Source organism: Impatiens glandulifera, chromosome 7 (genome assembly GCF_907164915.1).
Source record: "Impatiens glandulifera chromosome 7, dImpGla2.1, whole genome shotgun sequence".
NCBI lineage: Eukaryota > Viridiplantae > Streptophyta > Magnoliopsida > Ericales > Balsaminaceae > Impatiens > Impatiens glandulifera.
Window position 1 is genome coordinate 11,217,202 of NC_061868.1, and position 72,089 is coordinate 11,289,290.

The following is a 72,089-nucleotide window of genomic DNA, read 5'->3' on the forward strand; positions in this document are numbered from 1 at the left end:
AGTGCCTTCTGGATCTCTTTTCCTTCACCGGTTTGTTGGCTGTCATTTCTTTGATATTCATTTCTCTGGTAATTGCTTGCCGGTTTTCGGTCGTCTCGTCTTGGTCTTCTACATTCCGGCCTGTAATGACCAAAATCATCACAGTTAAAACATCTTACATTGGATTTGTCGGCGTAATTATAGTTGTAGTTGTTGTTAGATGATTGATTATTCTTCATGAATCTTCCGAATTTCTATGCTAGCATGACCATCATGTCTTCACTGATCTGATCAACACTTTTGACAGGAACCAGAGCGGATGATACAGAAATTGCTAGTTCCACCGACGTCACTAGAGCTCTGGTTGCGGTTGATGTCGCTGCTTCGTCTTCGATCCGAGATTTCATCTCGAATTCATAGGCTTTCAAGTCTTCAAACATGTTGTGCAGCTTCATCTGCCCGAGGTTTCTTGATTCTCTCATCACCATGGTTTTATGTCTCATGCACTTGGTAGAGATCTCAATGCTTTAAGGATTATTTCTCGATTATCGTATCTCTTTCCAAGTGTGTACAGCTCATTGACCACGCTGGTGAACTGATCACTAAAATCCTTCATGTTTTCTCCCGGCTTCATCTTGATGTTCTCATACTTTTGAGTTTCCACCAAGATTTTATTCTCCTTAGTTCTTTCGTTTCCCTCATGGATTTGAATGAGAGTTTCCCATGCTTCCTTTGCACTTTGACAATCTATGATTTTGTTGAACGTATTGTCGTCCACAGCTTTGAAGATGTGTCTCGTGCAATGGTTATCCAGGTTACTTCTTCTCCTATCTTCATCCGTCCATACTCCTTTCTCCTTCTCAATCTTTATAGGCCCTTCCTTTAGGATGATGTTCATTTCATCATCCAAAGTGATCATATGTAAATACATTTGAACCTTCCAGCCGTTAAACACTTCACTGTTTATCATCGGTGGCTTATCGATGTGGGTCATACTTCCCATCTCTTTCGGTTGCTTGAGTGTTAAGATTCCTGCTCTGATACCACTTGTTAGGATCGGGATCGCCGATAGGGGACCGGGGTCCAGCTAAAGGTAGATTGCTTACACAACAACACACACAACTCACTAGTACTAATCCGATTAAAAATTAGAACCGCTCTTAACACTACACAGATTGTCACATACTCTTGAACCGAGTTCAAGGGCAGAAATGTATGTTTCAATCTGAAGCAACTCACACAATTCGGTTTGGACACATGGTAGACATGTATTAGTCGGTCGCCTATGTCAAACGTTGCTTGGAAGCTTGGATAATTAGTATTCATTCCTTTTGCTGCATGCTTCTAATTCGGATCCTTCCTCTGTCTATTTCCAAGAGATACTCATTACGTCATCTTCACAGATTTCATCACTTTGAATAATTTTTCCATTGTCCTTAAGATCTTCGATATATTGAGCCAGCTGGAAGTGATGCTTCATATGGATTATATTTCAGCCGATCCGGTGAGGGGAGTCAAACCGGTTTACTTGAAGTCAATCTGGTTTATTGATTATGTCCGGATCGTTAAGACAGAAAGTCTCAACCGGTCCGGTGCGGCTTGGGCTGTACCTGCACAAGGGAGTTTGAAGCTGATTAAGTACTTTGGTCGGTTTAAACTTAACTTACTTTAATTTTTCTAACAAGTTTTCCTTTTTTAACTATTTAGAATAAATATTCAAAACTTGTATGTTGACCGGTTTGAAAATTGACTTACTTAATTTTTCTAACATATTATATGCATGAACTGAGGGGAATCTATTGTTCAAATATAACTGGACAGACAAGAAGATAGAGGTCTCAATATGTCTAATGGATCAGTAATTTAAGAAGCATAACTACTTAGACGTATGTCTGCTCAAGGAGTTTTTATCTTCTTTTGGATTTATATCTTGGTTAATAACCTGCGCGGTTAGACGCTTAGACATTTATAAGACTGGAGCAATTGGAAGCTCACATCTAACCGAACACACGTCTAGAACGTGGTGTTTATGCGTAATTAGACATTGTAAGTCTAATAGACTTGTGAACGTCTATAAGACAAGCGTGATTAGACGTTCACGTCTAATAGACGCATTTCCAAATTAGATGTAAAGAATGTGGAAAGTAAATTAAACGTCTAACTACTTGTGTACTTAGACTTTTCATCTTCTGGTTATTGGGACAACTGTCCTCTGCCACTGTATCTGTCCATATACTTTTCCCGCCAAAAATAAACTAATCACTTCTCAAATGGATTGAAGACAAGTGTCTTTCAATGTCTAAAGAGTGACTAAAGTTTCTGATAACTTTCCACTATACATCTAATATTAATTGTACTCTTTTATGAATAATATTAAATGATAGTTGCGTCTCTTGGGAATATGTTTCTGAAATTTTTGATGGTTCATATAATCATGAAGTTAATAGTCACACATTAGCTTTCCTGTATTTAATAAACGGTCATACTCAAAGGGTTGAGTATCTCTGAATCATTATTTCTCTCTCTAAAATTCGAATTGCCAAGATCCTGTGTTCATCTTGGTAAAATGTCTTCTCTCTCTCCAAAATCTCTGCAAATAGACTTTAAGTCTGTTTCCACTTTAGTGATTCCAGAAATGATTTTAATGTTTGAATCTCTAAAAGCCTCTGGGCTAAAGAAATTTCTGCGTACTCACTGCATCTTTCACGAACAAGCGATTCGTAAATTCTTTGAAACTGTTGAATTTTATCATAACAAGTACATTCGTGCGAATGTACTTGGCAAGAATATTTGCTTCTCTGAAGAAACATTCGGCATGTTCTTCAGACTTCCAACAGAATGGATCCATGAGTTCCCTTCTTCCTCCAATGACATCCTGTCTTAGATGATGCTCGTTTTCTCAAATCAATACTTTGAAGGGCAACTCCTTCCGGTCTCCCCTCACGGAAAAAGTAATTGTCTGAAGATTGAGTATGTTATACTCAACGAAATCATCTCAAAATCCATTCTTGCAAAGGACTCTAACTCAGCTTTAAGTTTAGCCCTAGACATGGCCGTAGACTCCATTTCCGAATAATGTCAAAAAGGGGGAAAGATTAGCCTTAGATTTAGGGGGAAGGAAAATCTTTTGATGTTTTTAGGGAAGGAAATCTGTTGATGTTTTTTGAATGTTTTTCTGTGTTTACTTTTGAAAAATATTCCGGTTGTTTCGAATCAAGCTATCATTTGCTAGGAAATATGATCAATCGGTTTCTATCTAATGCATTATTGAATACTCTTATACTTGTCTAATCTTTTATTTAAGTTTTAACATCATCGTCAAAAAGGGGGAAATTATTGGGTCAAATTATTTTGACTAAGGGTAAAATTATTTTGACTAACGATATTTTGATGATGAACTTGTGTAAAATTTAAATAAGAAGGAAACTAAGTTGTCTAATTGTTTTTGTGCAGGTGCATCAAAACGTGCTAAGTTAGACTTAGCTTGAATTAGGTTTATTAGACGTATTGGTTTTTTAAACAAACGTAGTTAGACGTGCAATCTAACAGATGTAGTTAGACGTGACAGATGTAGTTAGACGTGTAGTCTAACAGATATGTAGTTAAACGTGAAGTCTAACAGATACGTAGTTAGACGTGTAGTCTAACAGATACGTAGTTAGACGTGTAGTCTAACAGATACGTAGTTAGACGTGCAGTCTAACAGACGTAGTTAGATGTGCAGTCTATTAGATATAGTTAGACGTGCAGTCTAAAGGAAGAAGTTAGACGTGCAGTCTAAAGGACGAAGTTAGACGTGCAGTCTAACAGATACGTAGTTAGACGTGTAGTCTAACATATGTAGTTAGATGTGCAGTCTAACAGATACGTAGTTAGATGTGCAGTCTAACAGATACGTAGTTAAACGTGCAGTCTAACGAATACATAGTTAGACATGTAGTCTAACGGATACGTAGTTAGACATGCAGTCTAACGGACGTAGTTAGACGTGTAGTCTAACAGATACATAGTTAGGCGTGCAGTCTAACATATACATAGTTAGGCGTGTAGTCTAACAGATGTAGTTAGACGTGCAGCCTAACATATACATAGTTAGACGTGTAGTCTAATAGATACGTAGTTAGACGTGCAGTCTAACAGACGTAGTTAGACGTGCAGTCTAAAAGATGTAGTTAGACGTGCAATCTAAATGATACATAGTTAGACATGCAGTATAATAGATACGTAGTTAGACGTGCAGTCTAACAAACGTAATTAGACGTATAGTCTAATGGATATATAGTTAGACGTGCAGTCTAACGGATACGTAGTTAGACGTGCAGTCTAACGGATACGTAGTTAGACATGCAGTCTAACAAATACGTAGTTAGACATGCAGTCTAACAGATATGTAGTTAGACTTGCAGTCTAACGGATGAAAGTTAGACGTAGGGAGTCTAACTCCTTCAGACTAGTCTTAAGGGACATGTAGTTAGACGTATCGTCTAACTCCATTAGACTTGGTGGTCTAATGGATCCTGCTATTAGACGGAGACGTCTAACTTCATTAGACTTGTGAGTCTAATGCAGAACGTCTAATACCTTGCTTCAACAGTTGCTTGAAGTTAGCATCCGTCTACCCACGATTAACTAGTTGTACGCTACTCCTACTCCACTAATCTGTGCAGATCAGTACGACAACTAGTTGCATCCAATGAATTAATGCCATGTAAGCAAATATTCTTCCCACTACTTATTTCTTGCAGAATAATTCTAGAAGAATATTTAGCGCACTACCAGATTGGTACAGCAACGATCTTTGTGCACAGTGTCTGATGTACCTTTGTACTATGGAGGCTGTCCAGTGAATGCTTGTTACGTGTCAATATAGAAGATTCGACCGTTGGTATCTGTTCTCTATTTAAAGATCCTCAAGGACAACGGACGAGCTGCTAGTCTGCCGAACTTACAATCGATCTTACGAATTGTTCACTTGTCTACTTACTGTGTTTGTACATCAAGAGAGAGATAGAATCAAAGTATTGTCTACCTGAGTGATATTCTTCAATATATTGTAAGTTGAACAGAGTCTATTATATTCAACAGTGAGTTAGCATTGAAACTGTATTTAATTCTAAGAAAAGTATAGTGAATCTTTCCGGTGGTTGGAAGAAGGGGTGACGTAGGAGAGTTTTGCTCTGAACATCCATAAACAACTCTTTATGTCGTTTATATTATATCCTTCATTTTTTCATTCGTTCTTAGCTTCAAACCTAAGAAAACGTTTCTGCACTTGAATCTCTTCAAGAATTTGCAAAGGTTTGTGAAGAATAGAAAGTGATATTAATTTTTAACAGGATTTCTATCAAACCATTTTCCAGAAGTTGTTATCAATAGTTAGACCCCTGTTTCTATTGGTGTCACTAATCTTTTCAGTATGATCCCATAGATGCACCTCCAACCCAATTTGTATTGGAATGAATTTTGCGAAAAGAATCACATGAGAAAATCACTTACTCAATATTCTATAGTATAGAGAGTATTACTAAACTTTATTAAGAATGACCTTGATAGAGTTATAGTTAGTTATTTAAGAGATGGTTGCTCTTTTATTTTTTTATGTAGGTAAAGACTGAGGGATGATTTAAGATAAAAAGACCTTAAATCATCAACATTAGGTGCTTCTCAAATTATAATATTAAGTTGGTACCTCTAAGAAGCACTATTATTTCCCTAATGTGGAGATTGAATTGCCTGTTGTTACTTGTAAATTGGTCTCATAATCAAGTTTGAGTGGAATATAGACACAGTTATATATGTTCAATTAACATCAAGAAGGTTAGGTATTTTTAGATGAATGGTTTAAAATGTGTATTGATTGAACCACGTATATTATTATAATTTATGTTGGGCAAATATAATTGTTGGTTCATTAGGATAGTAAATCTAAAAAAGTTGTTTTCAAATAGTTTTTTTTTATTAAATCAAAAGGCACAGCTCTTTGTAGCTCTTATAATATTTTATTATTTATTTCTGGAGAGATGATTCTCTATGGTTAGAGATATTAATTAAGTCATTAAACATGGTTGGTTGTAGTTGAAATTATGTAACTCCTACATTCTTTGTATCTATATAACTTATTATCATGTGGATTTGTCTTTTTCCTTGTCTTAGATAATTATGACTTGAATATTTCTCTGGCAGATTAGAACAAATTATATTGAATCAAACCCTATGGATCCTATGAACATCACATTTGTAAGTGCAATATTTAAATATATTTATTTGAACTTGTTAATATTTGTCGATGATTAAGGATTCATCTTTGTTTATCATATAACTCCATTAATGTTTATCCATTAATGTTTAAAGGTTTTGTTGGTGAGCTTCCAAAAAGAATAATGATAATCACAATCATGTTTTTTACCTATATAGCCAGAGTTCACTCGAAGTTGAAAATAAATTGGAACATTTGAATATTATTAAAAACTTGTGATGTGGTAATTAATATTTATTTATTTGACTATGATATTTTTTTATGAGAAACTATTGTTGAGAAAATTTATATTTTGTTTTGTTATTATTTAAAATGTCAATAATGAATAGAAGATGGTCTTTCAAATTTTTTTTAATGATTATTCAATTTATAACAAAAATACAAACAAAAATCATAAAATTTTTTAAACAAAAATTAAAAAAATTAAATGGTTAAAAATTAAATGGATTTTTGGTGACACTTAAATTAATGTTGCCGACGCTTAAATAAGCGTTGTTATAACTTGCGCTGGTCCTGCTTCTAACGACGCAAGAACCAGGGTCGATGATATTTTTGGCGATGCTTTTAAGTGTTGACAAAAGTCTTTTTAAGGGTCACCGAAGGTCTTTTTTGTTATAGTGATTAGAATCTCTATGATATTTATCGAGTAAATCATTTTATATTATTTTATTAGTATCAAATTATAAAGTATAAAGATTTACATATTCATATATATTTGAGTATTCTTTTATTTATATATGATATTTGAAAAAAATATCAAATAACTTATATTAGTTATTTGATTTATATCTTTATTTACGGTTTATAAGTTTTTATTTAATGATACCGAGACTTTTATTTAATTTTATTTGATAAGAAACTCAATTTTTTATATCTTATACTTTTATTAAATTTAGATATTCATATATAATTTGATCTTATAAGTAGTAAGGAGAGGGGATTTTGGGAGGAAAAAGAGAATGACGTGACATTAGACTATATAAAAAGAAAGAAAAAAAAGTGAAGAAAGAGAAAAAGTTATCAATTTTTTGATCAATCAAATTGCTCACGTCATTACTCTTCCAAATTTCTTCTCTTATCATGTCTCTTACTTTTATTCTTTTATATCAAATATGATATTTGGAATAATATTACCAAATAAACTATAACTATCAACTATTTTAATAAAAAAATTATTATATCTTCACTTACCTCTAATAAGTCTATAATATATATATATAATGCTAATTGTTAAAAAAAAACATTTTTGTGTAATATTATTTATAATACAATAATAAGAGATAAATCATAAATTAAAAGTTAATTAAGACCAAATATTAAATATGGATTTTTAATAAATCCAACAAAATGTCAAATATTGTATTCTGTAATATAAAAGTGCATATGACTTATGACAGAAAAGGTTAACCCACAATTATAAGAATCATTGATCCAAATATTTTCTTAAATTAAAATTGGTTCACGAATTAGTCATTTGAAGAACCGTAAAAAAATCTAACAAAATATATAATATATTTTTAATTTTAATTTATATAAATGTTTTTTTATATGTTAAAATCAATTCTCAAAGTTTTTATAAAATTTGGGATCCATTTGGATCACCAAAAATTAGTTACTTGAAGTATAACTGCTTTAACGATGCTTTAAGACCCATATATGCACATGATGTTGAGTTAGAACCGAGATTGAGACAGAGGATTAAACACCTGAGGACCGAGGGCTGATGACTGAGAAAAAGGACGGAGACCGAGGATTGAAGATCAAGGACCAAGGAATGAGGACCGAAGACTGAGACAAAAGACTAAGACCGAAGATCGATGACCAAAGACCAAGACCCAGGACAGTGGATCAAGGACCGAGACCAAGGCTCGAGGATCGAGGACTGATGAATGCGGACGGAGGACCAACGTTATTGATCACCTACTAACGAAAATCTGAGCCTGTTGTGCACTTGGGACCGATATTGTTGCTAACTAGGGACCAACGTTGGCTATACTAGAGGACTGACACAGGGTGAAAGTTCCGACCGCGCTAGGTTCATAATTGGCTAAAATACAGGTCATGGGACTGCGGAGGCTAACCATAGTCCTTGCACTAGTAAAAAAATCCCTATAGCGAGTAAACATAGCGATTTGTCTAAAGGCCAATTGATATTATCACTGTAGTAGCACTTGGGTTTAAATCCAATTGCTACTACATTGATAATAACGATTGGTCTTTAGACCAATCAATACTACCTTGACATAACGACGATTGATTAGAAAATCAATCGATATAAACCTAATTAAAAACCGCGAAAAAGAGGAGCCATGTTTTACTGCCTTTTTGAAGTATTAGTAGCGATTCATTAAGTGACCAATCGTTATTCCCTAAAGGTTAAATTAACAGATCTCTCATTTCCCTTTCCTTTATGAAACTCGCACCCCCTATTGCCGCAAGATAGTTTCCTTTCATTCACTTTATTCTATCTTTTTCTCCAATCTCTATTTCTTTTCCTCGGCCAGAACCAGATGCATTCTCCATTTCTCTCTTTTATGGTTTTTATTCTCTGTAGGAAGATCCAGTTTTCGCCTCAATCAAAGAGGACGTATGAGTACTTCGACTGCGACTTCCGATGCAAATGAGGAGAACATGCTAACATGCAGAAAAGTTTATGGAGAAAGGATTTGCTATAGCCAAAGAAGGTGATTATGGTGAAGCATCTGAATGCTATAGTGGCGTCCTAGAAATCAGGTTAGGTTAGGTTTCATTTAAATCACTCGCGTATTTAGGTTATTCGAAGTTCAAATTTCTTATTTGGTTTGAATTTTTATAGGAGGTGAAATGGTGATTTACAAGTTTTCATTTTTATAAAACATTTTTTAAAAGATCTGTTACTCATCGCATTGAAAAATGAGTGTTTCTCTATTCATCAATTGCGTCACTTTCGGTGATGGAGCCGTCGGAAAAACTTGTAAGATGATATCTTACACTAGCAACACATTCTCAACTGTAAGTCTTTGTAATAAATTTCTAAACGAAGAATCAAGAAAACTAGATCTTCTTATCTTATATAATGTATTCAAAACATGATTATGTCCCCTGTTGAGTTATGGAGCCTACACTTATAATAAACTCTACATTGTTAATTAGAGTTTATTGGGTTTATCTTTTTTGGTTTTGGGCTTGGGCCTGACCAAAGTTATTTAGGTTTATTACCTGAATATTTACCCTATAAATATGTGATTATTAAGGGTTTCATTGAGAGACAGAATTCTAGAGAGATAAAGTGTGAGGCAAAAACTCTGTATTCCTTCTTCTTCTTCATAGTAAATCTGGTGGTGGCTGAAGTGGATGTAGCTCAATTTGAGTGAACCACTATAAATCTGTGTGTTCTTTTGTTCTTCTTTCTTGTGTTTTTACAGATTGTTTTCAAGCTGGTAGGATTTGGGAGATACAAATCCTAACAACTGGTATCAGAGCAGCTAGGCTAGATCTGAGAATTGGAAACAATGGCAAGTGAGAACAGTATAGGACATGGGATTGGAAGATTTGATGGGACAGATTATGCCTTCTGGAGAATGCAGATTGAAGATTATCTCTATGGAAAGAAGCTTCATGTTCCTTTGAGTGAGAAACCAGAGAAGATGGATGAAGCTGAATGGAAACTCCTTGATAGACAGGTTTTGGGAGTTGTCCGATTGACGCTAGCCAAGACGGTTGCTCACAATGTAGCAAAGGAGAAGACCACCATGGATCTGATGAAAGCTCTTTCTGATATGTATGAGAAACCATCTGCTAACAACAAGGTACACTTAATGAAATGACTCTTTTACTTAAGAATGGTTGATGGTACTTCTGTCACTACTCATTTGAATGAATTCAATACAATTGTGAATCAATTGCTATCTGTTGAGATTGATTTTGGGGATAAAGTTAGTGCCCTGATTTTGTTATCATCTCTACAAAATAGTTGGGAACCTATGAGGGCAGCAATTAGTAATTCAGTTGGAAATGCTAAACTGAAATTTGTTGAAGTTAGAGATCGTATTCTTGCTGAAGAGGTTCGTAAAATTGATTCTGGTGAAACATTCAAAGGTTCTGCTCTGAATGTGGAAAACAGGGGAAGAGGTAATGATAGAAATTTCAACCGAGGTAAGAGCAGATCTATGTCAAGGAGCAGGAGGAGTCAGTCCAAGTCTGGGCGGACATTTGAGTGCTGGAATTGTGGTAAACAGGGTCACTGAAGAGGAACTGCAAAGCACCGAAGAAAAATGGTGATGATAAAAATGATGCAGGCAACGTAGTTTTAGAATCTGTCACAGATGCGTTACTTTTGTCTGTTGATAGTCCGATAGATTCATGGGTTTTAGACTCAGGAGCGTCTTTCCACACCACTGCTCACAAAGAATTAATGGAGAATTATGTGGCTGGAAACTGTGGGAAAGTATATCTTGCAGATGGTGAGCCACTGAATATTGTTGGCATGGGGGACATCAAATTGAAGATGGCAAATGGTTCCGTTTGGAAGATTAATAAGGTGAGACACATTCCAGGTTTAATGCGCAATTTGATCTCTGTTACACAACTTGATGAAGAAGGTCACAATTTCAGTTGTGGAAATGGTGCATGGAAGGTGACTAAAGGAGCAATTGTTGTTGCTCGAGGTCACAAAACTGGAACGTTATATACGACTTCAACTTGCAGAGAAACAGTTGCTGTTGTAGTTGATGACTCAGAGAACAGTGAATTATGGCATTGCAGGTTGGGCCATATGAGCGAAAAAGGGATGAAAATTCTTTTGAAGAATGGACAGATTCCAGAACTGAAGTCTGTTGAACATCAGTTATGTGAAAATTGCATTCTTGGAAAACAGAAACGGGTGAGTTTCTTAAAGATTGGGAAGGAGCTCAAGAAAGAAAAACTAGAGTTGATACACACTAATGTGTGGGGACCTGCACCTGTTTCTTCTATTGGCGGATCATACTACTATGTGACTTTTATAGATGATTCAACAAGAAAAGTATGGGTTTATTTTATGAAGCACAAGTCTGAAGTATTTGTTATTTTCAAGAAGTGGAAGGCTTTGGTTGAAAATGAAACAAATCAGAGAGTTAAGTGCTTGAGATCCGACAACGGAGGTGAATATATCAATTCAGATTTCAAAGAGTATTGTGCTGTGAATGGGATCAGTATGGTGAAGACTGTTCCCCGAACGCCTCAAGAGAATGGAGTAGCTGAACGAATGAATCGAACACTGAACGAGCGTGCTAGAAGCATGAGATTGCATGCAGGGCTGCCTAAAACTTTCTGGGCAGAAGCTATTAATACTGCTGCCTATTTGATAAACAGGGGACCCTCTGTTCCTCTTGAATTCAGAATTCCTGAAGAAGCTTGGAGCAATAAAAAGGTAAACTTTTCTTATTTGAAAGTGTTTGGATGTTTATCATATGTTCATATTAATGAATGTGATAGGAACAAGCTTGATCCAAAGTCTAATAAATGTTTTTTCATTGGTTATGGTGATATCGAGTTTGGTTATCGTTTCTGGGATAATCAAAATCGGAAGATCATTTGTAGCAGAAATGTTATCTTCAATGAACAGGTTCTCTACAAAGATTGTGTTGGAAAGATATCAGATGGTGATTCCAAGTTGGAAGAGACTGGTACGGTCGATTTGAGACAATTTTCAGCTGAATATATACCGGTTGTCGAAGAAGAACAATGTGTTGTTGAAGATGAAATCGTTGAGAACGTGGCCCCAGAGGTAAATCAGCAAACACCGGTTATACAGTTGAGAAGATCATCAAGGAATCGAAAACCAGTTGAGAGGTGGTCTCCATCTCTGAACTATATCTTGTTGACAGATAGAGGTGAACCTGAATATTATGAGGAAGCAATACAATCTGATGAATCGATTAAGTGGGAGTCTACTATGAAAGATGAGATGGACTCTTTGATGTTGAATCAGACTTGGGAGCTCACTAAGCTACCAAATGGAAAGAAAGCACTTCACAACAAATGGATCTTCAGGATTAAAGAAGAATATGATAAAACCATGAGGTACAAGGCAAGATTGGTTGTGAAAGGATTTCAACAGAAAGAAGGTATTGACTACAATGAGATCTTCTCTCCAGTAGTTAAATTGATGACAATCAGAACTATTTTGAGTTTGGTTGAGAAAGAAGACCTTCATCTTCAACAAATGGGTGTCAAAACTGCTTTTCTTCATGGTGATTTAGATGAAGAGATTTACATGCGACAACCAGAAGGATTTCAAATCAAAGGAAAAGATGAGCTTGTGTGTAAGCTTCAGAAGAGTCTGTATGGTTTGAAACAGGCTCCAAGGCAATGGTACAAGAAGTTCGATAGCTTCATGAAAAGTAACAATTTTCTAAGGTGTGAAGCTAATCATTGCTGCTATATTAAGAGGTTTGATAAATCGTACATTATTCTGCTCCTCTATGTTGATGACATGTTGATTGCTGGAGCAAGTTTGTATGAGATTAACAAGCTCAAGAAAGAGTTGTCTGAAAAGTTTGCAATGAAGGATTTGGGTGCTGCTAAACAAATCCTTGGGATGAGAATTTTTAGGGATGAAGAAGTTCTCAAGCTTTCACAAGAAGAATATGTGAAGAAAGTTCTTAGCAGATTCAACTTGTATGATGCAAAACCAGTTACTACCCCCTTAGCTAGTCACTTCAGACTAACTAAAGATCAGTCGCCTTCAAAAGAGGAGGAGAAAAATTACATGGCCACTGTTCCGTATGCCTCTACCATTGGTTGTATTATGTATGCGATGGTTTGCACAAGACCAGACATAGCACATGTAGTGGGAGTTGTTAGCAGATTCATGAGCAACCTGGGTAGACAACATTGGGAAGCAGTAAAGTGGATACTACGATACTTAAGAGGAAGTACGAGTCTCACTTTGTGTTTTCGAAAGTCTAATATGGGTTTAGAAGGATATGTTGATGCTGACAATGGTGGTGATGTTGATAGTAGGAAGAGCACAACATGGTACATTTATACTCTGGGAGGTACTGCAATCAGTTGGGTATCAAAATTGCAGAAGATTGTTGCTCTTTCTAGTTGTGAAGTAGAGTATGTTGCTGTGACAGAAGCTGCTAAGGAGATGACGTGGTTACAACCCTTTTTGCGAGAATTGGGTCAAGACTACGAGGAAAGTGTGTTGCGATGCGACAGTCAGAGTGCCATTCATTTGGCAAAGAATCCTGTTTATCATGGCAGGACGAAGCATATACAGGTTCGTTATCATTTCATCCGGTCAGCTTTAGAAGATGGAGTATTAGCTCTTGAGAAGATTCCCGGGAGTGAGAATCCAGCTGATATGTTGACGAAAGTTGTGACAAATGAGAAACTGAAGTTGTGTGCAACTTCAGTTGGTCTTCTTCGTTAAGAAACTGAATGGAAAGCCACTACCGATCGAGAGATGATGAAGTTAGTCTCCAAGTGGGAGATTGTTGAGTTATGGAGCCTACACTTATAATAAACTCTACATTGTTAATTAGAGTTTATTGGGTTTATCTTTTTTGGTTTTGGGCTTGGGCCTGACCAAAGTTATTTAGGTTTATTACTTGAATGTTTACCCTATAAATATGTGATTATTAAGGGTTTACATTGAGAGACAGAATTTTAGAGAGATAAAGTGTGAGGCAAAAACTCTGTATTCCTTCTTCTTCTTCATAGTAAATCTGGTGGTGGCTGAAGTGGATGTAGCTCAATTTGAGTGAACCACTATAAATCTGTGTGTTCTTGTGTTCTTCTTTCTTGTGTTTTTACAGATTGTTTTCAAGCTGGTAGGATTTGGGAGATACAAATCCTAACATCCCCCACCGTTTTTGATAATTTTAGTGCAAACATTGTTGTGGATGGGAACACGGTGAATATAGGGTTATGGGATACTACAAGTAAAATCTTTCTCGAATGATTTCATTATCTGTATATATATATCCTAGATATGAAATTGGTAACATTAATTATAGATCAAGAGGATTACAATAGACTTAGACCTTTGAGTTATCGAGGAGAAGATGTTTTCATTCTTGTATTTTCTCTTATTATCAAGGCCATTTATGAAAATATTTCCAAGAAGGTTTGAATGTTACTTCATATTTTTCTGTTTTTGAGTTAAAGGAAACATTATTCAAACGATTGGTTTTGGATTTTATTGTAGTGGATTCCTGAATTGAGGAATTATGCACCTGGTGTCCCTATTATTATTGTTGGGACAAAACTTGTTAAGATACTCATCATTTGTATCAATCTATGTTTTACTTAAGGATCAATAATGGAAGATCATATAATCTTGATTTTTCGTTTAGATTTCCCTCAGTTTATTTAGTCTATGTCTTTCACCGTACCTTGGTGTTCCAATCATTTTGGTTTTGACAAAGCTTTGTTAAGAAGGATCTCTATTCATCAAAAAACGATTCTATCATGAAATTGACATGCAATGGCTATATGATAATTAGAATGAGACTGTGATAGCGATTGCATTTATTAATCCAGGTTTTGATAGAGTTTGTTTATTTTTTAATCATTTTAGTCTGTGTCAGTGTGTATCTATGACCTTTTTTTCCATTGTTCATACTCAATCTCCAGTTGTCCAATTACGATCATAATTTATTTTATGTAGATGATGATAATCATGATATCAACTAGTTAATTTGCCTCTAACGCCAACTCTTTTTCTCTATCTCTTCAGATTTGTGTATAATTGTTGTAATCTCTTTATGTATTTGTCCTACTGTCTCTAGATCAGTGAATGTTTATACTTTCTACTAGATGATATCATAGCTCAAATATAAGTATTTATATTGTTATTATAAGTTAGATTATCCTTTATTTATATGTTGTTCTAGAGAAGTGGTTGGAAGATGAAAGAAGAGTCATCTAAACTGATTATTGGGATCTTTATAGAGTAGTTATTGGAGTGTTGTTAACTCTATTGACACTCTTGTGTATCAGATATCACAGAAGATGGTCACTGATTGATTGATAATAATAGTTCTCCGAGGGCTGAATTGAAATCACTTCCTCACAACAAACAACACATAGTTGATGAGAAGGATGCTGATGAATTCGTGTGAAGTGAAAATGGGCACTATAAGACCTCTCATTCTCTAAATGGTTTGTTATTTTTAAAACAACTTTATCTATTATTTTCGTGTATCAAACATTTTGTACTAGTGAATCCTTTTTAGTTTATTTGTATATTGGCAAGGATTTATGTATGGAATTGATATATTTTTTTCAATTATGATGAAGGATGTTGTATGTTTAAATATATGTATAAAAGACTCTTCTTTCTAAAGGAATAAAATTACAATAATTTGTTTTGCTAAAGGAAATGGCGATTAATTAATAAACTAATCGCTAAATGATTTGAGTAGTAGTGATTGGTTATTACACCAATCGATATAGGCCTATAATGATTGGTTATCTACCAATCAACGTTGCCAATTAAGACAACAACGAAAAGACTTTTGCCGATTGAGAGCGATTGGTATATGACCAATAGCTATAAGCCTATTACGATTGGTTTTGAGGTTAATAGCGATTGGTTTAACAATCTCTATAGGGTCTTTGTTTAATAGTGTTGTGCATGTTTTCATATATTTATGTTTTGTGTTTAGGCTTTCATTTTGGTTTTTGTTTTCTTTATTTTTTATATGTAAGTTTGTGGCTTATGTGATCCTAGGTTAGCATGTAAATATTTTTAAAAACATTGTAAAGCGTAATTGATTGTTAAAACGGTCAAAGTTAATTAATAGATACCTTAAGGGCGTTGTGAGACTTAGCGATTAAAAAACTCTTTTCCATTTAACCAAACGTCGAACTCGAATCTCTTAATTTCCTAATTTTTATAAATTAGGCAGAGACTCTCAAGCCGTGAGAAATTAAAATTTGAAAAAAAAAATAAGTAGGCCTATAACATACTTCCTATTAAACTCTTAATTTCTTTCAAATTCGACGGGATTGTAAGTTATGGAGTTTTTTATAAACTCTCGTTTTATGAACTAAAAAATTCAAATCTTAAAATTAATTCCCCTCACATTTGACTTTTTCAAAACTAAATTTATTTAAAATAGAGAGCTTAGAAAAATTTTCAATTTGTCGTTGTCGACGTAAAAAAACGATCACAGTTCTCAGGAAACTATGTTGATGTTATCCGTGTTGCTACGTGCTTCAAAATTCACTTTGGCCGAGTATTGAAGTATTTTACACATTGATTAAACTACATGTTCACCTTACATGACTATTTGCATGAGACTTGGAGCTCAAATTTGGAGGTGTGTGAATATATATTGTTGGATGAAGCTCACACATATATATTTTATGTGCTAAAAGTAGTCAATACGGATGACACCCTCAACCCAGGCCAAGAAGGCTTTCTGTGATTTATGAGTTGAGGAAAACCTAGGAAAAACCTTGTACTAACCCTTTCTTCTTCTAAAACATCCCCTAATCTTGAAAATGAGGGATTTTGAAACATCGGTGATGAGAAACTTCCAAATTGAGGATCCCCACTTGCATCGACGGTCTAAGGACATTCCTTGTTGGAAGACAAGCTCTTCTCTTAATGCACGTCAACTTTAGATCAAGAATTAAAAAAACTAATTCTACCTATAACCGTTGCCTCGTCTCGTCCTATTGAGCAACAAAGCTACATCGCGAAGCCTTTTACAATACTTGACATATATCTATATGATAAATATGTGTATGTATGTAGTTTTGTTACGCGCTCATTCATTTGAAAATTCTAAAAAAATTGAGAAGTGGAAAAGATTATGTCCAACTTTAGAAAATTCTAAAAAAAGAGACTTAGTAAAAAATTTAGAAAAAACTAAGTCTAAACATAAAATACTCTATAAATGGGAAAAAATCAAGAAAAATTATGTCCAACTTTAGAAAAGAGATCGATATAATCTATACTTTTAGCTTTACATTAAATACATTTTCTAGTCCTTGAATCAATCTTGATCTTGCGATTACGTCTTCTCATTTTTATTAATTTCATAATTTCATTTTTAATTAAATTAAATTGAAATGTAATGATCAAGTAATAATATATAACTACAAAGAAAATAGTAGGTGAGACGGCGAAGGTCAGAAAACTAGCCTTTGGCTAGTATATAGCTAGAGGATTGAGACATAAGATCATTTATTTTATTTATTTAATCATTAAAAAAAGTATTTTTTTTTTAAATTAGAAAAATTATAAGAAGAGGAATTATTATTTTTTATTTTAAAGCCTCTTAATTATCTATGTTACAAATAAATATCGGATTAAATATTAACTTTAACGATGGATGTAATACAGACTTTTGTATAGTATTTGGAGCAAAATCAGACACAATTTCATGGACCTATCCAAGAATTGAAGCAAAGTTTAGGGAGAAAAATACCAATTATCTTTTTTTATGTGCTTAAATGAAATATCATTTAATGGACCAAGTAAAAAATAGTAACAATGATTTTTTTACATTTTTACCTAGTCATTACCTCCAATTTAAGCAATGTAAGAATATTTTAAGTGAATAATTTGTTAGTTTTTTTTGGTGATTTTAAATCAATAATATTATTATCTACTTTATATTGTAAATAATTTGTTATATTTTACAGTTTTGTTTTAAATTATTCTATTAGTTTTGGGTATTTTTAAGAAAATTATCTTTTAGAAAATTATAAATAATGATAAATATAAAATTAATAGTAATTTAAAGACAAAAATATTATTCAAATTATTATTTCCTTTATATTGTAAAAACTTTGTCATATTTTACGGTTTTAGTTTCAAATTATTCTATTACTTGAGGTGATTTTTTTTAAAAAAACTATCTTCTAAAAAATTATAAATAATGATAATTTTAGAATTAATAATAGTTTAAAGATAGAGATATTATTCATATTATTATTTAACATGTTTTTATAACTTACAAAATTTAAAGCTTTTTTTTGTTTGTATATAGAATTTAGAGGATTTTTATTTATCTTAGTATTTTTTAATTTTATAGTGGAGTACGTAAAAAGATTAATAATATGCCATTGTGATTATAAAATAATTATTTTTACTTTAAATGTTAGATGAATTATTGAACAAGCATATACGCTATTAAAAATCATAATTAAAATTATATTTCACAACTAATTAAGTTTGAAATATTTCTTTTTATAAATATTATTTTTTATTCTTTTCATAACTATAGTAATACAGTTGGGCAGTTAAAGAACACGAATAGGTGTACATTGACCCATACATATGCATGTAAAAAGAAAACAATACCCATCTTTATTGGTAGGTGATTCAGTTAAACAAGTTTGTTTACAATGGTTGTCTGCCAAACATGCACCCTTGAAATGAGCACTCTTATTATTACATGGATATGACATCACTCTACCGTTCTCTGTAAAAAAAACATAAAAAAATCATGGAATGTTTTTATTATTAATTATATTATTTGAATTTCAACTTTAATTTAATTACATATAAAATCATTAAACTTACCATAAATAAGAAAAGCTAATACGATAATGACAAGCTTCAATAGTGATTTGTTCATGTTGTTTGATATGACAAATTAAAGTTAATTGTTTTAAAATACTATTGAGTATTCATAGATATTTATATATATATATATATGAGGGGCTTTCCATTTGAACCATGTAGCATAAGAATAAGAATCCATTATTTCCATTTGAAGCCAAGTAATTAATTAATTTATTTTTTTTCAATTTGAACTGATGTAGTATAAGGATAAGAATCTGTTAGTTTCATTTGAAGCTAAGTAGGACAATGAGGAAAGGAAAAAATCTCTTAATTAATTAATTTATTTCTTTATTTCTTTTATTTTTTTCCATTTGAACTCGTATAGGATAAGGATAAGAATCAGTTAGTTCCATTTGAAGCCAAGTAGGACAATGATAAGGAAAAGAAAAGTTCTCTTAATTAATTTATTTATTTTTTCCATTTGAACTCATGTAGAATAAGGATAATAATCTGTTACTTCCATTTGAAGCTAAGTAGGACAATAAGGAAAGGAAAAAATCTCTTAACTAATTAATTTTAAAAAATATGGGGTCGCACCCTTTCGAGTCGCCTACGTATCTTACAAATTTGCATACCTCAAATTTGTAAAAAAATAGACCTCACGTAGTTCTAACTTACCTTAGATTAAATCTGAAATGTTCTATAATTAGTTGTCTCGTACACCTTCGTCGGAATCAATATCAGATGTGCCTTCAGTTTCTCGCATACAACCTTGATATTGTTCATTAATATCCGCATCGAACCAATCCTTCAAAAGAATACACATTTGTATATTCGACTCTTTCATATTCGTCCTCTTCGGACTCAGCAATCTATTGGAATCAGAGAATACTTGTTTTGAAGGAATAGTAGATACAGGAGGGGTGAAAATATCCCGGGCTACTAATTGTTTAAATGGAAATGTATTTGTTTTTGTCTCCCCACCATTTTAGAAGATAAATATCAAACATTGGATCCTCAGTAAAAATATTATTATAAGCGGCGATTTCGTCAAAAGAATCTGACGAAACACCGTAGCTACTACTACAAGCATTAGAAGGTCGATATGAAAAAAACATGTTTAAAGGGTTGTCATCCTCATTTTGAAAATTTTGATTTTCGGATTGTTAAGTTTGTTGGCTAAGTAATGGAAAATATTTTGTTTTATATTTATTATATATTTTTTAATAAGTTCATTTATTTCTTTTATTTTATTATGAGTACATAATTGTGGATTTAAATATTGTTTATATTTATCTTTAGTAATTAAATTTGGATTTGATGTAATATTTTTACATATATATGTATAGTGGTTATTTAAGAAAGATGCTACTACAGATATTTTAGATCAAACAGAAGCTATACAATATAATTGCGGAATATCCGCAAGTATTTTAAGAACTTTATTTCCATATGAGGGATAAACTCATTAAAAATGAATCACTTTTATATTTTTGAAAATGAATTTCCATTCCGATTATAGTTCGAAAAGCTTTATGACATGAAGGTGTATAAATAGTTGATAAAATATTAGTTGTGTCGAAAAAAACTTTAAAAATTTAGAAATTTTATCAGCTAAATCAAATTCAAAATCTTCTGCTATAAAATCAGAATAAGATCAACAAAAATAATTAAAAATCATTAATGGTGTTCTTAATCTAACACATTTATTTAATGTTATATAGGTTGAATTCCATCTTGTAATACAAATGTTTGGAATTCTTAATGGTTTTACATTTAATTGGCGACAAATTATTTTATATTTATTATAATTTTGTGTGGAAGAACGTAAAACATATATTATATCTTTCACTTTTTGAATAATAGATTGAAAAACATTTAAGTCATCTTGAACAATAAGGTTTATTATATGACACATACATTTAACGTGAAATAAAGAAACATCTAAAATTGGTTCTAACATTCTCTCTAACCTAGTAATAGCATTATTATTATTACTTGCATTTTCAAAACTTATCGAAATTAATCTATTTGTAAAATTATATTCTTTTAAACGTTCATCTATTATAGAAGCTATATTAGTGCTGATATGTAAAGTGTTAAATTTTCTAAAATATATTATTCGTTTACAAATATGTGAATTATTTACTAAATGAGCCGTTATACACAAATAATGATCTCCTAAAAAAGTATCCCAAATTTCACTAGTTAATGAAAATTTTATTTGATGAGATAAAATATATTCTATTAATTTAGTTTTTTCTTCATTAAACATAATCATAATTTGACGTGTAACTGTACGAGCAGAAATTGTTTTAAAAGCAGGTTGCAAAGAATTATTCACCGTCCTAAGAAATTTTCTATCATGGAAAATGGATATTCATTTGTTATAATCAACCTAGTTAGTTCATATTTAACAATTTCAGCTTCAAATTTAAAAATTTTGTTTGCATTCATTAGTTGTGTTTGAGAAGTTTCAAGAGTTGCATGTGTTAAAATATGTCTTTTTAGATGTCTTGTACCACTAGAACTTTTACAAGAATAAATTTGTGAACATGTTTTACACTCAGCTGTAGTGTCTGATTCTAATATATCAAAATGATTCCATACCTCACTAGTTCGACGTCTCTTAGTGTTAGTGTTACCTGATCCTGTTGTATCAACTGAAGGTGAAACAATATTTGGAACTTGTTCTTGGGTTTCATCGTCAGCTTGGACTTCATCATCTTCATCCTCTTGATGATGAAATAGTGAGACATCTTCAATGACATGTCTTCTTTGTCGTGCAATTGTTGCATCACTAGAAAAAATGTAGATTAAATGAGAAATGAGGTTAAACCGTTGAGAAAAGATAATTAAGAGAGAGAAGAATAGGTGATTTGAAAATGAAGTGAAATATTCAATTTATAGTGTTGGTAGAAATGTGACCATTTTTTTGTCTTTTTCTATAAATGTTACAGTTTTTTGTTACCATTTTTTTATCTTTATATTTACTAATGTGTCATACCAGGGTTGTGGGTCGGGTCGAGTCGTGCCATGTGCTATTAGCGGGCCGGACCGAACCGAGCCTATGGGCTAATAATATCAAACCCAGCCCAACCTATGATATGTTATCATGCTGACCTGTGGCCCGTCAAAACTCATCGTGCTGGGCCGAGCCAGCCCGGCCCACTACCGACCTCCACTATAAACACACTTAAGTTGTTTTCCAATAGTTTTTTATTTTTGGTTAAATTAAAAGGCACAGTTCTTTGTAGCTCTTATAATATTTTATTATTTATTTCTGGATAGATGATTTTCTATGGTTAGAAATACTAATTAAGTCATTAAACATTGTTGGTTTTAGTTGAAATTGCGTAACTCCTACATTCTTTGTATCTATATAACTTATTGTCATGTGGATTTTCTAGACTCTTAAGATTCTTTTCTTTGTCCTTGTCTTAGATAAATATGACTTGTATATTTCTCTTGCAGATTAGAACAAATTCTATTGAATCAAACCCTGTGGAGCCTATGAACATCACATTTGTAAGTGCAATATTTAAATATATTTATTTGAACTTGTTAATATTTTTCGTTGATTAATGATAAATTGTTTATCATATCACTCCATTAATGTTTATCCATTAATGTTTGAAGGTTTTGTTGGTGAGCTTCCAAAAAGAATAATGATCATCACAGTCATGTTTTATATATGTATATATATAGTTAGAGTTCACTCGAAGTTGAAAATAAATTGGAACCTAACGTTTTTTTGTTTGAATATTATTAAAAACTTGTGATGTGGTAATTAATATTTGTTTATTTGAATATGATATTTTTTTATGAGAAACTATTGTTGAGAAAATTTATGTTTTGTTTTGTTATTATTTAAAATGTCAATAATGAATAGAAGATGATCTTTTAAATGTTTTTAATGATTATTCAATTTATAACAAAAATACAAACAAAAATTATAAATAATTTGTTAAACAAAAATTAAACAATGAAATGATTAAAAATTAAATGGGTTTTTAGTGACACTTAAATTAATGTTTCCGACGCTTAAATAAGCGTTGTTATAACTTGCGTCGGCCCTACTTCTGACGACACAAGAACCAGGTTCGATGATATTTTTGGCGACGCTTTTAAGGGTTGATAAAAGTCTTTTTAAGGGTCACCGAAGGTCTTTTTTGTTGTAGTGATTAGAATCTCTTTGATATTTATCGAGTAAATCATTTTATATTATTTTATTAGTATCAAATTATTGAGTATAAAGATTTACATATTCATATATATTTGAGTATTCTTTTATTTATATATGATATTTTTAAAAATATCAAATAACTTATATTAGTTATTTGATTTATATCCTTATTTAATGTTTATAAGTTTGTATTTAATGATACAAAGACTTTTATTTAATTTTATTTGGTAGGAAATTCAAATTTTTATATCTTATACTTTTATTAAATTTGGATATTCATATATAATTTGATCTAGGAGAGGGGATTTTGGGAGGAAAGAAATAGAATGACCTTAAATAGAATCACCTTATTGGATAGATAAAAGAAAAAAAAAAGTAAAAAAAGAGAAAAAAAATCAAATTTTTCATCAATCAAATTGATCACGTCATTACTCTTCAAAATTTAAGCTCTTATCCTATCTCTTACTTTTTTTATTCTTTTATATCAAATATGATATTTAGAATAATATTACCAAATAAACTATAACTATCAACTATTTTAATAAAAAAATTATTATATCTTCATTTACCTCAAAAAAAAAAAACCTTTAGTGTAATAGTATTTTTTAATACAATAATAAGAAATAAATCATAAATTAAAACTTAATTAAGACCAAATATTAAATATGGACTTTCATAAAATCCAACAAAATGTCAAACAATGTATTCCTCAATATAAAATTGCATATGACTTATGCTTGGATGTGCATTGAGATACACCTAAGATCAAAATTTTCATACCAAATGATGGTAATGGACAGAAAATGTGGACCCACAATTATGATAATCTCATATTAATGGAGACCGAGTAGATGCTTTGACTGTAATACATTCGAACATGTATGTTACAAGTGCCCGAAAATGATTGAAGAAGAAAGAAAGAAGATCGAGAAAGAGACGGAGACAGAAAAGAAACAGAAAGAAGAACAAGAAAGGTTGGAAAAGGAAAAAGGAAAAGGTTGTGAATGAAAGGAAGAAAAGGGTTACTAAAGAATAAATATTGAGTAAGCATAAGGATCAAGATAAGGAAGGAAATTTAGAACAGGGTTTTGAAGAACTTAGGAAGGAAGATAGAGTAAATTTTTCTTTTTTTCTCTTGTTTAACCTACAGTTAAAGATGATTGTCTACATTTATATGGATTTTATATTTTTTTTACAAAGCATACGTATATACGCACATACATACTACATACCAAATTACACAAAGAATGCAAACAAATAAGGTATGATAAAGTAATGGATTAGGGTCACAAGCCTCGATCGCGCGGGAATTTTTTGTTTGGACTTTAACCATGGATGATCTTTGGTCGTTTCTTCGGTCAGAAACCACGCCAGAGGTTTCAATCATCAGTCAAAATCATGTCAAGACTAGTCGGATGACCTAACTACGTCAATAACACATAATAACTAAAATAGACCAATATTGTTTTTTATTTTTGTAGATGACTTAATAATAGTATTTTGGGGTATAAACATCTCATTTAGTTAGTTTACAACAATACACATGTTTTTGAACCTTGTTATCAATTAAGGGCCCAGAAAATAGATTTATAAAATTAAATCTATTTTTTTCAATTTGGGCATTTTTTTTAGTGTTGAATGAATGAAATATGTGAATATATTGAGTTTTTAAATTATTTAATTTGGTTAATCTTTAATTTATTTACCAATTGAAGTATAATAAAAACAAAAAAGCAAAATGAATATATTGAAAATTAAGAAGGTATACAAAAATTGAAAGTTAGGAATCCTTACAATGGTTATAATGGATATTTGTGCATGCTAAACTTCGGAAACACTAAGAGAGTTACTATGGTTTTTAGGAATTTTTTTTGGTCTTTTCTTTACTTATTCTTTTTTCTTTTTTTTTTCTTTCACTCTATTTGCTTGACCTGAAATTTTATAAATAATAGAAACCACTTTCAGTTCGACAATTCATTTGGTCAAATCTCTTAGGGTGTGTTTGATGAGGGGGAATTGGAATTGGAATTGGCATTGGAATTCTAATTCCAATTCCATGAGAATTGGCATTGAATTACAATTCAATTCCTATGTTTGGAAAAATGATAGAATTGTAATTCAATTCCAATTCCTATGTTTGGGAAAATGATAGAATTGTAATTCAATTCTAATTCCAATGTTTGTAAAATAAAATATCAGTTCAAAATGTTAACTTTTAAAATATGTTTTCACGTTTTGGCACGTTTAATACGTTTTTGACATTTTTTCACATTTTCACACGTTTTTCACGTTTTTCATACGTTTTTCACACGTTTTAACACGTTTTTCACATTTTCAAACGTTTTCACATTTTTTACACGTTTTAACACGTTTTCACATGTTTTTCACGCGTTTTTCACGTTTTTCACACATTTTTCACGTTTTCACACATTTTTCACACGTTTTTCACGTTTTCACGTTTCTTACACGTTTTCACGTTTGCACACGTTTTTCACATTTTTCACACGTTTTAACACGTTTTTTACACGTTTTCACACGTTTTCACGTTTTTTACACATTTTAATACGTTTTCACGTTTTTCACACATATCAACACGTTTTTCACATTTTCACACATTTTTCACACACTTTCACACGTTTTCACGTTTTTCACATGTTTTAACACGTTTTTCACGTTTTTCACGTTTTTCACACGTTTTTCACATTTTCACACGTTTTAACACGTTTTCACATTTTCAAACATTTACACATTTTTTACACGTTTTAATACGTTTTCACACGTTTTTCACGCGTTTTTCACGTTTTTCACACGTTTTTCACGTTTTTCACACGTTTTTCACGTTTTCACACATTTCCACACGTTTTTACGTTTTCACGTTTTTCACACGTTTTAACACGTTTTTGACGTTTTTCACGTGTTAAACGTGTTAAAACGTGTTAAACGTGTTAAAATGTGTCAAACGTGTCAAAAACGTAAAAAACATGTGAAACGTGTCAACAACGTGTTAAAAATGTTTTAAACGTGTTAAAAACATGAAAACGTGTCAAAAACGTGTTAAACATTCCAAACATGTGAAAAACGTGTTAAAAATGCCAAAACGTGAAAAACATGTTAAACGTGTCAAAAATGTGGTAAACGTGTCAAAAACGTAAAAAAGTGTCAAATGTGTTAAAAACGTGAAAACATGTTAAACGTGTCAAAAACGTAAACAAAAATGTGTTAAATGTGTCAAAAACGTGAAAACGTGTTAAACGTGTCAAAAATGTGTTAAACATGTGAAAAACTTGTTAAACGTGCTAAAACGTGTTAAAAGTGTCAAAAATGTGGTAAACGTGTCAAAAATGTGTTAATGTGTCAAAAACGTGAAAACGTGTTAAACGTGTAAAAAACATGTTAAATATGTGAAAAACTTGTTAAACGTGCCAAAATGTGAAAATGTGTTAAAAATGTGGTAAACGTGTCAAAAACGTAAAAAAACGTGTTAAATGTGTAAAAAACGTGAAAACGCGTTAAACATGTCAAAAATGTAAAGAAACGCGTTAAACATGTCAAAAACGTAAAAAAACGTGTTAAATGTGTCAAAAACGTGAAAACTTGTTAAACGCGTCAAAAACGTGTTAAATATGTGAAAAACTTGTTAAACGTGCCAAAACGTGCAAAATGTGCCAAAACATAAAAAACGTGTCAAACGTGTCAAAAACATGTTAAACGTGTTAAAAACGTGAAAATCATGTTAAACGTGTCAAAAACGTGTTAAACATGTCAAAGACGTGAAAAACGTGTTAAATGTGTCAAAAACGTGTTAAACATGTCAAGGACGTGAAAAATATGTTTAATGTGTCAAAACGTGTTAAACGTGTTAAAAACATGTTAAACATGACAAAAACGTGTTAAACGTGCCAAAAACGTGTTAAAAACGTGAAAATCATGTTAAACGTGTCAAAAACGTGTTAGACGTGTCAAGGACGTGAAAAACGTGTTAAATGTGTCAAAAACGTGCTAAACGTGCCAAAAACGTGTTTAATGTGTGAAAAACGTGTTAAACATGTCAAAAACATGAAAAACGTGTTAATTTGGAATTACAATTCCGACCTAAAAAGATAGGAATTGAGAACTATCAAATTACACTATATTGAATTCCATTGGAATTCTAATTCCAATTCCAATTCTTAATATTAAAGTGTCTAACAAACATAAGAATTGGAATTGGACCCTCCAATTCCAATTCCAATGCCAATTCCAGGGCTATCAAACACACCCGTAGCGAAATGATCTGCACCATCCATGACATTCTTACCTGGTTTTTTCAATCCTATTAGGAACAAATAAGATCAAGGTAATTAGTAAATAAAAATTAAAATAATTTTTAAATAATATAGCAAATTAAAAATGAAGATAATTTTTTTAATATTATAAGGTAAAAAATAAAAATAAGTAGATTTTTTCAAATGCTAATCACAATCTATTTTATTTAATTGTTTAATTATATATTTTGTTTTATTAATAAATAATCTGGATTTTAATTATTTGAAAAATTAAAATTATTAAATGTTGGGTATAGAATGTGAGTGTCTACAATTAATACAAATATATATATATATATATATATATATATATATATTTATATATATAACTCTTAATTTAAGATAAGATAGTAGAGATGTACAACACGATCTCTTCACAATCATCCATACATGCTCTCTCCATAATCATCCACATACCACATTATTATGTAATTTCTCTTTTTTAATTTATTTATCTTAATTATGTTTTCTCTCTCCTATTATATATAAATATATATATATATATATATATATATATATATATATATATATATATTTCTCTTTTAATATATATATATATATTTCTCTTTTAATATATATATATATATATATATATATATATTCTTTTTTAATCTCTCCTTTTTAATTAACTTTTTTTCTTTTAACAATATAAAAATTAATAATTTTTATAAATACAATTTTTATTATATTATTAAAATAATAAATATTTATTATATATTTTAAAGATATAAATATATAATTAAAATATATAATAATACTTAACTTTTAAAGTGTCTGATTGTTGTGGTTAATTTAAATATTTATGTAAGGACTCAAGTTTTGAACTTACAACCTCATAATGTATGTTTAAAATTTTAACCACCTAATACCACTTTATATTTTAAAATAAATTTCAAAATTAATAAATATATGACATTTCTAATAATATAACTTCAACATTTTAAATAATTAAACTAATAATATTTTAAATTCATTTATATTATATATATATATATATAACATTATATATATATATATATTTGTTAGTCATATCAATTATATACTTATACATAAATTTATAAAAGAAATCAACAATCTTTAGTGGTGTAATGATTAAGTGTTCATTATACATAATAAAGATAAGAGGGTTTGAATCTCATCAGGTGCAAATTTGTAATAATTATAAAGAGAGATTAAAGAATATGTTGGTTACTTGACGGAAATGAGTTGGTAAGTGAGTGGAAATAATATTGTTTTTTGTCGGAAATAAATTAATAAAGCTCAGTAAAGAAGAGATAGGATGCTAATAAGGAATATGTTGTGCTTAATTGACGAAAATAAATCGGTAAGTAGGTGATGATAAAATTGTTATTTTATTTTTAACCGTATGGAAACCTCGTAATATTTAATATTATTATTATATATTACTAATAAATATATAAAATCAATTAAGTAATTAGTTTTAATAAAATATAAACTATGTATCAACTTGGACACGATAAGGAATCGACAGGACTTAGATGCGGGTGAAAGGATTTGACTAATAGGAACAACAAATAAAAAAAACACCAAGTATTCCAATATCAAAAAGCCAAAAACACAAATATTTTAACCAAAATAAAATCTAAACACATAAAAAACGTATATTAACATGATAAGATCATATTTAAATCAACCAATTCACAAGTATAACATCAAATTATCAAGAAATTTCAATAAAGTCAATACTTAAAGTTCATAAATTTTTTATTTTGAATCTTTTTAAACAACCGATTTTAATGCTCAATTGTGATCTAGATATGTTCTACAATATGTTGTGAGTCTCTTGAGCCCTCATTCTTGAATGATTTCCCTAATTTTAAAATTCAAATTTGAGTATTTTCAGTTAAGCAAGAATGATAGTTATTTGGCTTTACATAATTCTTTAAACACTCAATACAATAATATTGTAACATCAATTTACAAACGACAAGATTGGAACGAACGGAATGATCGACACAATCGACAAGATTTCAAGCTCGCGATTTTCTTGTTGTGTTCGCGATTGCTAGTTGCTGCGGGTCTCTTTCAGCACAATCAACACAATCGGAACATACGACACAAATGACACAGTAACTCTAATAGCTAGGTCGTTCATTAATCTGCAAAACTTGGTTGGAAGGTTAGGGTTTCTAGTTTACCCTATTCTGTAATATCTAGGGTTTCTGGTGTACCATGTTCTATAATTTCTCTTTTGTTGTTGTTTTCTGTTCTTCATTAAATGGGAAGAAAGAAAAAAATAATAAGGATAAGGATGTCAGAGAATTTGTGATGGAAGGTGTAAGGGAGGATACTGAAAATGAGATTTATAGGATTGCTGGAGTGATTATCTATGAAAAACATGAATGCAACAAAAGTCAAGAACCAACTGCTGATAAAGATTCTGAAGAAAATTTAGTAAGTAAATAAGGAAAGAAATAAGGAATTTGGAAAGTAGGTTACAATGAAAGATCAAATCTCTTTGGAATGAAAAATCAAATCACAAAGCTCCTGATGCACGCAAAGAAAGGAGAGATTGTGCTCAACAAAGAAAAAATACAGAAAACAACCGTTCAATTGAATGTACACTATCTTAAAGACTGGAATTTACTAAAGAAGGAAGAGTATGCAAAGATAGTAAACTAGTTAGTTGAAACAATGAGGGAGCTGGTGAAGTCCCATAAATCTAAGACCTATACTATCATGAGCAATTCCAGCTGGAGAGTAAACGAAGTCTGGAAAAATAATGCAGAAAAAAAGTAGAGGATCATGCTTATAAAGAAAAAATCTACTTGGGAGATGTTAAAATAAAAGTGGAGGTTCTCACTTCTCCTTTTGAATTTAAACTGCCAACTGAAGTGGAAGAAAAATGTGTTAAAGAATGGGAAAATGTATTGGTTGGAAACTACATAGGGAAGAATAGAATATCATTCTCAGTCACCAAGGAAGGCTTAATGAAATAATGGGAGCAGAAGGGACTAGAGAAGGTTTTTGCAAATATTCATGATCTCTATTTTCTACAGTTCAAAAAGGAATCAAACTTGGATGATATTCTTAAACATGGGCATACTTATATTGGATCAAACTGTATGAAGCTGGAGAGATGGTCTGAAGAATTGAACTTACTAAGAAAACTAAAAGAAACAGCCCAGATATGGTTTAAGCTTTGAAACATCCCAGCACACATGTACAATGTAGAAGCTCTAAATCATTTTACAACTTTATTGGGGAAACTATTATACATGGATCCAATTACAGAAGGAGGAGAACAACTTACCTTTGCTAGAATAAGCATTGAAGTGCATCCTCGAAGTACGATGCCAAAGAAAATGACAGTAGTTGACATGAAAGGAAGGTCTACAATAATGGAAATGTCATATGAATGGAGGCCGGACATGTGTATTTTCTGTAATACTTTTCAACATGTTAGTACTAAATGTGCAAAAGCAATTGAGGAAGAGCATAAAATCCTAAAAGTCCAAGATAAAGAAAAACAGAAAAATGAAACGGAAGAATCAATGATCAAAGAGCGTATTGGGGAAGTTAAAGAAAATCAGCATGGTAAAAATACAGAGGAAAAAATCAAGGAAAAATCAGAACAGGAAGAAAGTAATGATGTAGAGGAAGAAATTAAGGTAGAATCAAATAAAGAAGAAATCAATGAAATTGATGAAATAAGGGATTTAAAAAAAGATAAACTTACATGCAATGAAGAAGATGAGTCAGAAGATGAAAAGCAAAGATACAACAGTGGAGAAGGAAACTAAGGTTGTTGATCTTCAAACACAGAAAACTGAAGCACAGAAAAGTACTGACAAAAACCTTGAAATCCTGAAAAAGAATACATTTTATTATGTTAGTACAAGTTCATATAGAAGAAGATTAAACAATAAGAGCAGACAAACATCATCATCTACTTCAATTCAATCTCCCTTCATGAAGAACGCGAGAATATTAGGACGTGGAAGAAGACAATATGGTCAAAAGGCGGATATGGAGACAACATAGATTGGGATAGCTAGATTGTAGTCTTTGTTTATTTTAATCTGTGTTTTGTAATTTGATTTGACTGCCACCATTCAGAAACTTTTGGGTCTTTTGTTTGTCATCTTACAATCAAAACTAGGGTTTGTCTAGTTTTGATTATTGATCCCTCCCACATTTGGGGGCTTTTTAATGAAATGGTATTAAACCGTTTTCCCAAAACAAAACACACCAATTTAAGGAAAACTCGACTATGAAAATGAAATGAATAAAAAATGGAAAATCAAAGTTTTATTAAATTGAATGTGTATATGAAGAATTAAAGCATTAGGGCACTTACATAATGTCTATGAGTTCCTAATCAAATTCTCAAAGTAGCTTCAAGTCAACCATACAACCTAACTAATAAATTATAAAATGAGAAGCTTGAAGTTTGAAAATAGTAAATGTAAAAGGGAGAATCTTGACTAGCATATTCGTACTCCACTTGTTGCCCTATCATATAGATTTTTTTCGAAGTTAAATTTGGGGATTCTATTCAAAAATTACAAAAAATACAAAACATAGGGAATATATTGTAGTTACGTGAGGAAGACAAGTTCATGATCACTTGGACATAGGGTTAAGCAAACGGGTAAACCCAACTCATATTACCCAACACATATTCAACCTAAATTAAATTTACCCAACCCATATTATTTATTAATATGGGTTGGGTAACCCTTTTATTTTTTCATTTAATATGTATTTGACTCATTTCATACATTTTTATCCGTTTAACACGTTTTTGACATATTTAACACGTTTTTAACATTTGTAACACATTTTCTATATTTTTGGCACGTTTTGACACGTTTAACACGTTTTAACACTTTTAATATGTTTTTCACACGTTTAACACGTTTTTGGCACGTTTAACACGTTTTTGACACTTTTATCACATTTTTGACACATTGAACACATTTTTTCATGTTTTTGGCATGTTTAATACGTTTTAACACGTTTAACACATTTTTCACGATTACGACACATTTAACACATTTTGACACGTTTTTCACATTTTTGGCATGTTTAACACGTTTTGACATGTTTAATATGTTTTTCACGTTTTTGACATATTTAACACATTTTAAACATGTTTAACATGTTTTTCACGTTTTTGGCACGTTTAACACGTTTTTAGCATTTTTAACACGTTTTTCACATTTTCTGTACGGTTATCAAATTTTTGACATATTTAACATGTTTCTCACAATTTTGACATGTTTTATATATTTTTCACACGTTTAATGTGCCAAAACGTGTTAAACATGCCAAAAACATGAAAACTTATTAAATATTCAAAAAACGTATTAAACGTGCCAAAATATATACTTGTCAAAAGGTGTTAACATGCAAAAAATATGTTAAATGTACAAAAATGTGTTAAACGTGTTATAATGTTAAAAACGTGCCAAAACGTGAAAAACGTGGTAAACATATCAAAATGTGTTAAATGTGCTAAAAATGTGTTAAATGAGCTAAAACGTGTTAAACATGTTCAACATGACAAAAATGTGTTAAACGTGCCAAAAATGTAAAAAACATGTAAACGTGTGAAAAACGTATTAAACATGTCAAAAACGTGTTAAACATACCAAAAACGTGAAAAACATGTTAAAAATATATTAAATGTGCAAAAACGTGTAAATGTGTTTAAATGTCAAAAACTTGTTAAACGTGCCAAAAATGTGAGAAACGTGCCAAATACGTGAAAACATGTTAAACGTACTAAAATGTGTTAAATGTGCTAAAAGTGTGTTTAATGAGCCAAAATGTGTTAAACGTGTTCAACATGGCAAAAACGTGTTAAACGCGCCAAAAATATGAAAAACGTGTTAAACATGTCAAAAGTATGTTAAACATGCAAAAAAATGTGAAAAACATGTTAAATATGTGAAAAACATGTTAAACGTGTGAAAAATATGTTAAACGTGCCAAAAACGTGAAAACCGTGTTAAACTTGTCAAAAACATGTTAAACGTATTAAACTTATCTAAAACGTGTTAAACGTGACAAAAACGTAAAAATCTTGTTAAACGTGTAAAAAACGTGTTATTAGTGTGAAAACGTGTTAAAGGTGTTAAATATGTCAAAAACGTGTTAAACATGTTAAATGTACCAAAACGTGTTAAATGTGCTAAATGTGTGTTAAATGAGCCAAAAACGTGTTAAACGTGTTCAATATGGCAAAAACGTGTTAAACGTGCCAAAAATGTGAAAAATGTGTTAAAAATGTCAAAAATATGTTAAACATAAAAAAAAACTTGAAAAACATTTAAAATATGTGAAAAACGTGTTAAACGTGTGAAAAACATGTTAAACGTGACAAAAACGCGAAAACCGTGTTAAACTTGTCAAAAACATGTTTAACGTATTAAACTTGTCTAAAACGTGTTAAACGTAATAAAAACGTGTTAAACGTGTTATTAGTGTAAAAACGTGTTAAAAGTGTTAAACATGTCAAAAACGTGTTAAACGTACCAAAAACATGTTAAACATACCAAAACGTGATTATTTGTTAAACGTGTGAAAAATGTGTTAGAAATGTAAAAACATGTTAAACATGTCAATAACGTGTTAAATGTGCCAAAAACGTGTTAAACGTGAAAAAATGTGTTAAACATGTCAAAAACGTGTTCGACTTGAAATTGGAAGATGATTAATTTATATTGGATTAATAATAGATAATTAAATTAAATTTTTATAATTTGAGTAATTTAGGTAACCCTAACCCAACTCAAATTAAAACCAACCCATACTCAACCCAACCCATATTTAACCCAACCCAAATTAACTTACCCAAATTAATATTTTGAGTTTTGGGTTAGGGTTGAGTTGGGTTAAACCCAAATTATGCTCACCTTACTTGGACATGCATCAGTTGGCTTTTGGCCTGCATCTTGCATTTGTTTCAGTTGGCGACCGCGTCCATGCATTGGAACGCTGGCGTCCGGCGTCCCATTCGGGCCTCGTCTTCTGTTCCGCTCCTGGGCTCAAGTCTTCCGCGTTTTGACACACTAGTGAGTCTGTTGACCAACTTGTTGGGCTATACTGGTGGTCCGCTGGGCTGGTCGGTTTTCGGGGACTTCGATGCACATTTTGTTTTTCAATTAATAAAATAAAAATAATAATAGATGTATATATTTAATGTATTTATTAATTTATTCATTTAATCATACACTTTGAGTTTTATTTAAATCTGGTCTAAAATAATTGTTTTTGAAATACTATCGATAGGACATTGTCTCCAATATACATAATTGTTCTAATTTCATGAAATGAGTCCGTATATAATTTTTAGAAAATAATTACTCGAAATTTATTTTCAAATAATGTAAAATTGGGGAGTAAAAAATAATCGTCTATACTTTTATTTTTGTTCGACCCAAAAGTTAAAAATTGTGAATTCAAATTTCGTGTACAAATGATCGTTTTGAAACTAAATTTTTTTTCTCTTTTTAAGCGATATTTTCTCAAACATCAATATTGAAGTTTTGTATCAAGGCTCCCTTTATTTCACACATCTCTAAAATTTACCTCACTTTTCATTTTTGGGAAAATCGTGTGATTGAAAACATTCGGCTTGAAGAGGAATTTTTTAAACATACTCGGGTGTATCTCATCGAATCGGTATACCTTTTTTTATGTTTTGGCTATCCAGATAAAAGTTTGAGTGAACAACAAATGATGATTTAATTATCTTAACCTTCACGAGTTATTATTATTTTTTTAGCCACCGAAGAAATATTTGATTAGAACGGTACAATTTTGCTTTTGCACTGATTAATCATTGTGATTTCAATATCTCAACTTTCATGCAATTTTTTTATTATTTAGTCTCTTTTTTTCCTTAGAATTCAAACTCGTATTTTTGGAGGTATGATATCCTTATTTGATTAAGTGATTTTAGGTTTGACTTTAATTTTTCACGAGCTTCACTTCGAAATATTCTTTTAGACAATTGTATGCTCGCTAAGAAATTCATTTAGATACATCATTCTCAAATATAAGAAAAATAATTGAGTTCATTTTGAAACAATAAATATAACCAAGATCTCATCATTGTCCTTGTATTCTGATTCCCTTTTCATTTTTGTTTTGTGAAATAGGGGTCAATATTTTCTCTCAATGCTTATTGACTTTGTGACCTAGATTACAAATTCGTAGGCTTCTCTTTATAAGAATGTCATGACGTAGTTCAATGCATTTGCAAATATTGTCATATTCTATGTTTTTTTTTTTTTGTTTTTTTTGTTTTACAAAAACGCCCTAATACTGAAACTAGGGTTTATTATTGTTAATGTTTTTTTTAATTTGTTTCCGAAAAAATGATTAGATAAACATTCCAAAATTAACACTTTTGAAGTTTAAACCAAACGTGACATGTGAACGTTCATCATCTTTATTTGTTTTTTTATAAAATGATCTTGACAGCTGATATAATATTTCAAAAGAAAAAAAAATTGTTCAAATAAATTGTGATACATAAACGTTTTACTTCAACTAATCATTAAGAAGTTTTATTTTAATTAAAACTACATTTTAGTGTCCTACATGATTATCAAGAGAGATTCATAGAGAGATTCTCATTTTTTTTATTATTATTATGATCAAACATAGCTAAAGATTGTTATAAAATTATCACATTATTATTTGCGGGGTGACCTTTTTAAATGTTGGGTTATCTGGAAAAAAAAAAAAAAGAATATTAAGTAATTGTAAGTACTTTTTTATATTTTAAATTTTATAAAACTAAATAAAAATATTTTTGTTAATAAATCAAATACGAAATTTTGTATTGGGCTTATTATTCACGATTTACAATGGTTAATTGTTGACACGATCAAATATTTTGTCGCGCCACCAACATAAAAATTAATCTTTTAGTTTTTTTTATTTATAATATAATTATTTAATACATTTTAAATTAAATTTCAATACTCAATAAATTTGATATATTTTAAATTTAAGTTCTTATTTTAATCTATATACGTACATGATCGGGTCATGGGGAAATTTGATGAAATGGCCCCCATAACAGGGGAAATTCCAAAAAGGGCCCGCGCCTACTAATGTTGGCAAAAAGGGCCCTTTTGCCCTGCGAAATGTCAGAAATACCCCTCTTGCGCCAGATTTTACGCTCATTGACGCGAATTACCAATCACGCGATTTAATCTAAATCGCGTGAGTTCATCAACGCGATTTAGATGAAACGCGTGATTGGCAATTCGCGTTTTTAAATGTACGTGAATTACCATCCACGCGTTTCATCTAAATCGCGTTGATGAACTCAAGCGATTTAGATGAAACACGTGCATGGTAATTCGCGTCTTTAGTCTTATATATAATTTTCCGCCCTAATTTAAAACAAAACCTCCCCGATTCTCCCTCCCACTCCGACTTCCAAAACCAGTCTTCTCAACTGCCAAATACCCTTCAACATAGATCAAGATCATCGTTCCTCGTCCAACATCATCGACTTTCCACTCTATTCGACATCATCGTCTTTTTCCGCCGTCTATTCGACATATTCCGGTGAGTTTAGGGCTTTAAGTGTTAGGGTTAGGTTTTAGAAGTGTATTATGTCGTTTATATTGATTTATATTGATGTATTTAGGGTTTAGGGTTTGGTTCTGGTTTCGTTTATGTGTGTAAATGCTTTTAGTGTGTATATGACGAGTATTGTATCAATGTTCTTATTCTGCATGCATGCATTTCACGCTTATTCATTCATTTCTCGTTTAAGAAATGGCATTTCCGTGTTTGTTATGTTCTTGTGAAGAAATGGTATTTTTGTGTTTTCTTTGACTGTGTAGGCTTAGGGTTTAACATTTGTTGCTTTACTGCTTAATTTTCGTCTGTTCTTATTTTGCTTTACTGCTTTACGTTTAATAGAATGCCAATGAGACAGGATGAGTTGTTGATCTAAGAAATGACACATCATATGCTTAATGTCTTTAGAACTGTCCATTACTGCACCTTAATGTATTACTGCACCTTTACTGCACCTTTACTACACCTTAATGTATTAAGAAATTTGCAAGCATTTCTCAATGGTTAATTCGATTTGCTTATTCCCATCTTCTTCCTTGTTTTGTAGATGGAGTCCACTATAATACCCGAGTTTGATGGGAGGGTATCCTGGAAAACCAATATGAGAAATATTGCTGCCAAGTTTGCGAAGATGAATCTAACTAAAAGGGTAGAGGAAACCCAATTCAGATTCTTATTCAAAGGGCACCCGTTACTGCGTTTCTCAGGAATGATTATACACCACATGCTCCTCAGGAAGTCCAGCTCAAATTCTATGGAGATGAAGTTCCTTGTGAATGGAGAAGAGCTGTGCTTCGGGATGAGGGAGTTTGCATTGGTTACAGGTCTCAATTTTGGGAGATTCCCTGCAGAGCAAACAATTTTCAACCAGGTTGAAGAATCTCCAACTTTGGTTCTTAAATATTTTAAACGTATTCCACTTATTAGAATAAGAGACCTTCATTCAAAATTCCTGTCCTGCTCTGATAGGGAAGGTGCATGGAAATTGGGGCTGGTATACCTTGTTTCCCATTATCTCTTTGCCCTTGACCCGAGGAGGATAATAAATATGAAACTCTTCAGCATGGTCGATGACATCGACACCTTCCTCAATTTTCCATGGGGAAAGGTGGCCTTTAGAGCAACCATGAAGGGTTTGACCAAAGAACTTGATCGCTACAGGAAGCTATATCTGCAGAAGAAGAACAAAGACAAAGACAAAGATGTCGATGTTTCTGCCTTTAGCGGGAGCCGGTAGTCAAGGAAGAGAATACCTCGTTTTTCAGGGCCCGGGAAGGGAGAGTGGCCGAGTGGTCAAAAGCGACAGACTGTAAATCTGTTGAAGTTTTTCTACGTAGGTTCGAATCCTACCTCTCCCACTCCCTGTCAGCTAGCCTCGCTTCTTTTCAGTTTTCCTTTTCATCTTCGAAGGATCCCATGATCCTGAACCGATCTTACCTGGGATCGCAAATCCCAAGGGTTCGCACTAGCCTTACAAGTGTGGACTTATGAGGTGATCCAAACGTTTGTCCCCAATCTTGCAATTAAAACGACGCTTCAAACGGAAGAGCCTGTCTGCCCAAGGATAATACAGTACAAATCAAAGAGGAAGAGCACTGCCTCTGATCTTCACACTGCCCTGCATGGCAAGATTGTTAAGAAAATGGAATTGTCTGAAGAAGAGAAGATCTTATATGCTGGGGATGACTTTGAAGATATGGGAGGTAATGTTTATGATGTCTTTTTTTATCTTGACTGCAGAAAGAGGAAATTTGGAGATGTTGATGATGGAGTTCCTCATAAAAAAACTGTCATGAGGAAGAAAAGACAAATTACTCCAGCCAAAGCCAAACCTTCCACAAGAAGAAGAACCCGCAACCCTACCCCCAGCACCAGCACCAGCAGCTCTTATTCTGTCGAGAGCGCCACGAGTAGAAAAGACGAAGACGAAGAATCCTCTCCCCCAACTCCAACAGCAACAACTCCCCACGATAGATGTAGATTGGATGAACTTTCGAAAGAGCTAAATGAATTCAAAACTGTAATGAGAAACGAAATAACTCTCTTCAAAACTGAAATGAGAAATGAAATAAGTCTCATCAAAACCGAAATGAGAGATGAAATAATTCTCATTAAACGGATGTTAAAGCAACTACGGCAAGGGGAGAAAAAGAAGGAGAATGATGAAGAAAAGGACGAGGGGGATTTTGAGGTGAACACTGAGGTATGAGTTTGAATGATGATAAATTTCGTGCATTTGACATTTCTTGCATTTGGTCTAATTAAATGATTTTTTCTTTTTTGTAGGATGGGAAGGGAGACAATGTTGTGCTGATTTTGGAGAAAGACAATGTTGGGCTTGTGGAGGAGAATGAAGTTGAGGTATGTATTTCTTGCATTTCCTTGCATTTGGATAATTGGTGCATTTCTTGCATTTGGACTAATTGAAGGCTTTTCTGTTTATTGTAGGATGGACAGGAGGGAGACAATGATGTGCTGATTTTGGAGGAAGACAATGTTGGGCTTGTGGAGGAGAATGAAGTTGAGGTATGTATTTCTTGCATTTCCTTGCATTTGGATAATTGGTGCATTTCTTGCATTTGGACTAATTGAAGGCTTTTCTATTTATTGTAGGATGGACAGGAGGAAGACATTGTCGGGCTTGTGGAGAAAAACAATGTTGGGGAGGACAATGAAAATGAAGAGAAGACAGTTGAAGATGGTGTTAAAAATACTGAGGTATGCATTTCTTGCATTTCTTGCATTTGGTGCAATTCGCGCACTTTTCTTAATTCTTGCATTTGGACTAATTGAAGGGCTTTCTGTTTATTGTAGGATGGACAGGAGAAAGACATTGTTGGACTCTTGGAGAAAAATAATGTTGGGGAGGACAATGTTGAGGAGAAGACAGTTCAAGATGGTGAAAACAATACTGAGGTATGCATTTCTTGCATTTGGTGCAATTCGCGCACTTTGCCTATTTCTTGCATTTGGACTAATTGAAGGGCTTTTCTGGTTTTTGTAGGATGGGCCGTTGTTGGAGATGGAGAATGTTGGGAATTTGGAAGAGAAGACAGTTGAAGATGGTGAATTGAATATCGAGGTATGCATTTCTTGCATTTGGTGCAATTCGCGCACTTTGCCTAATTCTTGCATTTGGACTAATTGAAGGGCTTTTCTGGTTTTTGTAGGATGGGTCGTTGTTGGAAATGGACAATTTTGGGACTTTGGAGGAGAAGACAGTTGAAGATTGTGAATTGAATATCGAGGTATGCATTTCTTGTATTTGGTGGAATTCGCGCACTTTGCCTAATTCTTGCATTTGGACTAATTGAAGGGCTTTTCTGGTTTTTGTAGGATGGGCCGTTGTTGGAAATAGACAATTTTGGGACTTTGGAGGAGAAGACAGATGGTGGGAATGTTGAGGAAGCTGTGGAGGAGCAGGTGGAGGAGCAGGTGGAGGAGCAGGTGGAGAAGCATGTGGAAGATAATGAAGATGAGGTTGAAGAGAAGGTGGAAGAGAAGGTGGAGGATAACGAAGATGAGGTATGCAATTCTTGCATTTGGACTAATTGAAGACTTTTCTTGCATAATTCAATGATTTCTTTGTAGGTGGACGATGATTTCGTTGTGCAGAGGGGTAGGAAGGGGGTCTAGAGGGGTAGGAAGGGGGTGCAAAGGGGTAGGAAGGGGGTGCAGAGGGGTAGGAAGGTGGAGGATAATGAAGATGAGGTATGCAATTCTTGTATTTGGACTAATTGAAGACTTTTCTTGCCTAATTCAATGATTTCTTTGTAGGTGGACGATGATTTCGTTGTGCAGAGGGGTAGGAAGGGGTGCAGAGGGGTAGGAAGGTGGTGCATAGGGGTAGGAGGGTGGTGCAGAAGAAGGTGGACGATCATTTCGTTGTGCAGAAGAAGGAAGAGAAGAAGGAGGACAAGCGGATAGATGAGGATGTGGTGGTACTGGACGATGCATCCCACATCCTATTTAAGAGAAAGAGGACGGCGTCGAAAGCTGTACTTAGTCCCTACATCGTCCCTCGTCCAAGAAAGAAGACGATTGTTGTCGATCCTATGTCGACTTGTAATGAGCAATTGAGGAAAGAGTTCAAGAAAGAATTTGCGAAAGGGGCTACATTTAAAGAGGTTCAACTCTCTAATGGCACTGGAGACCTTAAGTTTTTCACTACAATTCTGAGGTTAAATAAATGGCTAACTGATGTAGAGATGAATGCAGCAATTTGTCTGCTAAGAGCAAGAGCATTCGCCTACCCTAAGTCGTACCCGGCGGATTTCACCATCTTAGATTGCCAGTTTGGCCCTTTGATTACTTCATACTATGACAATTTTGTTGCTGACTCGGTTGATCCAGAAAAACCACATGGCCATACTTTCGATCAAATCATTTACCACTACTACTGGGGTAGAGAAGATAGACATATGCCCGGTTGGAGCAGTGTTGATGTTATTTACTTCCCCCTCAACCTCAACAACCTACACTGGGTATTGTGTGTTATTCGATTGCAAGAATGGAGAATTGATGTTTATGATTGCGATCAGACAAATTTCAATGATGAAGAATTAGGAAAATACATGAAAGCCATTTGTGAGATGTTGCCGCCCTTCCTTCATAAAGCAATGTCTGAACTTGAAATGGCCAGGTATCCTAACATGATAAATGAAACTTTTAGATTTCAGAGAATCCCACACCCTGAAGTACCAAAAGCAGAATGGAGTGGGGACTGTGGCGTTTTTGTATTAATGTATTTAGAGTACGTACCTGACTGCTAAACTTGGTCTAGAAAATTGCATATCAAAGAATATGCAATTATATAGAGAAAAGTGGGCAGTCAGGTTGTACCACCAGATTTTAGAGCCATGAAGTTGTAAACACTGAATTATTGTTGTATATTGTTTTGTAAACACTGAATTATTGTTGTAACATGTTTTGTAAACACTGAATTATTGTAATTGTTTATCATCATCATTTCAGACATGAATGTTGTAATAGGTATCATAAAATTCACGTGTATTGTAATATAATTCACGTGGTTGTAATAGGTATCATAAAATTCACGTGTATTACAATATGACTCACGTGAATTATATTACAATACACGTGAATTATATTACAATACACGTGAATTAGCATTGTGCAATATATATGCGTGAGTCACTCACTGTATGGCCAACCTGGATGTATTATACAATCTGTATACAACTTTCAATCAGCATACAATATTCGAAAACCTACAACAATCAATCAGCATACAATATTCGAAAACCAACAACAATAATCAGTATACAATATTCAAAATTGCACAGACAATATTCATGTTTGTGGCTGAGATGATGGCGGCTGAGATGATGATGCTCTTGCAGCTCTTGCAGTAGAGGGTGCAGGCATTACTGATTTGCATATTGCCCTGTTGTGACCCTGACCACCACATGAGCTACATCTTCTCGGTACCTTACGAATTTCACATTGGGATGACCTACGCTTTGTTTGAGGTCGCCCTTTCTTAACCTTAACAGGTGGTTTAAGGCACACTCATTGCTTGATATGTTCTGGAATATCCAAATACTCTTCATGACAAACTGGATATATTGTTTCCGCATAAGCATTGATCCACATTTCACTTGAGTAATACCTGAAAGATAACAATTGAACATGAGTGAGAAATAAAGTTAGTTAGATAAATTCAATAGCAAATAAAGTAAAGTAAACCCTAAACCTTGAGCAGAACTCATAGGCATCCAATCTATGGGTACGGGAAGCAGCCAGGGCATGAGTGCAAGGAAGACCAGATACATCAAATACCCTACAACTACAACTCATTCCTCTCAAGTCAACTTTATAATCAGATTCACCGTCATGGACATAAAACTCGAAACGGTTAAGTGGATGAACGTTATATAATCTGGCCTTCTCAGCTTGATCACGTAAGAACTTTTCATAATAAGAAGATAAACGTTCATTGTGATTGGAAGCTTTTTCTCTTCGACTGTTAAACCAATCTTGTAATGTGAATCTTAAATAATCAGCTAAGATTGATATGGGATACTTTCTAGCTTCCCTACTTTGACTATTGAAGCTCTCAGAGTAATTGCTTGTCATTTGATTGTATCGTTTACCCGGAAAAAATGCACGACTCCATCTCTCAAACCCAATATCTGCCAAATACATAGCAATACGAGGGTCCTTAGCATTGATCTTGTCAAAATGCTGATTAAACTTCAAGATTGTGTATGCTTGAGAAGCCAAACCAAACTCGGCGTGGAAGTGATCGGTTTTGAATTTGGCCATAATATTCATCTTGATGTGATATGTGCACGCACCATGGTCAGCTTCTGAAAAAACAGCACACAAGGCATTGGCGATGCTTGGGTGTCTATCAGATACAAACACGAGATCATCAACCAATCCAATTGCATCTCTAAGTTTTTGCATGAAATAAGTCCAGGAGTTGTTATTTTCAGAATCAACAACGCCGAATGCAACAGGATATAGTTGTTCATTCGCATCTAATGCTATCGCCACCAATAGCTGACCTCCAACCTTGTGCTTAAGAAAACTGGCATCGACGCACAATACTGGACGACAACAGTTTTTGAAACCCCTAATTGAGCAGCCTAAGGACATGAACATATACCTGAAATGACCGTGCTCATCCGTCTGGATGTCTGTTATGGTACCCAGATTGTTCTTCTCCAACATGTACAGGTATGATGGCAATTTACCGTAAGAATCTTCTACAGTTCCTCGCAACGCTATTAGGGCCTTTTCTCTAGACCGCCAAGCCTTATTATAAGACAACTTTATTCCATAAGTAGTCTGTATGTCTTCCATTATTTTCTTGGGCATGTGGTCATGGTGATGGTCCATGTACTTGCTCTTCATGCATTCCCCAAACACCCATGCTGGTGCTGGCCTTTGATTCTCTTTCCTCGACACAATTGAACATGTATGATCTTTTACGAATTTACGAATCTCAAACATTTCCGAGGAATTTACTCTGACAGCACGCAGTCTCCACTTGCAATTCTTATCCAAACATTTCACAACCCAAAGTTCTTTTTTTGACTTCACCACTTTGAATTCAAAATGATTAGTCATGGCATATTTATATAACCTCAGCTGAAGTTCTTTTTTATTCTCAAACAAAGAACTGACTTCCAATCCGATTCCGGTACTTACTGCCTCATGTATAGGATTTTCACTACTTGGTATGTTACTAGCAACCCATTCACTGCAGCTTGGTTGAGTATGAACAACAACATTGTTTTGTTGTGTACTAGGAACCCAAGAATCGCTTGGATTTGGATTGGTACTAGGAACCCAATCAGAACTGCTAGGTTGGGTAATAGAAACCCAATCATCATCAGCCTCATCCCCCACATTCAGACGCAAATGTTCATCTTCAATGTCATTTTCAAAGAAAACCTCACGCTGCATCGGGAAGACGTCGGGGTCATCAATTTTTGGAACCGCTACACTTTCTTGAGTTGGTAGTGACTTCTCTACTAAGGATACACACAATGGAGTGCGGTTGTGGACTGAAACTGCTTCATGTAAAAAGAACTCCACATCCACATCTTTTTTTATATCAGTTATATAAGAAAATTTGGCAATCATGCCAGGAGCATTATACTTGGCTTGAAGCAATAAATCATATCTAGATTTGTCAACATCGGTAGCAGAATAAATTTGATCAACTAATTGGGCATAAGTAGAATTTTGGGGAACAATCATACCGCTGTTTGACTTTGCAGAAAAATGAGTAAGATCATCCGTAGTTTTCCACTCTCCATCAAAGTAAAGAAGTACAAGTACTTGAGCTACAATTGAAAACAGTTCAACAACATCACAAGAATTGAAAACAGTTCAACAACATCACAAGAATTGAAAAAAGTTCAACAACATTACCATAACCGAGGAGAGTTTGCTCGTAGAGTTTCAGGAAATCCAATGCCGCAACTTTTTACCATAAGTTTGCTTCAATGAATCTAATGTGATAAGAGCTCCCTATCCAATAGGTCCATTGAAGCAAACTTGTGGTTAATTCTTGGAACATTGTATCTCCACGAAACATACCAGTAAACTCTACCTCAATACTAGAATAACAAGATAGTATTGAGTGAAATCAGCTACACTATGCCAGCATGCAAACCCTAAACCTTAATACTAGAATAACAAGATAGTATTGATTCCCATTCAGAACAAGATAGTGGAGAGGAAGCTTAACATACAGAAAACAGAAACAAAAGGTCCAGTAACTATAAGAACTGTGGAACTTAAACAACGTACTGATAAACAAATTCCAAGACAATAACTCAATAAGACTTTCTAAGAACTAAAACAAAGCTAATACCCAAATCAAGGCCTCGTTTGAGGAAGGGTTATTTAGATTTAATCAAAATAACACCTTATCCCATCATGAATCAAATCATTTCAATCATCCACAAATTACCCTTACTTTATTTGAATAGCATTTTAAATATTAAATAAACATACCCATTTTGAGAACGAAGAGTAGTGGGTCAGTTGCTGTTGCTCGTGGTCGAGTTCTTCAGGGTCTCGTGGTGTCGTCGTAGTCGTCAGCTGCTGCTGCTCGTGGTCGAGTTCTTCAGGGGAGGGTCGAGTCGGAGTGGCGAAAGCGAGAGAAGAGAGAAGGGGAAATTAGTGATTCGTGGTTTTGTTATAAATTAGGGCACAAAAATATTATATACGATGAAAGACGAGAATTGTTATTCACGTGTTTCATCTAAAACGCGTGAATAAACTCACGCGTTTTAAGGTGAAATGCATTCACGCGTTTCATCTAAAACGCATGAGTTTATGCACGCGTTTTAGATGAAACGCGTGAATAACAACATTGTTCCTTGTTCCTTCTTGTTTGAGTTATGTGGCGAATATGCGTGAATAACAACATTGTTCCTTGTTCCTTTTTGTTTGAGTTATGTGGCGAATAACAACATTGTTCCTTGTTCCTTGTTGTTTGATTATACACAATACGCGTGAGTTATGAGGATAAGTTATGATATTGTTAACATAAGTAATAAACCATAAATAGAAGAATATTCAGTAATATAAACCACCATAAATCATAAATATCCAAATTAAGTATTGTTATAAACCATAAATATCATAAATAACCCATAAATAGAAGAACAATAAGTCTAAACAACTCCAAATTAAGTAAGCAAATGCTGCAAATCACAAGCAGCAACAGATTGAAGCAACTTTGTATGAGGAACAACATGTTCATCCAATATGCATGACATAGCAGCCGCTGTCTCAAAAAGCCCATTTGTCGGGGAGAACATCAAAATCCTTTTCAATTGGTCGATATCTGCTGTCTATCTCGAAATATACTATTATAGTTTTCGCATCCCTTGGCTCAGCAAATGGATAATCTGGATTATCCGATTCTTTAATACTACCACCTCCAGCAACTATTAACTCAATGAGATCCTGTTTGTAAAGTGTGTTGAAATTCCCTATAAATATAAAAATATAACCGTCGAACAGTTTCGAACGCTGAAAAACCAACAAAGAAGATAATTTCAGTTATCATGCAAAATAAGAAAAAGTACAGATAGGAGGAATAAGACCAAACTCACATTATTCAACAACAGAAGTCTGCCTTTTCTAGGACCACCTTGGGCTCCAAGATTATCATGTTTAACCTCATAAGGTTCCTCATCAACACAGTTTTGGGTTTTCAATGATGATTTTATCCCTAAACAAAACAATTTTTAAATTAATTTAATAGACATATGTATGAAAATAATCGTGTTAACAGAGACTCACAATCAATAGTAAGGACCCATTTCCCGTTCAGAATTGCCTTCAATACTTTTTGAGTTCGGCCGCATGCACCATTGGAATCAGTGTAAGCAATAACATGGGTTACATCTTCTCTCCACTTCGGAGACACCCTTGCACCAAAAGTGCGAGCAAATTCAACTATCAACAACTATGTAAAACAATAATATAATGGTTATTACATACAAAACTAGTTAATATGGACATAGTAGAGAGAATAGAACATACATTATTTTCAGGTGATAATTGATTGGGACATAAGGTCATAACAGTGTTTGTTGCATGCATATTATAAAAAAAAGGAGTTGAACGAACTGAGAAAACTATTTTATTAACAACCATTTTATTACATACCATTTTGTTGAACGAACTGAGAAAACCACAGCGGCAGCTCCTGATCTAAATACTACAATATCCATCATTATAAACAGCAGAATATACATCAATAGCTAACCATACAATATTCATGTAATTGAAAATCAACAATCAATCAGTATATATAGGAAAACCAACAATCAATCAGTATATATGAAACGGCATAATATACATCAAAACCAAACTTTAAACCCTAAATACAACAATATCCATGAATATAAATGGCAGAATATACATCGAAACCTAACCCTAAACATAAATACTATAATATCTATCAATATAAATGGCAAAATATACATCGAAACCTAACCCTAAACCTAAATACATCAATATCCATTATAAACGGCATAATATACATCAAAACCAAACCCTAAACCTAAATACATCCATATAAATGGCAGAATATACATCGAAACCTAACCATAAACCCAAATACTTCGATATACATAGGAAACGGCATAATATACATCAAAACCAAACCTTTAACCCTAAATACACTAATATCCATGAATATAAACGGTATAATATACATCAAAACCTAACCCTAAACCTAAATACATCAATATATATAGGAAACGACATAATATACATCAAAACCAAACCCTAAACCTAAATACATCCATATCCATGAATATAAACGGTAAATATACATCAAAACCTAAGTCTAAACCTTAAGCCCTAAACTGACCTGATGATGTTGAAGAACGATGATGTTGGAAGGATCCCGATGATGTTGAGGAACGCTGATGTTGAGGAACGATGATCTTGATGGATGTGGGAATGGAAAGTCGGCCGCAGTCGGAGTGGGAGGGAGAATCGGGGAGGTTTTGTTTTAAATTAGGGCCGGAAAATTATATATAAGACTAAAGACGCGAATTACCATGCACACGTTTCATCTAAATCGCGTGAGTTCATCAACGCGATTTAGATGAAACGCGTGGAAGGTAATTCACGTACATTTAAAAACGCGAATTGCCAATCACGCGTTTCATCTAAATCGCGTTGATGAACTCACGCGATTTAGATTAAATCGCATGATTGGTGATTCGCGTCAATGAGCGTAAAATCTGGCGCCCGAGGGGTATTTCTGACATTTCGCAGGGCAAAAGGGCCCTTTTTGCCAACATTAGTAGGCACGGGCCCTTTTTGGAATTTCCCCTGTTATGGGGCCATTTCATCAAATTTCCCGGGTCATGTCATTAATTAACCAATAATGTCATAAATGTGTGTTAACCAATAGTGTAGTAAACGTGTCTCTAAACCAATGTGGGAGACATATAAGTTCAAAACTCTAATCCTAAATATTAAAACATAATCAATTTAAAACAAATGAAAATTTTAAACCATAAAAAAGCAAAAAAGAAACTTATAATCAATCTGAACACACTATTCCAATGACAATTCCCCCCAACTCCGTATTTCTCAATTTATAAACCCTTAATTTAATTCATGAAAACATTCATCAATTTTCCAACCCCATATTATATTTTGTTTCTCTATTATACTCAAAAAAATCAAATCATATAAAAAAACTATCAAAATATGGACCTAATCTTTATTAACATAAAAAAATACTAAATATTGAATTATACCCACCTAATTTAGATTAGTTTTAATTTATTGTTAAAAATTTATTAAATATTTGAAAGAAACAAACTCTTTATATATTTAAAATAACTTCAATTATAAAAAAAAAAAGCTTTATGTAAACCTAAATTGTAAAATAATATAGGTTCAATTATCCAAAATACATATATTTTCAGAATTTTGTTTTTACATTAAATTATAATTAACCTTCTAATTTATTGTTTTTCTGAGAATAAAATATTTTGAGGCATTGTATAAAGATTTCTCTTTCCATTAAATAAAAATTTTGCATAGGATAAAATGAACAAATTCTATAATATAAACACAGTTTTTGTTAGAATAACGAGTCGAATTGTTATTATTGTTATTTACAAGTTGACATGGTAAGCTTACCAAATTTGAAACGATTAAATTATAAAAATATAATTAATATATATATATATATATATATATATATATATATATATATATATATAGTTTTCTCATATCATTGGATAACTTAGATTCATTTTTGTTAAATTTTAAGTGTTTAAATTTTATAAATAAAACGAAATTTTGAATTTGTAATCTAACCGTATAGTATAGCATTTTAACCAATTAAATAAATAAAACTTTATATTTTAAAATCATCCATAAGTTTTATAAAATATATGCATTTATATAATTTAATATATATATATATATATAACAGTTTTCTCAAATCATTGTGTGCTCGCAACATATAGCACAACCCATTTTTGTTATAATTATCGATTCGGGTTATTAATTTGCAGGTTGCCTCGCCATAAAGTTTGAAGCGGTTAATTTTACAAAATAAAATTGAATTTTGACATATATTTATCATATAAATATTATTATTATTATTTCAAATGATGAATATTTGTTTTGTAAATTAATTTTAAATATTACTTTCACAATATCATAATTTCTTTTCTTTTTTTATTATTTTCTTTTAATTATTAAAAATATTAAACTTTATTTTAAAGATAATTATGTAAAAATAATAGTGTTAATTTTTTTTAATATTAATATGTTGATTTGGATGATTACTTGAATATAAAGACAATTAATTATATAATATATAATATTATTTTATATTTGTACATCTCATTGTTTTATTCTAATCAATGAATAAGAACAAGGACAATTCTAAGTTCTAGTAACAATTTGACTATACCGAATTTAAGAAAAAATTATAATTTTGTAATTGTTTGTGTGATTATTTAAAGTCTTTTGGATTGGGATGTCTTTAGTAATTTATAAAAACTCTATTTTCCTTTATTTATTAAAAATATTAAACTTTATTTTAAAAGGTAATTATATATGTAAACAATAATAGTGTTAACTTTTTTTTAGTATTAATATGTTGATTTGTATATAAAGACAAACATTTATTATTATTTTATATTTGTACATCTCATTGTTTTATTCTGGTCAATGAATAAGACCAATGACAATTCTAAGTTCTAGTAACAATTTGACTATAACGAAATAATTTTGTATTGTGATTATTTAAAGTCTATTTGGATTGGGATGTCTTTAGTAATTTATAAAAACAGAGGTTCCATTTGGATTTATTTAAAAAATAGTAAAATGCTGTAATTTTGAGAATATATATATATATATATATATTTATTTATTTATTTATTTATTGTGTAAGAAGACTTAATTAAATATATTAATAAATAATTAAAAGATATATTTTTTATAATATATAAGATATCTTAATTAATTAATTAAGTATTGATTTATTAAAGATAATAAGATGGTGTTTGATTATGGTTAAATTTTATAAAAATAAATAAATCGAACAAGTTTCTTACAAATATTATATGAAATTGTATGAATTTAGACTGATTTTCATTATATTTATTTTCCTAAAACAACTATTCAAATTTCAAAATCCGACGTTAAAGTCAAACTAATAAACTTATTGCATTAAATAATTGAAATTCAAAACCGAGCAGGTTATAGTTGGAAATTTGACCAGCAGATTGTAGTGGGAAGATTTGAATTTTAGAACTAGTTTATATGGCTTTTGTAAGGATTTTATTCAGTTTTATAAAAAAAATAATAATAATAATCTCACTATTAATATAATCATTCGATCCAAAATTAAATTACAATAATATTTCTACTTTTTATTAAATTTTAAATATAAAAAATATTTTAATAATTGAACCAACTAAAAACCAAAATAAACTTACTTTTTTTTATTAAACAAGTTTTATTTTTTATTTTTTGGACAAAACTCCAAAAAGAAAATATCAAATAATGAAAATCAAACCAGCTCTAATAATTAATAGAGTAATACAATTTGCATTCTTATACTTTCTCTTCCTCTTACTATTATTTTTATTTTTATTTTTATTTTTATTACTTTTCTTATTTTTATTTAGTTGATTATATTTATGATATTTAGTTTGATTATAAATAAGATAATTATATTTTGTTATTAATAAAAGAAATGGAATGACGATAAACTTTGAAATAGGAAATAATATGAAATCTGATTAAATTAAAAAAAAATCTCTTTACGCTTTACTCCAAACCTTCTTTTTTACTATTAATGATGTAAAATCAAGTCATTATCTTTCCCAAATTTATTTCTTTATCACTTTCTTAATAATTTTTTTTTATCATTCTTAATTTAATCTATAAAAACCATAGAAGAAAATAGTGACGTGAGAGGGAAAACTTTAATATGCAAATTAACTTGACTTGGTCTTCTGGCTTAAGGAAACTTATAATTTATATGAAATGATCAATTAATATAGGAAGAAGGAAGAAGAGAGATCTAGATCGAAGATGGTGAAATATACCAGTGGTTTTTGGATAGTAATTATTATAACTATTCATGTAATGATGAAGGGAGATAAGATCAATGGGCGACATGGTTGCATTGTGGAGGAGAGAAAGGGTCTCCTGCAGCTCAAAGCTAAGCTGGGATCCAGGATGAATCAATATTTCAATAGCTCCTTCTTACCTTCATGGGTAGATGATCAAACCGGTGTCGATTGTTGTGACTGGGAAAGGGTCACTTGTGATCCAGTCACTGGCCACGTCTTAAAGCTATCACTCGACTACATCTACGGTTTCAACCAAAATAACAACTTAAAAACGACTAATTGGAGTACTAGTAGTACTGCTCAAGATATCATTGGATCAAGTGGAGGTAATACATAGCAATTATTAATTGTAAACCTTAATACTAATGAATACATATTGATCTTAATTAGATAATTCTTATATGTATAGGATTTGAGAAATTATCGCAATTGGAGAATCTGGATATAAGCGGTAATCAACTTGATGCTAGTGTTTTGTCATCTTTAAGTACAATTAAATCGCTAAAGGTGCTTGATCTCTCTTATAATTCTAAATTCAAAGACAGTCTTTCCTCTCAAGGTAACTATAATTATTTTTCTTCTTCTTTATTGCTGCTGTGTTTTTGTTTAAAATTTGGATATATATTGAATAACCTTAAGCAACATATAAATTTAATGAATAAAATATATATGCTTCTAATTGGAACCTTTTTCTTAAATAATTATGGATTTCTTAATAAAAATTGGTTCACTTTTTCAAAAATTATTTGTATTTTCGCTCTTATATAGAAATGGCTATAAGCAAAATAATTTCCCATACATATTACCAAACATATTTATAATTACATACTAATGATATATAGACATAATTGTCTTATACTCTATCATTAAATTATGAGTCTATATATACATGGTTTTTAGTTAAGATATAAATAATGAGAGTTAATTAAATATTTGAAATCTATACACAGGGTTTGAGAAGTTGTCTGTTCTAAAACAATTGAAGAATCTGTATATTAAGGATATGGAGTTGGATACAAGTGTTTTACCATCTTTGAGTACAATTAAATCACTCAAGCTGCTTGATCTCACAAGAAATAATTTATTGAGGGATCATTTTTCCTCTCAAGGTAACTAATTAAGTCATGTTTTATTGTATTTTGAATTAATTTGGATAAATAATTTGATTTAATGAACAATAAATTCACATACATGCATGCAGACTGTGAAGCTTTGTTGGGTTTGAGAAATTTAGAAGAGCTGTCTCTAGCCGACAATAACATGTACAATGGACAAATTAAAATTAACATGTCTTGCTTGGGTTCATTACCATCCTTCAAGAGTCTTTCTCTAGACAAAAATTATCCTCAAGGAGATTCTTCTTCTCTTACTAAAGGTAATTAAGGTAATAGTATATATATACATGTCTTACTTAATTATTTGTAAAAGATCTCTAATTGTTAACACTTCACTTAATTAATTTGTTCCATTTTTATTTGAATGTGACATATGTTGTCGATGATGAATTTCTATGTTATATATATTATTTCTTATAGGCTTAGAAGGACTACAGCAGTTGCAAGTTTTGAGTATGTCATTTTGTGGCCTAACAACCAAAGGTAAGCAATTAAACTTATTTATTGACTAAATAAAAAAAAATAATTATAGTTATGTGAATCAACCCACCAAGGTAGTCCAGTGATAAGAGTCGACTTAAGAAATCAAAAAGTCACGGGTTTGATTCTATCTGGAAAGCGCTTTAGTTTAAGTCATGACCGTGGGGTGTCATGCTAGTTCTCCTTTAATTCAAAAAAAAAATATTTCTTGAATCCGACTCGAATAAACTACTATACAAATATTAAAATTGAATGCCTCTCACATTTGATAACCATTCCTTTCTTATGTATTGATAATCAGATGTCAAATCATTATCTAAGATGGGCAAGCTTATGAATCTTGATTTAAGTAACAACCATTTAAAGAAGGATGTGCTAATGGAACTTCGTGCCTTACCATCTCTTCAATTTCTCAACCTAAGCCTCAATTTATTTCAAGGCCCATTCACTAATCCAGGTATGTATGTATTTATTCAGTCATTGAATTCTAAAGGCATAGCTACTTGCTTCAGGAAAATAAATATGTTTGATTTAACTCCAAGTAGGCAGTCTTTAATACTTATATATTGATCATGCAGATTTAAATGGATTTGATCATTTGGAAATTCTAAACATTGCTGGTTGTGGATTAAATGGAACTATACCAGCTCAAAGTAAGTAATTATTGCACATTCACATTTCATGTATTATGTTATAGATTTTTCTTCATATTATTGAACATCATTACTCATGACTCTTGATAAAGTTTAGGAAAACATTTAGTATAAGGGTACCCAAATCGTTATAATTATTGTCATATTTTATTTTCAGGTATATGTAAAATGAAGAAACTTAAAGAGTTGGATCTAAGTCGTAATCTATTCGAAGGGGGCATTCCATCCTGCCTAAAAGAGTTGTCATATTTGAGGCGTTTGGATCTTTCTCACAATCAGTTGAGTGGAAACTTACCTTCATCCATGTTCAGAGATCTCAATTTGTTGGAATATATTGGTTTGGGGTATAACAGTTTCCAAGGAACTTTCTTGTTTAATGTATTCGCCAATTTCTCTAAACTTGAGGAGGTTCTAATCAGTAACAACAATGATAAGTTAGTGGTAGAAACAGAGCAAGCTGAATGGGTTCCTAAGTTCCAATTGAAGACTCTTGTGTTGTCAAATTGCAGCTTGAACATATTATCCGGCGGTACCTTCCCAAAGTTCCTTCTTTACCAAAAGAATCTTTTAACCCTTGATCTCTCTCACAACAGATTAGGAGGATCCTTTCCCAATTGGTTACTGGTAAACAATACAAGGATCCAGTTATTATACTTGCAGGATAATAATTTTGGTGGATCTCTTTATCTACCAGAAACTAAGAGTGAGATCAAAGAATTGGATATTTCCAACAATGAGTTGAAGGGTCATATTCAAGACAATATAGGGCAGTTACTTCCTCTAACCATAAACATGGACATATCCTTTAATGCTTTTGATGGTGATATCCCTCGTTCATTAGGTAACATGAGTTCTTTGGGCAGATTGACCATGTCCAATAATAACTTGGTTGGTGAAGTTCCAATTGAAATTATGTCAATACACTCATTACAGGTCTTGGATCTATCAAGTAACCATTTGAGTGGCTTCTCTAACTTCAATTGGAGTATAGGAACAAATCTGATCTTCATTGACATTAGCCACAACAAAATGTCAGGTCATATTCCGATTTCTACTGATAATTCCATCGACGCAATTCTCATGCGAAACAATTCATTTTCTGGACCATTTTCATGCGAACTAGTTGCAAAGAGTTTTCTGGACATTTCATATAACTCTTTCACGGGAGAATTACCCTCTTGTTCAGGCTTTAAAGACTTGAAGCACCTGAACCTGTATGGGAATAAGTTCACAGGAATGGTTCCTGAAGCTATTTTGAATTCGTCAAGTCTCAAGACATTGGACATTGGAGAGAACCTCTTCTCTGGCTTGATCCCACCTGATCTCATTACTGGTCTCTCTAACATACAGATATTATCTTTGAGAGGAAATCAATTCAATGGAGCCATTCCACATCAGTTATGCCAATTGGAAAACTTAAATTGGTTAGATTTGTCCCACAACTTTTTCTCAGGATCTATTCCTACATGCTTTGGGAATATCAATTTTGGGGTAGTGATAAATGATTTGAGAGATGTATATACCTTAGGATCTTCTCTGATAAAATTGCAAGATCACAACTTACAACTTACTTTTCGTTATATGGCTAATGTGGTGATTTTCACTAAGAATAGGGTTGATACCTATATTGGAAAACCATTGGAATTGATGTCTGGATTGGATCTATCTTCTAACAACTTGGAAGGAGAAATTCCAGATGTACTTGGAAATTTAATTCATATTCGTGCACTCAACCTGTCACGCAATTGGTTAAGGGGACACATTCCTCAAAACCTTTCAAACCTAATGCAGATTGAAAGTTTAGATCTTTCTCACAACAATCTTACCGGAGAAATTCCATCGAAGCTGACGAATCTGAATCGTTTGGGGACATTTTCCGTAGCGTATAATAATCTATCGGGAAGACTTCCAGAAATGGGTCAATTTGCAACTTTTGAAGGAAACAGTTATGTAGGTAACCCATTCCTCTGCGGACCTCCATTGAAGAAAGATTGTAAAGTTCAGGTCAATAACCAGGTTAAGAACGATGATGATGATGATGATGGTGATGAAGCATGGTATACAATTAACATAGAGGCTTTCTTTGCAAGCTTTATGGGATCCTATATTGTTTGCATTTTCGGATTTTTCGCCGTGCTTTGGATCAATGCCCGTTGGCGTGATATGTGGTTTAATTTGATAGATAAGATATTGTTTTCCTCTTACTCTTTCCTATCTAATACCTTATATAAGTGTTTTAGAGTTCAAATATGATCTTGTACTTTTAAGAATAATATATTTTTTGACTTATTTATTTAGAGTTTATTATTTTAAATTAGAGTTTACCTTTAATATCTTACATTGTAATTTCTAATCCCAAATTAATGATTGAATTGAAAAGTTTCAAAGAAATTTTGAAAATGTAAAAGATAAATAATTTATACAAAAAAATTTATAAGCAAAACAAGATCACTACTTAGTTGTTGCATATAAAGGAGGAAAAAAACAAAAATAATTTTTCTTTTTCAAAAAATTAACAATGTTCAATAGATTTTTGCAAGTATGTGCAGAGAAAAGAAAAGAAATAAAATAATAATTAATTTTTTTTCGGGAAAATAATCATCTCAGAAAAAAATATTTTAACTTGATTTTTAATTTACATTTAATTAAAATATCTCGAACATGGCTATTTTTATTTTTAATTCTAGTATGATTTTTGTTTCTCCCCCTACACAAGTGTCAGACCATTCGTGGCTTCGTGGCATTATTTTCGTCTCCAACTTTGTTTCAAAAAAAAATCGTGATAAGACCACGAATTCTATCACTTGTGCACGATAAAAAAATAAAAAAAAATTCTCTTCAACATAGTCATTATCCAGAAAAAAAAATTAATTTTTTTCTTTCTTACACATAGTCAGTTTTTAACATGTGTGCTTGAATACATTCACTAATTAACACGTGTCATTCTTTAAACTAGAAAAATTCATGTGAATGCGTACGGATAAAAATATAAACAAAATAAATTTAATAAAAAAAATTATAATAATATGTATTAAATGTTTAGATTCTTAATAAATCACGAATAATATATTAAAATAAAAAATAGAACACTTTTATTTCAAATTTTATTCACTTCGATAAAACAACTTATCTTCTCAATTATCTCATGACACATGTTTTTCTCCAATTAATCTCCCATCTCGTGACCTTACACTTTCACTTTAATCTATCAAATACTTTATTCATATTTATATATATATATATATATATATATATATATATATATATTATCGTTAGTTAAAAAGTTGAACTTATATTGTTATGAATGTCCGTCGTTCATCAAATTTAGTGTTGAATTTAAAATATAAATTCTTATTAGACTAATTGTTTAAAGAGTTGTATTTGTTTTTGTTAGGTTACAAATTCGAAATATACCTATAACATTTTTAATTTTATTTTAAACCATTTTAAGTTTATGGTAGGTCAACCACAATTCGACCCAAATATCTATTTATTCTCACATATATATCTAAATTAATCACAATTCTCGATCCGACAATCCGAACACTAAGAAAATTAAATATTATATATATATATATAATTAACTCTTAAATTCAATTATGATTGAGAGTTTTAAAGAAAAAATAATATATTAAATTATTATATTTTGTTTTAACAAAAAAATATAATATAATAAATTTAAATTATTATGAATTAAATATATATGTATTAAATTATTATATATATATATTTATGAGAAATAACATAATATTTTAAAAAAATATTATGTGATATATATATATATATATTTTTTGATAATAATATTATGATATATATTTAATTAATAATAATTTGAAATTATGTAATTTATCCTAAATATATATATATAATTAAGTTAATGCATAATTTTCTCTTTTAAATTCTCAACCACGTACCAAAAATATTAATGTGATATATATATATATTTAATTAATAATGATTTAAAATTATTATATTATAATTTTTATGTCATTAAAAAATAATATTAACGTGATATATATTTGTTAGGATCGAAGACAACAGTAGAAGGGGGTTGAATACTGTTGCCATATTTTTCACTTAAATGCGATTTTAATCCTATTAAAAATTGAAAATATGTTTCTATTTTAATCGTAGAAAACTTTTGAACAATTTCAAGTGCGGAAAATGCTTGCAGGATTTGAAGCGGCATATATAAGAATGAATGAAACAATGAAAAGACAACACAAGATTTTATGGATGTTCGGAGATAAAAACTCATACATCACCCTTCTTCTGTTTCTAAAAAGATTCCATTAGAAGACTTTGATCTGTATAGACGCTACACAAACCCACTCATATCAAAAGTCTTAATACTTGCATGTACGAACTTCTAGCTCTCACAATATCTTGTTGAACAAACGACCATCTGTTCAACTTATACAAGTGAAATAATTATTGAATGATACAAAAGATTATCGAGTAAACTATCTTGTGTGATCGTCATCATATATCGTCTCATGTATGCGTAACGTAGTGACTTGCAAAAGAGCTAGCAGAACGAGCGAGAAAGAGAGAGAGAACTTCATCGTTCTTCTCTAATGCCTTTTATTTGAGGCATGACAACAGTCGAATCCATTTTGTCGATACATGGCAACGGTACATTTGTCGTATGCCTCTCGTATGGGGTTTTAGTGCACAAGAGAATGAAATATTCATTTATTGTTTTTTATGTTAGAGTAGAGTGCTGGTTGTAAATTTTGTTTTATTTTAGTTTATGAGTGCTCAACTACTTTACATTAATTGATAGACAATAAGCTGATGTGGAACTTAGCTGATAGCGACCTCTATTGATGATAACCTCTGCTGATGAGCTACTCTGTTGGTGGCGAACTCAATTATTGATCAGCTCAGCTACTAGCAAACTCAGTTGTTGATCAGCTCAGCTGCTAGCGAACTCTGCTGATGGAGTAGTTCAGCTGATAATGAGTCGGTTGATGATCAGCTCTACTGATGAGCTATTCTACTGATAGGGAACTTAGCTGTTGTTCAGCTCAGCTGCTAGCGAACTCTTATGATGGCGAGCTCTACTAATAGAGAACTCTGCTATTTGAGTAACTCTACTGCCAGTGAACTCTGCTATTTTAACAACTCTACTGCCAACGAACTCTGTTATTTGAGCAACTCTACTACTAGTGAACTCTTCTATTTGAGTAACTCTGCTTCCAGCGAACTCTGCTGTTTAAGAAACTTTACAGCCAACGAGTCTTCAACTGATGACAACTCTAATATTAACGAGTCTTTAGCTGATGGCTACTATGTTGTTTTAGTAACTCATCTGATAGCGAGTTGTTTTCGATTAGTTGCCTAAAGCATCTCTTTCATTTTACCTGCGTATTAACACATTGCTGAACTTAGTTTTATTCATTCATCAAAACCATGTGTGTTCATTTTAATCATTCTAAGTTAATTTTAATCAATTGAAATGTTTTTCATAATTCAACTTAATTTAACAATTTCCCCCTTTAACTTAATTTAACAATTTCCAGTTTTGACTTAATTTAACAATTTCCCCTCTTTTTGATGATGTTAAAACTAAGTGATGATGCATAAGGAACTATTATTAAATATATAGATATAGATAATGATAAATATAAATAAGTAAAATATTTATTGTCTATCTTTTCCCCTTGTAGCTTGATTTTACCCGCTCCAGCTAGCTTCTTTGCCTTGCTACCTTCCCTTCCTGGTTTCCCCCTCACTGATTTTCTTTTACTACTTTCCCCCTTTTTAACATCAGCATCCCCTAATCGTTTAAGGAAGTTTGTGACTTCAGCAATCTGCATTCCTATTGTATCGATCTTTGCGTTGAGATCCTTGTTGTGAGTGCTGAGGGAGTTACTTAATACGCATTTGAGCATGCTCAATGATTCTTTGATTATTGCAATATTCAGATTACCCTTCGTGACCTAGTCAAGAAGTTTGTCCTGGGTTGATGCTGTCGAGGCAGCTGACACCCACTCCTTGAGAGATTCTATTTCTCCAAAAAGAATGCCAATGCTCTATTGCAGGGGGAGAAAAGGAGTCCTGGATAAGGCCGCTGAGATCCACCGTCCCTTGTGATGACTCCTCTATTGAATGAGGAGTCGATTGTTGATGTGTGGAGACGGTTGCTAAGATTTGTAGGGGAATAGCCTGTTCACTTTCCTGAATGGCTACTTCTTTGTCAGTGGTTGGGCCAGGCCCTTTTGGAGATGGAGATGATCGTGGAGGAGACACCTATTTCAATGTTGGAGCTGAGATGTTTTACTACTGAATCTCTGCACAAATGTCTGTGATTATTTTAGTTGCTAATGTAGAGAGACTGGATGCAGCCGGGGAAGTTTACTGCTCGGTTGGGGAGAGTTGCTGCTCGGAAACTGGGTTGGTCGACACTAAATTGACTAAAGTTGACTCGAGTGGAGAAGTTGAGTCGGGCACTTCCGTCGAGTGAGAGGTCAGAGGACTGTCGTTAGATGCATTGAGTGGTGCCCATAGTAGCTTAGCAACCTTGAAGACTTAGTACCATGTTTGATTGTCATGGCTCTCGAGCTGAGTGATTCCATGATTTGTTACAGCTTCTCAATAACTCTGGCATCAAGCCATGTGATTTTTTTCGTTGTCCTGTTTAGTCATTCTCTAGCGAAGGATTGTTTGCAAGTTAACTCCTTTAACATTGACTGTAACTAACTCCCTCTTTTTGAGAGCCTCATGTATGTTGGTAGTGGAGATCCACTTCAGTATTAAGTTCTCTTGATGTATCAACTATTAGGAAGTCAGAGAACCTGTCGTGAAGCCTCCTATCGCTCTAGCTTTTGAAGTGTTTCAGCCTTTCCTTCGCTTTCTCCTCGATCTCCTCTATTATCCGATCTATCCTGAGTTATTCCTGGGAGGGATCCTTGGGTTCAACGATCGCAATTTTTTTTCCTTTACCTGCAACTTCGGCAGGTTGTGCAGAACCTGGGACTAGTTCTCTTATGTGGATACCTTGAGCAGTTGGAGCTATTGCTATAGTAGCAGCTGGTGAAGGTGCTGTTGTTGGTTGTGCAGCAGCTGAACCTTCAGCTGACATTGAAGCTGGTTTTTTAGCAAGAGTATCAGCTGACACTTCGGCTGGTACCACTATAGGGTTACCTTAGGAGTTGTAGCAAGGACTATATTGACATTTACTTCAATTACTACATCATAGTCTATAACTACCTCTAATGCTGTTGTTTCCTCCAGCCGTGCCTTCTTGGCCTTAGAAACAATCTCGGTTGACTCTTCTGTTGAGTCAATGACTCGGTTGCTTGAGCTTTCAGCAAACTCCTCAACTACCAACCTCCTTCTCTTTCTTGTTGTTGGTCGCAGGGAAAGGGTTGTTGACTGTCCAATTGATTATTGTGCGGATATTGCTCTCGATAAAAACTGGCGTACCTCTTCTTATAGTACGTTGTTGGTACACCCTAGGAACTTCTTCAGGCCGATTTCTTCTAGGGATTGGAACATCTCCACCATCTTGGGAATCTCTAGAGTGTAGATAAACTCGAAGTCTACTTGAAAGATGCCATTGTAGATGCTTAGGATTTCAGAGAGAAGATGAATAAATTAGGGTTAGGGCTGAGATCTTAAGAGAGAATGTGAATCGTTTAAAAATGTTGGTCATATATTTATATAACATGACAGTTCACGTGTCTTCATGTTATTTGAACAAAAATTAGCGTAAAAGTTTATGGAGAAAGGATTTGTTGCAGCCAAAGAAGGCAATTTTGGTGAAGTATCTGAATGCTACAGTCGTGTCCTAGAAATCAGGTTAGGTTTCATTTAAATCACTCGCGTATTTAGGTTATTTGAAGTTCAAATTTCTTATTTGTTTTGAATTTGTATAGGAGGTGAAATAGGGATTTATAAGTTCTCATTTTTATAGAACATTTTTGAAAAGATCTGCTACTAATCGTGTTGAAAAATGAGTGTTTCGCTATTCATCAAGTGCGTCACTAACGGTGATGGACCCGTCGGAAAAACTTGTATGTTGATATCATACACTAGCAACACATTCCCAACTGTAAGTCTCTGTAATAAATTTCAAAACGAATTATCAAGAATCCTAGATCTACTTATCTTTCATAAAGTATTCAAAACAGGATTATGTCCCCGCCATTTTTTATTTTTAGTACAAACGTTGTTGTGGATGGGAACACGGTGAATCTAGGGTTATGGGATACTACAGGTAAAATCTTTCTCGAATGATTTTATTATCTGTATATATATCCTAGATATGAAATTGGTAACATTAAGTATAGATCAAGAGGATTACAATAGACTTAGACCTTTGAGTTATCGAGGAGAAGATGTTTTCATTCTTGTATTTTCTCTTATTAGCAAGGCCATTTATGAAAATATTTTCAAGAAGGTTTGAATGTTACTTCATCTTTTTTGTTTTTGAGTTAAAGGAACATTATTCAAACGATTGGTTTTGGATTTTATTGTAGTGGGTTCCTGAACTGAGGAATTATGCACCTGGTGTTCCTATTATTCTTGTTGGGACAAAGCTTGGTAAGATACTCATCATTTGTAACAATCTATGTTTTAGTTAAGTATAAATAATGTAAGATCATATAATCTTGATTTTTCGTTTAGATTTTCCCCCTGTTTATTTAGTCTATGTCTCTCGTCGTACCTCGGAATTAAGACAACAACGAGAAGAATTTTGTCGATTGAGAGCGATTGGTATATGACCAATCGCCATAGGCCTATAACGATTGTTTTGTGGTTAATAGCGATTGGTTTAACAATCTCTATAGGGTCTTTGTTTACTAATGTTGTGCGTGTTTTCATATATTTATGTTTTTTATTTAGGCTTTCATTTTGGTTTTTGTTGTCTTTATTTTTTATATGAAAGTTTGTGGCTTATGTCATCCTAGGTTAGTATGTAAATATTTTTAAAAACATTGTAAAGCGTAATTGGTTTTACAAACGGTCAAAGTTAATTAATAGAGACCTTAGGCGTTGTGAGACTTAGCGATTAAAAACCTCATTTCCACAAAATCAAACGTCGAACTCGAATCTCTTAATTTCCTAATTTTTATAAATTAGGCGGAGACTCTCAAACCATGAGAAATTAAAATTTGAAAAAAATTTAAGTAGGCCTATGACATACTTGTCATTAAACTCTTAATCTCTTCCAAATTCGATGGGATTGTAAGTTATGGAGTTTTCTATAAAGTCTTGTTTTATAAACTTAAAATTTTCAAACCGTAAAATCAATTCCCCTCATATTTGACTTTTTCAAAACTAAATTTGTTTAAAATAGAGAGCTTAGAAAAAAATTTCAAGTTGTCGTTGTCGACGTAAAAAATCTATCACAGTTTTCAGGCAACTATGTTTGGCCTAGTATTGAAAGAATTTTACAATTTAATTAAACTACATGTTCACCTTACTTTTGCATGAGACTTGGAGCTCAAATATGAAGGTGTGTGAATATATATAGTTGGATGAAGCTCACACATCTATATTTTATGTGCTAAGAGTAGTCAATATGGATGACACCCTCAACCCAGGCCAAGAAGGCTTTGAGTGATTTATGAGTTAAGGAAAACTTAGGAAAAACCTTGTACTAACCCTCTCTTCTTCTTAATTATCCCCTTATCCTTAAAATGAGGGATTTTGAAACAGCAGTGATGAGAAACTTCAAAATTGAGGAGCTCCACTTGCATCGACGGTCTAAGGACATTCCTTGTTGGAAGACGAGCTCTTTTCCCAAGGAACGTCAACATTAGATCAAAAATTAAAAAAACTAAATCTACCTATAATCGTTGCCTCGTCTCGTCCTATTGAGCAACAAAGCTATATCACGAAGCCTTTTACAATACTTGACATATATATATATGATAAATATGTGTATGCATATAGTTTTGTTACGCGCTCATCTATTTCAAAATTCTAAAAAAGTTGAATAGTCGAAAAGATTATGTCCAACTTTAAAAAATTCTAGAAAAAGAGACTAAGTAAAAATTTAAGAAAAGACTAAGTCTAATCATAGAATAAATTAAAAATGAGAAAAAGTCAAGAAAGATTATGTTCAACTTTAGAAAAGAGATTGATATAATCTATACTTTTAGCTTTACATGAAATAAACTTTCTCGTCCTTGAATCAATTAACACAAGTCATTGTTATTAAATAACATAAACAAAAAAAAAAATCAATATTTATCTTGCGATTACATCTTCTCATTTTTATTAATTTCATAATTTCATTTTTAATTAAATTAAATTGAAATGCAATGATCAAGTAATAATATATAACTACAAAGAAAGTAGTAGGTGAGACGACGGGAGGTCAGAAAACTAGCCTTTGGCTAGTATATAAGTAGAGGATTGAGACATAAGATCATTTATTTTATTTATTTAATCATTAAAAAAAGATATTTTTTTTGAAATTAGAAAAATAATAAGAAAAGGAATTATTATTTTTTATTTTAAAGCCGCTTAATTATCTATGTTACAAATAAATATCGGGTTAAATATTAACTTTAACGATGGATGTAATACAGACTTACTTTTTTAAAGTAATCAGACACAACTTCATGGAGCTATCCAAGAATTGAAGCAAAGTTTAGGGAGAAATATACAAATTATCTTTTTTTATGTGCTTAAATGAAATATCATTTGATGGACCAAGTAAAAAATAGTAACAATGATTTTTTTGACAATTTTACCTAATCAATACCTCCAATTTAAGCAATGTAAGTATACTTTAAGTGAATAATTTGTTAGTTTTTTTGTGATTTTAAATCAATAATATTATTATTTATTTTATATTGTAAATAATTTGTCATATTTAACTGTTTATGTTTCAAATTATTCTATTAGTTTAGGGTGATTTTTAAGAAAACTATCTTTTAGAAAATTATAAATAATGATAGTTATAAAATTATTAATAATTTAAATACAAAAATATTATTCAAATTATTATTTCCTTTATATTGTAAAAACTTTGTCATATTTTACAGTTTTAGTTTCAAATTATTCTAATACTTGAGGTGATTTAAAAAAAAAAAACTATTTTCTAAAAAAATTATAAATAATGATAATTTTAGAATTAATAATAGTTTAAAGATAGAGATATTATTCATATTATTATTTAACATGTTTTTACAACTTATAAAATTTAAAGCTTTTTTTGTTTGTATATAGAATTTTTATTTTTCTTAATATTTTTTAATTTTATAGTGGAGCATGTAAAAAGATTAATAATACGCCATTGTGATTATAAATAATTATTTTTACTTTAAATCTTAGATGAATTATTGAGCAAACATATACGCTATTAAAAATCATAATTAAAATTATATTTCACAACTAATTAAGCTTGAAATATTTCTTTTTATAAATATTGTTTTTTATTCTTTACATAACTCTGGTAATACAGTTGGGCAGTTAAAGAATACGAACAGGTGTACATTGACCCATACATATGCATGTAAAAAGGAAACAATACCCATCTTTATTGGTACGTGATTCAGTTAAACAAGTTTGTTTGCAATGGTTGTCTGCTAAACATGCACCTTTGAAATGAGCACTCTTATTATTACATGGATATGACATCACTCTACCATTCTCTGTAAAAAAAAATAAAAAAACTCATGGAATGTTTTTATTGTTAATTATATTATTTGAATTTCAACTTTAATTTAATTACATATAAAATTATTACTTACCATAAATAAGAAAAGCTAATACGATAATGACAAGCTTCAAGAGTGATTTGTTCATGTTGTTTGATGTGACAAATTAAAGTTAATTGTTTCAAAATACTATTGAGTATTCATAGATATTTATAGATATATCTATGAGGCGCTTTCCATTTGAACCATGTAGCATAAGAATAAGGATCCATTATTTCCATTTGAAGCCAAGTAATTAATTAATTTAATTTTTCCATTTGAACTCATGTAGTATAAGGATAAGAATCTGTTAGTTCCATTTGAAGCTAAGTTGGACAATAAGGAAAGGAAAAAATCTTAAAATTAATTAATTTATTTCTTTTATTTTTTCCATTTGAACTCATGTAGTGTAAGATAACAATCAATTAGTTCCATTTGAAGCTAAGTAGGACAATGATAAGTAAAAGAAAAGTTCTCTTAATTAATTAATTTATTTTTTCCATTTGAACTCATGTAGAATAAGGATAATAATCCGTTACTTCCATTTGAAGCTAAGTAGGACAATAAGGAAAGGAAAAAATCTCTTAATTAATTAATTAATTTCTTTATTTCTTTTATTTTTTTTTTCCATTTGAACCCATTTGAATCTCAATAAGGAATCTTAATTAATTAGTTTCTTTATATTTTTTCTCATAAATATAATATATATATATATTTTAAAGAGTTATATTTGTTTAAAGAGTTGTATTTGTTTTTGTTAGTTTATAAATTCGAAATATACCTACAACATTTTTAATTTTATTTTTAACCATTTTAAGTTTATGGTGGGTCAACCACAATTCGACCCAAATATCCATTTATTCTCACATATATATCTAAATTAATCACAATTCTCGATCCGACAATCCGAACACTAAGAAAATTAAATATTATATATATATATATATATAATTAACTCATAAATTCAATTATGGTGGAGAGTTTTACAGAAAAAATATTATATTAAATTATTATATATATATATATATATATATATTTATGAGAAATAACATAATATTTTAAAAAATTATTATGTGATATATATATATATATATATTTTGATAATAATATTATGATATATATTTAATTAATAATAATTTGAAATTATGTAATTTATCCTAAAAATATATATATAATTAAGTTAATGCATAATTTTCTCTTTTAATGTGATATATATTTGTTAGGATTGAAGACAACAGTAGAAGGGGGTTGAATACTGTTGCCATATTTTTCACTTAAATGCGATTTTAATCCTATTAAGAATTGAAAATATGTTTCTATTTTAATCGTAGCAAACTTTTGAACAATTTCAAGTGCGGAAAATGCTTGAAGGATTTGAAGCGGGATATATAAGAATGAATGAAACAATGAAAAGACAACTCAAGATTTTATGGATGTTCGGAGATAAAAACTCATACATCACCCTTCTTCCGTTTCTAAAAAGATTCCATTAGAAGACATTGATCTGTATAGACGCTACACAAACTCACTCATATCAAAAGTCTTAATACTTGCCTGTATGAACTTCTAGCTCTCACAATATCTTGTTGAACAAACGACCATTTGTTCAACTTACACAAGTGAAATGATTATTGAATGATACAAAAGATTATCGAGTAAACTATCTTGTGTGATCGTCATCATATATCGTCTCATGTATGCGTAACGTAGTGACTTGCAAAGAGCTAGCAGAACGAGGGAGCGAGAGAGAGAGAGAACTTCATCGTTCTTCTCTAATGCCTTTTATTTGAGGCATGACAACAGTCGAATCCATTTTGTCGATACATGGCAACGGTACATTTGTCGTATGCCTCGCGTATGGGGTTTTAGTGCACAGGAGAATGAAATATTCGTTTATTGTTTTTTATGTTAGAGTAGAGTGCTGGTTGTAAATTTTGTTTTATTTTATTTTATGAGTGCTCAACTACTTTACTTAATTGATAGACAATAAGCTAATGTGGAACTTAGCTGATAGCGACCTCTATTGATGATAACCTCTGCTGATGAGCTACTCTGTTGGTGGCGAACTCAATTATTGATCAGCTCAGCTACTAGCAAACTCAGTTGTTGATCAACTCAGATGCTAGCGAACTCTGCTAATGGAGTAGCTCAGCTGATAATGAGTCGGTTGATGATCAGCTCTACTAATGAGCTATTCTACTAATAGCGAACTCAGTTGTTGATCAGCTCAGCTGCTAGCGAACTCTTTTGATGGCGAGGTCTACTAATAGCGAACTCTGCTGTTTGAGTAACTCTACTGCCATTGAACTCAGTTGTTTTAGCAACTATACTGCCAACGAACTCTGTTATTTGAGCAACTCCTCTACTAGTGAACTCTACTATTTGAGTAACTCTGTTTCCAGCGAACTCTACTATTTAAGAAACTCTGCAGCCAACGAGTCTTCAGCTGATGGAAGTTCTACTATTAGCGAGTCTTTAGCTGATGGCTACTATGTTGTTTTAGAAACTCAGCTGATATCGAGTTGCTTTCGATCAGTTGCCTAAAGCATCTCTTTTATTTTACCTGCGTATGAACACATTGCTGAACTTAGTTTTATTCAATCATCAAAACCATGTGTGTTCATTTTAATTATTCTAAGTTAATTTTAATCAATTGAAATGTTTTTCATAATTCAACTTAATTTAACGATTTCCCCCTTTAACTTAATTTAACAATTTCCACTTTTGACTTAATTTAACAATTTCCCCCTTTTTGATGATGTTAAAACTAAGTGATGATGCGTAAAGAACTATAGATAAATATATAGATATAGACAATGATAAATATAAATAAGTAAAATATTTATTGTCTATCTTTTCCCCTTATAGCTTGATTTTGCCCGCTCCAGCTAGCTTCTTTGCCTTGCTACCTTCCCTTCCTGGTTTCCCCCTCACTGATTTCCTTTTACTACTTTCCCCCTTTTTAACATCAGCATCCCCTAATCGTTTAAGGAAGTTCATGACTTCATCAATCTGCATTCCTATTGTATCGATCTTTGCGTTGAGATCCTTGTTGTGAGTGCTGAGGGAGTTACTTAATACGCATTTGAGCATGCTCAATGATTCTTTGATTATTGCAATATTCATATTACCCTTCGTGACCTAGTCAAGAAGTTTGTCCTGGGCTGATGCTGTCGAGGCAGCTGACACCCACTCCTTGAGAGATTCCATTTCTCCAAAAAGAATGGCAATGCTCTATTACAGGGGGAGAAAAGGAGTCCTGGATAAGGCCGTGGAGATCCACCGTTCCTTGTGATGACTCCTCTACTGAATGAGGAGTCGATTATTGATGTGTGGAGATAGTTGCTAAGATTTGTAGGGGAATAGCCTGTTCACTTTCCTCAATGGCTACATCCTTGTCAGCGGTTGGCCCAGGCTCTTTTGGAGATGGAGATGATCGTGGAGGAGACACCTATTTCAGTGTTGGAGCTGAGAAGTTTGACTACTGAATCTCTGCACAAATGTCTGTGATTATTTCAGTTGCTGATGTAGAGAGACTGGATGCAGCCGAGGAGGTTTGCTGCTCGGTTGGGGAGAGTTGTTGCTCGGAAACTGGGCTGGTCGGCACTAAATTGACTAAAGTTGACTCGAGTGGAGGAGTTGAGTCGGGAACTTCTGTCGAGTGGGAGGTCAGAGGACTGGCGTTAGATGCATTGAGTGGTGCCTATAGTAGCTTAACAACCTTGAAGACTCAGTACCATGTTTGATTGTCATGGCTCTCGAGCTGAGTGATTCCAGGATTTGTTATAGCTTCTCAATAACTCTGGCATCAAGCCATGTGATTTTTTTGGTTGTCCTATTTAGTCATTCTCTAGAGAAGGATTGTTTGCAGGTTAACTCCTTTAACATTGACTACAACTAACACCCTCCTTTTGAGAGCCTCATGTATGTTGGTAGTGGAGATCCACTTTAGTATTAAGTTCTCTTGATGTATCAAAGCTTAAATCTTCTCAACTATTAGGAAGTCAGAGAACCTGTCGTGAAGCCTCCTATCGCTCTAGCTTTTGAAATGTTTCAGCCTTTCCTTCGCTTTCTCCTCGATCTCCTCTATTATCTGATCTATCCTGAGTTGTTCCTGGGAGGGAGCCTTGGGTTCAACGATCGCAATTTCTTTTCCTTTACCTGCAACATCGGCAGGTTGTGCAGAACCTAGGACTAGTTCTCTTATGTGGATACCTTGAGCAGTTGGAGCTGTTCCTATAGTAGCAGCTGATGAAGGTGCTGTTGTTGGTTGTACTGCAGCTGAACCTTTAGTTGACATTGCAGCTGGTTTTTTAGCAAGAGTATCAGCTGACACTTCGGCTGGTACCACTGTAGGGGTTACCTATATTGACATTTACTTCAATTACTACATTAGAGTCTATAACTACCTCTAATGCTGTTGTTTCCTCCAGCCGTGCCTTCTTGGCCTTAGTGACAGTCTCGGTTGACTCTTCTGTTGAGTCAATGACTCGGTTACTTGAGCTTTCAGCAAACTCCTCAAGTACCAACCTCCTTCTCTTTCTTGTTGTTGGTCGCTGGGAAAGGGTTATTGATTGTCCAATTGATTGTCGTGCGGATATTTCGAGGCTGAAGTCATGTACCCCTCTTACCTTTAGAATGTAGGTATTAATCGTCTTGTTGGTCAGAATCCTAGATGAATGGATGTTCACTCCCCTACCTACGTTTACCTTGAAGTGCTCGAGAAGCCTACTGATTTGCACAACAAATTTAGTATGTAGATTCTTCGGTAGCATCATCATGGCTATTAGGGTTGTGAAGAGGACTGATGACTAGTTGATGGCCATTCCTTTTGTGATTCCCACCATTATCTCGAAGCGGTCTTGAGTATATGCGTCGAAGGACCCTACTTTTGCTCAAATAGATTTTGCTACAATATAGTTGAGTATATAATATTCTGGTTTCATCAATTTCTTCTTTCCATGAAGAGGAATGGGTTGAGAGAATTCTGAGAAAGTCATATGCATCTCCTTAATTGCGACTGTCAGTATCTGGTCGAAGGCAATGAGCCCTTTCTTCAGAGAAAATGTCCCCAAATGATTCAGATTCACCAACTTCGATTTAGTGCCTTACACCATGCACTAGATGGTGTCCTCAATGATCTTCGATGTCGATAAAAACTGGCGTACCTCTTCTTAAAGTACGTTGTTGGTACACCCTAGGAACTTCTTCAGGCCGATTTCCTCTAGGGATTGGAACATCTCCACCATCTTGGGAATCTCTAGAGTGTAGATTAACTCGAAGTCTACTTGAAAGACGCCATTGTAGATGCTTAGGATTTCAGAGAGAAGATAAATAAAGTTAGGGTTAGGGCTGAGATCTTAAGAGAGAATGTGAATCGTTTAAAAATGTTGGTCACATATTTATATAACATGACAGTTCACGTGTCTTCATGTTATTTGAACAAAAATTGGCGTAAAAGTTTATGGAGAAAGAATTTATTGCAGCCAAAAAAGGCAATTTTGGTGAAGTATCTGAATGCTACAGTCGCGTCCTAGAAATCAGGTTAGGTTTCATTTAAATCACTCGCGTATTTAGGTTATTTGAAGTTTAAATTTCTTATTTGTTTTGAATATTTATAGGAGGTGAAATAGGGATTTATAAGTTCTCATTTTTATAGAACATTTTTGAAAAGATCTGCGACTCATCGTGTTGAAAATGAGTGTTTCACTCTTCATCAAGTGTGTCACTAACGGTGATGGAGCCATCGGAAAAACTTGTATGTTGATATCTTACACTAGCAACACATTCCCAACTGTAAGTCTCTATAATAAATTTCTAAACGAATGATCAAGAATCCTAGATCTACTTATCTTTTATAAAGTATTCAAAATAAGATTATGTTCCCGCCATTTTTTATTTTTAATGCAAACGTTGTTGTGAATGGGAACACGGTGAATCTAGGGTTATGGGATACTACAGGTAAAATCTTTCTCGAATGATTTTATTATCTGTATATATATCCTAGATATGAAATTGGTAACATTAATTATAGATCAAGAGGATTACAATAGACTTAGACCTTTGAATTATCGAGGAGAAGATGTTTTCATTCTTGTATTTTCTCTTATTAGCAAGGCCATTTATGAAAATATTTCCAAGAAGGTTTGAATGTTACTTCATCTTTTTTGTTTTTGAGTTAAAGGAACATTATTCAAACGATTGGTTTTGGATTTTATTGTAGTGGGTTCCTGAACTGAGGAATTATGCACCTGGTGTTCCTATTATTCTTGTTGGGACAAAGCTTGGTAAGATACTCATCATTTGTAACAATCTATGTTTTACTTAAGTATAAATAATGTAAGATCATATAATTTTGATTTTTCGTTTAGATTTTCCCCCTGTTTATTTAGTCTATGTCTCTCGCCGTACCTTGGTGTTTCAATCATTTTGGTTTCGACAAATCTTTGTTAAGATGGATATCTATTCATCAAAAAATGATTCTAGCATGAAATTGACATGCAATGGTTATATGATAAATAGAATGAGACTATGATAGAGATGACATTTATTAATCCAGGTTTTGATAGAGTTTGTTTATTTTTTAATCATTTTAGTCTATTTTAGTGTGTATCTATGAACTTTTTTCCATTGTTTATACTCAATCTCCAGTTGTCCAATTACGATCTTAATTTTTTTTATGTAGACGATGATAATAATGATATCGTTTGGTTAATTTGTCTTTGATGCCAACTCTTTTTCTCTATCTCTTCAGATTTTTGTATAG

General features: G+C 32.2%; 3 protein-coding genes, 1 non-coding gene and 1 pseudogene across 4 annotated transcripts in view; all 5 read left to right on the forward strand.

Annotated features, from left to right (window-relative positions):
- The first annotated feature begins 8,824 nt into the window (after positions 1-8,824).
- Positions 8,825-30,385, forward strand: LOC124946323 (rho-related GTP-binding protein RhoU-like). Its single transcript, XM_047486883.1, has 9 exons — positions 8,825-8,865; positions 9,142-9,226; positions 14,049-14,145; positions 14,221-14,330; positions 14,412-14,474; positions 21,398-21,478; positions 22,203-22,256; positions 29,466-29,633; positions 30,239-30,385. Exons 1-9 carry the CDS (start codon positions 8,825-8,827, stop codon positions 30,383-30,385), a joined length of 846 nt encoding a protein of 281 aa, XP_047342839.1.
- Positions 30,386-38,069: 7,684 nt separating this feature from the next.
- On the forward strand, positions 38,070-38,152 carry TRNAY-GUA. The gene has a single exon. It is a non-coding gene; the product is annotated as a tRNA-Tyr (tRNA).
- Positions 38,153-40,849: 2,697 nt separating this feature from the next.
- Positions 40,850-55,916, forward strand: LOC124946324 (receptor-like protein 56). Its single transcript, XM_047486884.1, has 9 exons — positions 40,850-41,278; positions 51,438-51,741; positions 51,825-51,974; positions 52,366-52,524; positions 52,617-52,790; positions 52,951-53,013; positions 53,312-53,467; positions 53,589-53,663; positions 53,821-55,916. Exons 1-9 carry the CDS (start codon positions 40,850-40,852, stop codon positions 55,914-55,916), a joined length of 3,606 nt encoding a protein of 1,201 aa, XP_047342840.1.
- A 5,707-nt stretch (positions 55,917-61,623) lies between these two features.
- On the forward strand, positions 61,624-62,254 carry LOC124909523 (annotated as a pseudogene).
- An 8,766-nt stretch (positions 62,255-71,020) lies between these two features.
- LOC124909524 (rac-like GTP-binding protein RHO1) overlaps positions 71,021-72,089 on the forward strand; it is a 5,327-nt gene continuing 4,258 nt past the window's right edge. The window contains exons 1-4 of the mRNA XM_047450194.1: positions 71,021-71,119; positions 71,200-71,284; positions 71,358-71,467; positions 71,547-71,628. Of these exons, the coding sequence (XP_047306150.1) occupies positions 71,021-71,119; positions 71,200-71,284; positions 71,358-71,467; positions 71,547-71,628 (376 nt within the window). The remainder of the gene's footprint in view (positions 71,120-71,199; positions 71,285-71,357; positions 71,468-71,546; positions 71,629-72,089) is intronic.

Excerpts from the sequence above, each read along its gene's own strand:
- LOC124946323 (XM_047486883.1), top strand. The coding sequence starts at position 8,825 with ATGAGTACTTCGACTGCGACTTCCGATGCAAATGAGGAGAA. Across the intron at positions 9,227-14,048 it reads CTAGCAACACATTCTCAACT|ATACAAATCCTAACATCCCC; the intron begins GTAAGTCTTTGT and ends AGGATTTGGGAG. Across the intron at positions 29,634-30,238 it reads AAGATTCTGAAGAAAATTTA|TTCAAAAAGGAATCAAACTT; the intron begins GTAAGTAAATAA and ends TATTTTCTACAG.
- LOC124946324 (XM_047486884.1), top strand. The coding sequence starts at position 40,850 with ATGTCGACTTGTAATGAGCAATTGAGGAAAGAGTTCAAGAAAGAATTT. Across the intron at positions 51,742-51,824 it reads TATCATTGGATCAAGTGGAG|GATTTGAGAAATTATCGCAA; the intron begins GTAATACATAGC and ends TTATATGTATAG. Across the intron at positions 51,975-52,365 it reads AGACAGTCTTTCCTCTCAAG|GGTTTGAGAAGTTGTCTGTT; the intron begins GTAACTATAATT and ends ATCTATACACAG.